Source organism: Dendrobates tinctorius, unplaced genomic scaffold (genome assembly GCF_039654945.1).
Source record: "Dendrobates tinctorius isolate UK_male_01 unplaced genomic scaffold, ASM3965494v1 ptg000048l, whole genome shotgun sequence".
In the NCBI taxonomy this organism is placed as follows: Eukaryota; Metazoa; Chordata; class Amphibia; order Anura; family Dendrobatidae; genus Dendrobates; species Dendrobates tinctorius.
This window is the reverse complement of record NW_027361716.1, coordinates 29,230,681-29,302,769: the sequence shown is the minus strand read 5'-3', so window position 1 is coordinate 29,302,769 and position 72,089 is coordinate 29,230,681.

The following is a 72,089-nucleotide window of genomic DNA, read 5'->3' as shown; positions in this document are numbered from 1 at the left end:
CATGATTCTACCAAGAAATGTGATTCTTCATTCAAAACCTGATTTTTGCTATTGGGCTCTATTGAATAATGAATGTTTTGAATTTTCTCCAAAAATAAAGTAGTTGCAAACTCATGCTTTTATTTTCCAATAATTTTTATTAAATTTTAAAATTTTTAACAGGAAAGGAAGGAAGGAAGGGAAGGGTTAGGAATAGGAAAGAAATCCCCCTGTGAAGACAGGGAGACCCCCAGATGGGGGATAGACAGGCAAACATACAGAAAGTAGCAAAATTATATCAATATTAAAGGTAATGTAATTATTAGTTGCATATAATATTACGGAATTTATCCCTAAGATATACGTAGAATAAGTCTACATCCCCTCATAATAGCATTTTCCACTACCTATCACTATCAGCTATGAATAAGTAACTATAGTACTAATAAACTACGACTCCATCAGTAATAAAGATCAAAGCTGGTATGAAATAAATGCAACAAATTTTTGTTCATAGCTTGCTCTGTATAAAACCTTGCATAACATAACTACCGCTGTACCTAAAAAGGAACAATACATTGCAAATGCTATAGAAGGAAACCGACTAGCATCTATAAATGTATGAAGGCCCGTCCCGTCCGGGGCCACTCCTGGTGACCATAGGACCCCTTGAGGGCAAATCGGTTCATTCATTAGCTATAAAATAAGATGAGATTCCTTAAAAGTCACAAATATAATCAAAATTAAAATTAAAATTGACAAGCATGAATTGTATATATTTTAAAGACATGTGGTGTCCCCTGAAGATAGAATTCTGAGTCTTTCTCAATCAGGACAAACGTCAAATTTACGTTGCTCAAGATATCCACAAGAAATCGCAGAGGGTGATAATCCAGCATCTTTTAAGAACGTGTGGCCTTCATCCGGTGATGAAATAACGATCACTTTTGATGCATTTTTAATCTGAAGATTAGAGTTCTGTGTCCAATTATAAGGAATACCGGCACGGAGGAGTTCGCTTGTTATGGAGTAAAATGATTTCCTTCTTGTCCAGGTGTCTTTAGATAAGTCTTTATAGAAGGATAAATGGGCATAAGGAGATGAAGAAAACGACGGCTCTTTTGAAATATTTAAAAGCTTGTTTCTGACCCAATTAGGGTAGAATGTGACGATGACATCCCTGGCCACATCAGGAGGGAGGGAAGAAGGTCTACGGATTCTAAAAGCTTTATCAATCAAGTTGCTCTTTTCAATATTTGGAAACACATGACAGATCATAGAGGAAACGTAGCTTTTTAATTGGAAGTTCTGGACTGTTTCAGGGATTCCCCTGATTTTGATATTATTTTTCCTTCTCAGATCTTCATATGTGGCCAAGCTACTTCTAAAAAAATCAATATCATTTTGGACCTTTTCCACGGATTTTGATAGTGTGGATAGACTCTTAATTCCTTCGACACATAGGGACTCATATTTTGAGTAAGGAGGTATGACCATTTTGGATTCGAGAGATGGAGTAACAGAAATATCAGTAGAATTAAGACAATAATCCCCTGCGAAAAGTGATAATGACTTTTGAAAAAGCTTTTTTATAAAGGTTTCAGAAGCTTTATCTTGGTTAGGGTCAGTCATTTCAGTTTTATGTTCGATCACTGCCTTGGAATCATTATTTGTATTGGGTTTTTTCCCCAATAATTCCATAGATGACAAAAAAGCTTTTAGCAATTTAGCCATAAAACCCTCTGTAGGGTAATCATCAGAAGCGGGTATTTCGTCTATTGGCAATGTAATAGAATCATTATAATCCATCTCTAATTGTGTACAATGGTCTCCTCCAAATTCAAAACTATCATCTCTGATAGAGTCTTCTGGAGTAGAGTCTGATGGACTGTAATCCCCAGAGTCCTTATCAACAGAGAAATCATTTTCCTCACGTTCAGGTGTCCCCATCCTCTCCACGGATCCATCAGAATATACATTATTTAAGCCGTCCAATGAATTCGTAGATCTACATGAATGATCAGAGGAGGTCTCACTATCAATACTTTTGTTTAGACAATCAGAGAATTTCCCCTCCTCCCCTCTCCCCTCCCCATGAATGCCATCACCACCTCCACCCATCTGAGGAACAAAAACCGGTGCATCATGTCTAAGCCTGTCATCAGAGATCTCCTTGGATTGGAAAGTCTTGCCAGGTTTATATAGTGAAGAAGTTATCACCACCCCCTGTAGCTGGGCTCCTCCTGCTATTGTTGTATACATTGCTGTTCCCCCCTGGCTCTTATCTCCATCTCCCTGCGCTGATAAAGCTGAGCTGTCACTCCCAAACACCGCTGATTGTAAGCGATTCTCCTTCATTCCTCCCTGCCAGCTTCCTCCTGCTCCTGCCACCGCTGCAGTCACCGCCATGTTTCCTAAGTTCCTGCTCACCTCAGGTGCCCACAGGAGCCGCGGCTGTGCAGCGCTGCCTCTCCTCCCGGCCACCGCCGCCTGCATATGTCCTCTAGCTGCTCCCATTGCCGCTGAACACACCGCCGCAGATCCTGGGCATCTGTCCTCAGCCACCCGCGCTGCCGATGAAGGATCTTCAATGCTGTTTACCACTGCCGCCAAGGACGCCTCCTCCACTGCTCCCCGCGGTCTGCTCACCGCGCTCCTGCAGGTCGAAGACATCCCGGCAGACTTCTCTAACAACACCATCTTTGCACTCCTCCTCTTCATCGCAGCTGCACTGGTCCCGCTACTGCTTCTCCCGACGCCGACAGCTGCCGATGACCTCACCGCTTCTATTCCCCTTAGACCGCTCCTCACGCTTCGGCTGAAAGAAGGTGTCCCGACGGACTTCCCCAGCGATGCTGCTTCCACGCTCCTCTTCTGTCTCACAGCTGTGCCAGCACCACCGCCTCTGCTCTTATCATTGATTAGAGTCACCGCTTTGCCTCCCAGTCCATTACTGCAGCTCCGATTGATAGAGGGTGACCCAACAGACTTCCCCACAGATGGAGCATCAATCTTCTTCTTTGCCACAGAGCTCCCAGCAGCCGCCATCTTTCTCCCATCAGACAACGGGGATGACTCAGCAGCTTCAGGCCGCTGGATCCTCTGCTTTTCAGAAAGCTTTTTATCAACAAAGATCTTCTCATTCTTCATCTTTTTAGATCCAGGCATGATCCTCAAGTTCTTCCACATCAAGAAAGTAGAAGGAATCTTCTTATTTGTATGCTTGAAGTAGCTTTTTTAGGGGAAACTCAGGAGCTCCTGTCAAACACGACTGCTCCCGTGCCCCTGCAAACCACGCCCCCCCAAACTCATGCTTTTAGAGACTTGTTTGGGCTCATGAGAGGAGTAGAAAAACATCAAAAATTTCAGTCCTGCATGATTCTACCAAGAAATGTGTGTTCATTGAAACCGCTGGTTTTTGATAGTTTGGGCCCTATTGAATAATGAATGTTTTGAATTTTCTCCAAAAGTAAAGTAGTTGCAAACTCATCCTTTTAGAAACTTGTTTGGGCTGTTGAGAGGAGTAAAAAACCATCAAAAATTTCAATCCTGCATGATTCTACCAAGAAATGTGATTCTTCATTCAAAACGCTGGTTTTTGCTATTGGGCTCTATTGAATAATGAATGTTTTGAATTTTCTCCAAAAGTAAAGTAGTTGCAAACTCATCCTTTTAGAGACTTGTTTGGGCTCATGAGAGGAGTAGAAAAACATCAAAAATTTCAGTCCTGCACGATTCTACCAAGAAATGTGTGTTCATTCAAACCGCTGGTTTTTGATATTTTGGGCCCTATTCAATAATGAATGTTTTGAATTTTCTCCAAAAGTAAAGTAGTTGCAAACTCATCCTTTTAGAAACTTGTTTGGGCTGTTGAGAGGAGTAAAAAACCATCAAAAATTTCAATCCTGCATGATTCTACCAAGAAATGTGATTCTTCATTCAAAACCTGATTTTTGCTATTGGGCTCTATTGAATAATGAATGTTTTGAATTTTCTCCAAAAGTAAAGTAGTTGCAAACTCATGCTTTTAGAGACTTGCTTGGGCTCATGAGAGGAGTAGAAAAACATCAAAAATTTCAGTCCTGCATGATTCTACCAAGAAATGTGTGTTCATTGAAACCGCTGGTTTTTGATAGTTTGGGCCCTATTGAATAATGAATGTTTTGAATTTTCTCCAAAAGTAAAGTAGTTGCAAACTCATCCTTTTAGAAACTTGTTTGGGCTGTTGAGAGGAGTAAAAAACCATCAAAAATTTCAATCCTGCATGATTCTACCAAGAAATGTGATTCTTCATTCAAAACCTGATTTTTGCTATTGGGCTCTATTGAATAATGAATGTTTTGAATTTTCTCCAAAAGTAAAGTAGTTGCAAACTCATGCTTTTAGAGACTTGTTTGGGCTCATGAGAGGAGTAGAAAAACATCAAAAATTTCAGTCCTGCACGATTCTACCAAGAAATGTATGTTCATTCAAACCGCTGGCTTTTGATATTTTGGGCCCTATTGAATAATGAATGTTTTGAATTTTCTCCAAAAGTAAAGTAGTTGCAAACTCATCCTTTTAGAAACTTGTGTGGGCTGTTGAGAGGAGTAAAAAACCATCAAAAATTTCAATCCTGCATGATTCTACTAAGAAATGTGATTCTTCATTCAAAACCTGATTTTTGCTATTGGGCTCTATTGAATAATGAATGTTTTGAATTTTCTCCAAAAGTAAAGTAGTTGCAAACTCATGCTTTTAGAGACTTGTTTGGGCTCATGAGAGGAGTAGAAAAACATCAAAAATTTCAGTCCTGCATGATTCTACCAAAAAATGTGTGTTCATTGAAACCGCTGGTTTTTGATAGTTTGGGCCCTATTGAATAATGAATGTTTTGAATTTTCTCCAAAAGTAAAGTAGTTGCAAACTCATCCTTTTAGAAACTTGTTTGGGCTGTTGAGAGGAGTAAAAAACCATCAAAAATTTCAATCCTGCATGATTCTACCAAGAAATGTGATTCTTCATTCAAAACGCTGGTTTTTGCTATTGGGCTCTATTGAATAATGAATGTTTTGAATTTTCTCCAAAAGTAAAGTAGTTGCAAACTCATCCTTTTAGAGACTTGTTTGGGCTCATGAGAGGAGTAGAAAAACATCAAAAATTTCAGTCCTGCACGATTCTACCAAGAAATGTGTTCATTCAAACCGCTGGTTTTTGATATTTTGGGCCATATTGAATAATGAATGTTTTGAATTTTCTCCAAAAGTAAAGTAGTTGCAAACTCATCCTTTTAGAAACTTGTTTGGGCTGTTGAAAGGAGTAAAAAACCATCAAAAATTTCAATCCTGCATGATTCTACCAAGAAATGTGATTCTTCATTCAAAACCTGATTTTTGCTATTGGGCACTATTGAATAATGAATGTTTTGAATTTTCTCCAAAAGTAAAGTAGTTGCAAACTCATGCTTTTAGAGACTTGTTTGGGCTCATGAGAGGAGTAGAAAAACATAAAAAATTTCAGTCCTGCATGATTCTACCAAGAAATGTGTGTATATTGAAACCGCTGGTTTTTGATAGTTTGGGCCCTATTGAATAATGAATGTTTTGAATTTTCTCCAAAAGTAAAGTAGTTGCAAACTCATCCTTTTAGAAACTTGTTTGGGCTGTTGAGAGGAGTAAAAAAACCATCAAAAATTTCAATCCTGCATGTTTCTACCAAGAAATGTGATTCTTCATTCAAAACGCTGGTTTTTGCTATTGGGCTCTATTGAATAATGAATGTTTTGAATTTTCTCCAAAAGTAAAGTAGTTGCAAACTCATCCTTTTAGAGACTTGTTTGGGCTCATGAGAGGAGTAGAAAAACATCAAAAATTTCAGTCCTGCACGATTCTACCAAGAAATGTGTGTTCATTCAAACCGCTGGTTTTTGATATTTTGTGCCCTATTGAATAATGAATGTTTTGAATTTTCTCCAAAAGTAAAGTAGTTGCAAACTCATCCTTTTAGAAACTTGTTTGGGCTGTTGAGAGGAGTAAAAAACCATCAAAAATTTCAATCCTGCATGATTCTACCAAGAAATGTGATTCTTCTTTCAAAACCTGATTTTTGCTATTGGGCTCTATTGAATAATGAATGTTTTGAATTTTCTCCAAAAGTAAAGTAGTTGCAAACTCATGCTTTTAGAGACTTGTTTGGGCTCATGAGAGGAGTAGAAAAACATCAAAAATTTCAGTCCTGCATGATTCTACCAAGAAATGTGTGTTCATTCAAACCGCTGGTTTTTGATAGTTTGAGCCCTATTGAATAATGAATGTTTTGAATTTTCTCCAAAAGTAAAGTAGTTGCAAACTCATCCTTTTAGAAACTTGTTTGGGCTGTTGAGAGGAGTAAAAAACCATCAAAAATTTCAATCCTGCATGATTCTACCAAGAAATGTGATTCTTCATTCAAAACGCTGGTTTTTGCTATTGGGCTCTATTGAATAATGAATGTTTTGAATTTTCTCCAAAAGTAAAGTAGTTGCAAACTCATGCTTTTAGAGACTTGTTTGGGCTCATGAGAGGAGTAGAAAAACATCAAAAATTTCAGTCCTGCATGATTCTACCAAGAAATGTGTGTTCATTGAAACCGCTGGTTTTTGATAGTTTGGGCCCTATTGAATAATGAATGTTTTGAATTTTCTCCAAAAGTAAAGTAGTTGCAAACTCATCCTTTTAGAAACTTGTTTGGGCTGTTGAGAGGAGTAAAAAAACATCAAAAATTTCAATCCTGCATGATTCTACCAAGAAATGTGATTCTTCATTCAAAACCTGATTTTTGCTATTGGGCTCTATTGAATAATGAATGTTTTGTATTTTCTCCAAAAGTAAAGTAGTTGCAAACTCATGCTTTTAGAGACTTGTTTGGGCTCATGAGAGGAGTAGAAAAACATCAAAAATTTCAGTCCTGCACGATTCTACCAAGAAATGTGTGTTCATTCAAACCGCTGGCTTTTGATATTTTGGGCCCTATTGAATAATGAATGTTTTGAATTTTCTTCAAAAGTAAAGTAGTTGCAAACTCATCCTTTTAGAAACTTGTTTGGGCTGTTGAGAGGAGTAAAAAACCATCAAAAATTTCAATCCTGCATGATTCTACCAAGAAATGTGATTCTTCATTCAAAACCTGATTTTTGCTATTGGGCTCTATTGAATAATGAATGTTTTGAATTTTCTCCAAAAGTAAAGTAGTTGCAAACTCATGCTTTTAGAGACTTGTTTGGGCTCATGAGAGGAGTAGAAAAACATCAAAAATTTCAGTCTTGCATGATTCTACCAAGAAATGTGTGTTCATTGAAACCGCTGGTTTTTGATAGTTTGGGCCCTATTGAATAATGAATGTTTTGAATTTTCTCCAAAAGTAAAGTAGTTGCAAACTCATCCTTTTAGAAACTTGTTTGGGCTGTTGAGAGGAGTAAAAAACCATCAAAAATTTCAATCCTGCATGATTCTACCAAGAAATGTGATTCTTCATTCAAAACCTGATTTTTGCTATTGGGCTCTATTGAATAATGAATGTTTTGAATTTTCTCCAAAAATAAAGTAGTTGCAAACTCATGCTTTTAGAGACTTGTTTGGGCACATGAGAGGAGTAGAAAAACATCAAAAATTTCAGTCCTGCATGATTCTACCAAGAAATGTGTGTTCATTGAAACCGCTGGTTTTTGATAATTTGGGCCCTATTGAATAATGAATGTTTTGAATTTTCTCCAAAAGTAAAGTAGTTGCAAACTCATCCTTTTAGAAACTTGTTTGGGCTGTTGAGAGGAGTAAAAAACCATCAAAAATTTCAATCCTGCATGATTCTACCAAGAAATGTGATTCTTCATTCAAAACGCTGGTTTTTGCTATTGGGCTCTATTGAATAATGAATGTTTTGAATTTTCTCCAAAAGTAAAGTAGTTGCAAACTCATCCTTTTAGAGACTTGTTTGGGCTCATGAGAGGAGTAGAAAAACATCAAAAATTTCAGTCCTGCACGATTCTACCAAGAAATGTGTGTTCATTGAAACCGCTGGTTTTTGATAGTTTGGGCCCTATTGAATAATGAATGTTTTGAATTTTCTCCAAAAGTAAAGTAGTTGCAAACTCATCCTTTTAGAAACTTGTTTGGGCTGTTGAAAGGAGTAAAAAACCATCAAAAATTTCAATCCTGCATGATTCTACCAAGAAATGTGATTCTTCATTCAAAACCTGATTTTTGCTATTGGGCACTATTGAATAATGAATGTTTTGAATTTTCTCCAAAAGTAAAGTAGTTGCAAACTCATGCTTTTAGAGACTTGTTTGGGCTCATGAGAGGAGTAGAAAAACATCAAAAATTTCAGTCCTGCATGATTCTACCAAGAAATGTGTGTTCATTGAAACCGCTGGTTTTTGATAATTTGGGCCCTATTGAATAATGAATGTTTTGAATTTTCTCCAAAAGTAAAGTAGTTGCAAACTCATCCTTTTAGAAACTTGTTTGGGCTGTTGAGAGGAGTAAAAAACCATCAAAAATTTCAATCCTGCATGATTCTACCAAGAAATGTGATTCTTCATTCAAAACGCTGGTTTTTGCTATTGGGCTCTATTGAATAATGAATGTTTTGAATTTTCTCCAAAAGTAAAGTAGTTGCAAACTCATGCTTTTAGAGACTTGTTTGGGCTCATGAGAGGAGTAGAAAAACATCAAAAATTTCAATCCTGCATGATTCTACCAAGAAATGTGATTCTTCATTCAAAACCTGATTTTTGCTATTGGGCACTATTGAATAATGAATGTTTTGAATTTTCTCCAAAAGTAAAGTAGTTGCAAACTCATCCTTTTAGAAACTTGTTTGGGCTGTTGAGAGGAGTAAAAAACCATCAAAAATTTCAATCCTGCATGATTCTACCAAGAAATGTGATTCTTCATTCAAAACCTGATTTTTGCTATTGGGCTCTATTGAACAATGAATGTTTTGAATTTTCTCCAAAAGTAAAGTAGTTGCAAACTCATGCTTTTAGAGACTTGTTTGGGCTCATGAGAGGAGTAGAAAAACATCAAAAATTTCAGTCCTGCGCGATTCTACCAAGAAATGTGTGTTCATTCAAACTGCTGGTTTTTGATATTTTGGGCCCTATTGAATAATGAATGTTTTGAATTTTCTCCAAAAGTAAAGTAGTTGCAAACTCATCCTTTTAGAAACTTGTTTGGGCTGTTGAGAGGAGTAAAAAAACATCAAAAATTTCAATCCTGCATGATTCTACCAAGAAATGTGATTCTTCATTCAAAACGCTGGTTTTTGCTATTGGGCTCTATTGAATAATGAATGTTTTGAATTTTCTCCAAAAGTAAAGTAGTTGCAAACTCATGCTTTTAGAGACTTGTTTGGGCTCATGAGAGGAGTAGAAAAACATCAAAAATTTCAATCCTGCATGATTCTACCAAGAAATGTGATTCTTCATTAAAACCTGATTTTTGCTATTGGGCACTATTGAATAATGAATGTTTTGAATTTTCTCCAAAAGTAAAGTAGTTGCAAACTCATCCTTTTAGAAACTTGTTTGGGCTGTTGAGAGGAGTAAAAAACCATCAAAAATTTCAATCCTGCATGATTCTACCAAGAAATGTGATTCTTCATTCAAAACCTGATTTTTGCTATTGGGCTCTATTGAACAATGAATGTTTTGAATTTTCTCCAAAAGTAAAGTAGTTGCAAACTCATGCTTTTAGAGACTTGTTTGGGCTCATGAGAGGAGTAGAAAAACATCAAAAATTTCAGTCCTGCACGATTCTACCAAGAAATGTGTGTTCATTCAAACTGCTGGTTTTTGATATTTTGGGCCCTATTGAATAATGAATGTTTTGAATTTTCTCCAAAAGTAAAGTAGTTGCAAACTCATCCTTTTAGAAACTTGTTTGGGCTGTTGAGAGGAGTAAAAAACCATCAAAAATTTCAATCCTGCATGATTCTACCAAGAAATGTGATTCTTCATTCAAAACCTGATTTTTGCTATTGGGCTCTATTGAATAATGAATGTTTTGAATTTTCTCCAAAAGTAAAGTAGTTGCAAACTCATGCTTTTAGAGACTTGTTTGGGCTCATGAGAGGAGTAGAAAAACATCAAAAATTTCAGTCCTGCACGATTCTACCAAGAAATGTGTGTTCATTGAAACCGCTGGTTTTTGATAGTTTGGGGCCTATTGAATAATGAATGTTTTGAATTTTCTCCAAAAGTAAAGTAGTTGCAAACTCATCCTTTTAGAAACTTGTTTGGGCTGTTGAGAGGAGTAAAAAACCATCAAAAATTTCAATCCTGCATGATTCTACCAAGAAATGTGATTCTTCATTCAAAACCTGATTTTTTGCTATTGGGCTCTATTGAATAATGAATGTTTTGAATTTTCTCCAAAAATAAAGTAGTTGCAAACTCATCCTTTTAGAGACTTGTTTGGGCTCATGAGAGGAGTAGAAAAACATCAAAAATTTCAGTCCTGCATGATTCTACCAAGAAATGTGTGTTCATTGAAACCGCTGGTTTTTGATAGTTTGGGCCCTATTGAATAATGAATGTTTTGAATTTTCTCCAAAAGTAAAGTAGTTGCAAACTCATCCTTTTAGAAACTTGTTTGGGCTGTTGAGAGGAGTAAAAAACCATCAAAAATTTCAATCCTGCATGATTCTACCAAGAAATGTGATTCTTCATTCAAAACGCTGGTTTTTGCTATTGGGCTCTATTGAATAATGAATGTTTTGAATTTTCTCCAAAAGTAAAGTAGTTGCAAACTCATCCTTTTAGAGACTTGTTTGGGCTCATGAGAGTAGAAAAACATCAAAAATTTCAGTCCTGCATGATTCTACCAAGAAATGTGTGTTCATTGAAACCGCTGGTTTTTGATAGTTTGGGCCCTATTGAATAATGAATGTTTTGAATTTTCTCCAAAAGTAAAGTAGTTGCAAACTCATCCTTTTAGAAACTTGTTTGGGCTGTTGAGAGGAATAAAAAACCATCAAAAATTTCAATCCTGCATGATTCTACCAAGAAATGTGATTCTTCATTCAAAACGCTGGTTTTTGCTATTGGGCTCTATTGAATAATGAATGTTTTGAATTTTCTCCAAAAGTAAAGTAGTTGCAAACTCATCCTTTTAGAGACTTGTTTGGGCTCATGAGAGGAGTAGAAAAACATCAAAAATTTCAGTCCTGCACGATTCTACCAAGAAATGTGTGTTCATTCAAACCGCTGGTTTTTGATATTTTGGGCCCTATTGAATAATGAATGTTTTGAATTTTCTCCAAAAGTAAAGTAGTTGCAAACTCATCCTTTTAGAAACTTGTTTGGGCTGTTGAGAGGAGTAAAAACCATCAAAAATTTCAATCCTGCATGATTCTACCAAGAAATCTGAATCTTCATTCAAAACCTGATTTTTGCCATTGGGCTCTATTGAATAATGAATGTTTTGAATTTTCTCCAAAAGTAAAGTAGTTGCAAACTCATGCTTTTAGAGACTTGTTTGGGCTCATGAGAGGAGTAGAAAAACATCAAAAATTTCAGTCCTGCATGATTCTACCAAGAAATGTGTGTTCATTGAAACCGCTGGTTTTTGATAGTTTGGGCCCTATTGAATAATGAATGTTTTGAATTTTCTCCAAAAGTAAAGTAGTTGCAAACTCATCCTTTTAGAAACTTGTTTGGGCTATTGAGAGGAGTAAAAAACCATCAAAAATTTCAATCCTGCATGATTCTACCAAGAAATGTGATTCTTCATTCAAAACGCTGGTTTTTGCTATTGGGCTCTATTGAATAATGAATGTTTTGAATTTTCTCCAAAAGTAAAGTAGTTGCAAACTCATCCTTTTAGAGACTTGTTTGGGCTCATGAGAGGAGTAGAAAAACATCAAAAATTTCAGTCCTGCACGATTCTACCAAGAAATGTGTGTTCATTCAAACTGCTGGTTTTTTATATTTTGGGCCCTATTGAATAATGAATGCTTTGAATTTTCTCCAAAAGTAAAGTAGTTGCAAACTCATCCTTTTAGAAACTTGTTTGGGCTGTTGAGAGGAGTAAAAAACCATCAAAAATTTCAATCCTGCATGATTCTACCAAGAAATGTGATTCTTCATTCAAAACGCTGTTTTTTGCTATTGGGCTCTATTGAATAATGAATGTTTCGAATTTTCTCCAAAAGTAAAGTAGTTGCAAACTCATCCTTTTAGAGACTTGTTTGGGCTCATGAGAGGAGTAGAAAAACATCAAAAATTTCAGTCCTGCACGATTCTACCAAGAAATGTGTGTTCATTCAAACCGCTGGTTTTTGATATTTTGGGCCCTATTGAATAATGAATGTTTTGAATTTTCTCCAAAAGTAAAGTAGTTGCAAACTCATCCTTTTAGAAACTTGTTTGGGCTGTTGAGAGGAGTAAAAAACCATCAAAAATTTCAATCCTGCATGATTCTACCAAGAAATGTGATTCTTCATTCAAAACCTGATTTTTGCTATTGGGCTCTATTGAATAATGAATGTTTTGAATTTTCTCCAAAAATGAAGTAGTTGCAAGCTCATGCTTTTAGAGACTTGTTTGGGCTCATGAGAGGAGTAGAAAAACATCAAAAATTTCAGTCCTGCATGATTCTACCAAGAAATGTGTGTTCATTGAAACCGCTGGTTTTTGATAGTTTGGGCCCTATTGAATAATGAATGTTTTGAATTTTCTCCAAAAGTAAAGTAGTTGCAAACTCATCCTTTTAGAAACTTGTTTGGGCTGTTGAGAGGAGTAAAAAACCATCAAAAATTTCAATCCTGCATGATTCTACCAAGAAATGTGATTCTTCATTCAAAACGCTGGTTTTTGCTATTGGGCTCTATTGAATAATGAATGTTTTGAATTTTCTCCAAAAGTAAAGTAGTTGCAAACTCATCCTTTTAGAGACTTGTTTGGGCTCATGAGAGGAGTAGAAAAACATCAAAAATTTCAGTCCTGCACGATTCTACCAAGAAATGTGATTCTTCATTCAAAACCTGATTTTTGCTATTGGGCACTATTGAATAATGAATGTTTTGAATTTTCTCCAAAAGTAAAGTAGTTGCAAACTCATGCTTTTAGAGACTTGTTTGGGCTCATGAGAGGAGTAGAAAAACATCAAAAATTTCAGTCCTGCATGATTCTACCAAGAAATGTGTGTTCATTGAAACCGCTGGTTTTTGATAGTTTGGGCCCTATTGAATAATGAATGTTTTGAATTTTCTCCAAAAGTAAAGTAGTTGCAAACTCATCCTTTTAGAAACTTGTTTGGGCTGTTGAGAGGAGTAAAAAACCATCAAAAATTTCAATCCTGCATGATTCTACCAAGAAATGTGATTCTTCATTCAAAACGCTGGTTTTTGCTATTGGGCTCTATTGAATAATGAATGTTTTGAATTTTCTCCAAAAGTAAAGTAGTTGCAAACTCATCCTTTTAGAGACTTGTTTGGGCTCATGAGAGGAGTAGAAAAACATCAAAAATTTCAGTCCTGCACGATTCTACCAAGAAATGTGATTCTTCATTCAAAACCTGATTTTTGCTATTGGGCACTATTGAATAATGAATGTTTTGAATTTTCTCCAAAAGTAAAGTAGTTGCAAACTCATGCTTTTAGAGACTTGTTTGGGCTCATGAGAGGAGTAGAAAAACATCAAAAATTTCAGTCCTGCATGATTCTACCAAGAAATGTGTGTTCATTGAAACCGCTGGTTTTTGATAGTTTGGGCCATATTGAATAATGAATGTTTTGAATTTTCTCCAAAAGTAAAGTAGTTGCAAACTCATCCTTTTAGAAACTTGTTTGGGCTGTTGAGAGGAGTAAAAAACCATCAAAAATTTCAATCCTGCATGATTCTACCAAGAAATGTGATTCTTCATTCAAAACGCTGGTTTTTGCTATTGGGCTCTATTGAATAATGAATGTTTTGAATTTTCTCCAAAAGTAAAGTAGTTGCAAACTCATCCTTTTAGAGACATGTTTGGGCTCATGAGAGGAGTAGAAAAACATCAAAAATTTCAGTCCTGCATGATTCTACCAAGAAATGTGTGTTCATTGAAACCGCTGGTTTTTGATAGTTTGGGCCCTATTGAATAATGAATGTTTTGAATTTTCTCCAAAAGTAAAGTAGTTGCAAACTCATCCTTTTAGAAACTTGTTTGGGCTGTTGAGAGGAGTAAAAAACCATCAAAAATTTCAATCCTGCATGATTCTACCAAGAAATGTGATTCTTCATTCAAAACGCTGGTTTTAGCTATTGGGCTCTATTGAATAATGAATGTTTCGAATTTTCTCCAAAAGTAAAGTAGTTGCAAACTCATCCTTTTAGAGACTTGTTTGGGCTCATGAGAGTAGAAAAACATCAAAAATTTCAGTCCTGCACGATTCTACCAAGAAATGTGTGTTCATTCAAACCGCTGGTTTTTGATATTTTGGGCCCTATTGAATAATGAATGTTTTGAATTTTCTCCAAAAGTAAAGTAGTTGCAAACTCATCCTTTTAGAAACTTGTTTGGGCTGTTGAGAGGAGTAAAAAACCATCAAAAATTTCAATCCTGCATGATTCTACCAAGAAATGTGATTCTTCATTCAAAACCTGATTTTTGCTATTGGGCTCTATTGAATAATGAATGTTTTGAATTTTCTCCAAAAATAAAGTAGTTGCAAACTCATGCTTTTAGAGACTTGTTTGGGCTCATGAGAGGAGTAGAAAAACATCAAAAATTTCAGTCCTGCATGATTCTACCAAGAAATGTGTGTTCATTGAAACCGCTGGTTTTTGATAGTTTGGGCCCTATTGAATAATGAATGTTTTGAATTTTCTCCAAAAGTAAAGTAGTTGCAAACTCATCCTTTTAGAAACTTGTTTGGGCTGTTGAGAGGAGTAAAAAACCATCAAAAATTTCAATCCTGCATGATTCTACCAAGAAATGTGATTCTTCATTCAAAACGCTGGTTTTTGCTATTGGGCTCTATTGAATAATGAATGTTTTGAATTTTCTCCAAAAGTAAAGTAGTTGCAAACTCATCCTTTTAGAGACTTGTTTGGGCTCATGAGAGGAGTAGAAAAACATCAAAAATTTCAGTCCTGCACGATTCTACCAAGAAATGTGATTCTTCATTCAAAACCTGATTTTTGCTATTGGGCACTATTGAATAATTAATGTTTTGAATTTTCTCCAAAAGTAAAGTAGTTGCAAACTCATGCTTTTAAAGACTTGTTTGGGCTCATGAGAGGAGTAGAAAAACATCAAAAATTTCAGTCCTGCATGATTCTACCAAGAAATGTGTGTTCATTGAAACCGCTGGTTTTTGATAGTTTGGGCCATATTGAATAATGAATGTTTTGAATTTTCTCCAAAAGTAAAGGGGTTGCAAACTCATCCTTTTAGAAACTTGTTTGGGCTGTTGAGAGGAGTGAAAAACCATCAAAAATTTCAGTCCTGCATGATTCTACCAAGAAATGTGTGTTCATTGAAACCGCTGGTTTTTGAAAGTTTGGGCCCTATTGAATAATGAATGTTTTGAATTTTCTCCAAAAGTAAAGTAGTTGCAAACTCATCCTTTTAGAAACTTGTTTGGGCTGTTGAGAGGAGTAAAAAACCATCAAAAATTTCAATCCTGCATGATTCTACCAAGAAATGTGATTCTTCATTCAAAACGCTGGTTTTTGCTATTGGGCTCTATTGAATAATGAATGTTTTGAATTTTCTCCAAAAGTAAAGTAGTTGCAAACTCATCCTTTTAGAGACTTGTTTGGGCTCATGAGAGGAGTAGAAAAACATCAAAAATTTCAGTCCTGCATGATTCTACCAAGAAATGTGTGTTCATTGAAACCGCTGTTTTTTGATAGTTTGGGCCCTATTGAATAATGAATGTTTTGAATTTTCTCCAAAAGTAAAGTAGTTGCAAACTAATCCTTTTAGAAACTTGTTTGGGCTGTTGAGAGGAGTAAAAAACCATCAAAAATTTCAATCCTGCATGATTCTACCAAGAAATGTGATTCTTCATTCAAAACGCTGGTTTTTGCTATTGGGCTCTATTGAATAATGAATGTTTTGAATTTTCTCCAAAAGTAAAGTAGTTGCAAACTCATCCTTTTAGAGACTTGTTTGGGCTCATGAGAGGAGTAGAAAAACATCAAAAATTTCAGTCCTGCACGATTCTACCAAGAAATGTGTGTTCATTCAAACCGCTGGTTTTTGATATTTTGGGCCGTATTGAATAATGAATGTTTTGAATTTTCTCCAAAAGTAAAGTAGTTGCAAACTCATCCTTTTAGAAACTTGTTTGGGCTGTTGAAAGGAGTAAAAAACCATCAAAAATTTCAATCCTGCATGATTCTACCAAGAAATGTGATTCTTCATTCAAAACCTGATTTTTGCTATTGGGCACTATTGAATAATGAATGTTTTGAATTTTCTCCAAAAGTAAAGTAGTTGCAAACTTATGCTTTTAGAAACTTGTTTGGGCTCATGAGAGGAGTAGAAAAACATCAAAAATTTCAGTCCTGCATGATTCTACCAAGAAATGTGTGTTCATTGAAACCTCTGGTTTTTGATAGTTTGGGCCCTATTGAATAATGAATGTTTTGAATTTTCTCCAAAAGTAAAGTAGTTGCAAACTCATCCTTTTAGAAACTTGTTTGGGCTGTTGAGAGGAGTAAAAAACCATCAAACTGTCAATCCTGCATGATTCTACCAAGAAATGTGATTCTTCATTCAAAACCTGATTTTTGCTATTGGGCTCTATTGAATAATGAATGTTTTGAATTTTCTCCAAAAATAAAGTAGTTGCAAACTCATGCTTTTAGAGACTTGTTTGGGCTCATGAGAGGAGTAGAAAAACATCAAAAATTTCAGTCCTGCATGATTCTACCAAGAAATGTGTGTTCATTGAAACCGCTGGTTTTTGATAGTTTGGGCCCTATTGAATAATGAATGTTTTGAATTTTCTCCAAAAGTAAAGTAGTTGCAAACTCATCCTTTTAGAAACTTGTTTGGGCTGTTGAGAGGAGTAAAAAACCATCAAAAATTTCAATCCTGCATGATTCTACCAAGAAATGTGATTCTTCATTCAAAACGCTGGTTTTTGCTATTGGGCTCTATTGAATAATGAATGTTTTGAATTTTCTCCAAAAGTAAAGTAGTTGCAAACTCATCCTTTTAGAGACTTGTTTGGGCTCATGAGAGGAGTAGAAAAACATCAAAAATTTCAGTCCTGCACGATTCTACCAAGAAATGTGTGTTCATTCAAACCGCTGGTTTTTGATATTTTGGGCCGTATTGAATAATGAATGTTTTGAATTTTCTCCAAAAGTAAAGTAGTTGCAAACTCATCCTTTTAGAAACTTGTTTGGGCTGTTGAAAGGAGTAAAAAACCATCAAAAATTTCAATCCTGCATGATTCTACCAAGAAATGTGATTCTTCATTCAAAACCTGATTTTTGCTATTGGGCACTATTGAATAATGAATGTTTTGAATTTTCTCCAAAAGTAAAGTAGTTGCAAACTCATGCTTTTAGAGACTTGTTTAGGCTCATGAGAGGAGTAGAAAAACATCAAAAATTTCATTCCTGCATGATTCTACCAAGAAATGTGTGTTCATTGAAACCGCTGGTTTTTGATAGTTTGGGCCATATTGAATAATGAATGTTTTGAATTTTCTCCAAAAGTAAAGTAGTTGCAAACTCATCCTTTTAGAAACTTGTTTGGGCTGTTGAGAGGAGTAAAAAACCATCAAAAATTTCAATCCTGCATGATTCTACCAAGAAATGTGATTCTTCATTCAAAACGCTGGTTTTAGCTATTGGGCTCTATTGAATAATGAATGTTTCGAATTTTCTCCAAAAGTAAAGTAGTTGCAAACTCATCCTTTTAGAGACTTGTTTGGGCTCATGAGAGTAGAAAAACATCAAAAATTTCAGTCCTGCACGATTCTACCAAGAAATGTGTGTTCATTCAAACCGCTGCTTTTTGATATTTTGGGCCCTATTGAATAATGAATGTTTTGAATTTTCTCCAAAAGTAAAGTAGTTGCAAACTCATCCTTTTAGAAACTTGTTTGGGCTGTTGAGAGGAGTAAAAAACCATCAAAAATTTCAATCCTGCATGATTCTACCAAGAAATGTGTGTTCATTGAAACCGCTGGTTTTTGATAGTTTGGGCCCTATTGAATAATGAATGTTTTGAATTTTCTCCAAAAGTAAAGTAGTTGCAAACTCATCCTTTTAGAAACTTGTTTGGGCTGTTAAGAGGAGTAAAAAACCATCAAAATTTTCAATCCTGCATGATTCTACCAAGAAATGTGATTCTTCATTCAAAACGCTGGTTTTTGCTATTGGGCTCTATTGAATAATGAATGTTTTGAATTTTCTCCAAAAGTAAAGTAGTTGCAAACTCATCCTTTTAGAGACTTGTTTGGGCTCATGAGAGGAGTAGAAAAACATCAAAAATTTCAGTCCTGCACGATTCTACCAAGAAATGTGATTCTTCATTCAAAACCTGATTTTTGCTATTGGGCACTATTGAATAATGAATGTTTTGAATTTTCTCCAAAAGTAAAGTAGTTGCAAACTCATGCTTTTAAAGACTTGTTTGGGCTCATGAGAGGAGTAGAAAAACATCAAAAATTTCAGTCCTGCATGATTCTACCAAGAAATGTGTGTTCATTGAAACCGCTGGTTTTTGATAGTTTGGGCCATATTGAATAATGAATGTTTTGAATTTTCTCCAAAAGTAAAGTAGTTGCAAACTCATCCTTTTAGAAACTTGTTTGGGCTGTTGAGAGGAGTAAAAAACCATCAAAAATTTCAATCCTGCATGATTCTACCAAGAAATGTGATTCTTCATTCAAAACGCTGGTTTTTGCTATTGGGCTCTATTGAATAATGAATGTTTTGAATTTTCTCCAAAAGTAAAGTAGTTGCAAACTCATCCTTTTAGAGACTTGTTTGGGCTCATGAGAGGAGTAGAAAAACATCAAAAATTTCAGTCCTGCATGATTCTACCAAGAAATGTGTGTTCATTGAAACCGCTGGTTTTTGATAGTTTGGGCCCTATTGAATAATGAATGTTTTGAATTTTCTCCAAAAGTAAAGTAGTTGCAAACTCATCCTTTTAGAAACTTGTTTGGGCTGTTGAGAGGAGTAAAAAACCATCAAAAATTTCAATCCTGCATGATTCTACCAAGAAATGTGATTCTTCATTCAAAACCTGATTTTTGCTATTGGGCTCTATTGAACAATGAATGTTTTGAATTTCCTCCAAAAGTAAAGTAGTTGCAAACTCATGCTTTTAGGGACTTGTTTGGGCTCATGAGTGGAGTAGAAAAACATCAAAAATTTCAGTCCTGCATGATTCTACCAAGAAATGTGTGTTCATTCAATCTGCTGGTTTTTGATAGTTTGGGCCCTATTGAATAATGAATGTTTTGAATTTTCTCCAAAAGTAAAGTAGTTGCAAACTCATCCTTTTAGAAACTTGTTTGGGCTGTTGAGAGGAGTAAAAAAACCATCAAAAATTTCAATCCTGCATGATTCTACCAAGAAATGTGATTCTTCATTCAAAACGCTGGTTTTTGCTATTGGGCTCTATTGAATAATGAATGTTTTGAATTTTCTCCAAAAGTAAAGTAGTTGCAAACTCATCCTTTTAGAGACTTGTTTGGGCTCATGAGAGGAGTAGAAAAACATCAAAAATTTCAGTCCTGCACGATTCTACCAAGAAATGTGTGTTCATTCAAACTGCTGGTTTTTGATATTTTGTGCCCTATTGAATAATGAATGTTTTGAATTTTCTCCAAAAGTAAAGTAGTTGCAAACTCATCCTTTTAGAAACTTGTTTGGGCTGTTGAGAGGAGTAAAAAACCATCAAAAATTTCAATCCTGCATGATTCTACCAAGAAATGTGATTCTTCATTCAAAACGCTGGTTTTTGCTATTGGGCTCTATTGAATAATGAATGTTTTGAATTTTCTCCAAAAGTAAAGTAGTTGCAAACTCATCCTTTTAGAGACTTGTTTGGGCTCATGAGAGGAGTAGAAAAACATCAAAAATTTCAGTCCTGCATGATTCTACCAAGAAATGTGATTCTTCATTCAAAACGCTGGTTTTTGCTATTGGGCTCTATTGAATAATGAATGTTTTGAATTTTCTCCAAAAGTAAAGTAGTTGCAAACTCATCCTTTTAGAAACTTGTTTGGGCTGTTGAGAGGAGTAAAAAACCATCAAAAATTTCAATCCTGCATGATTCTACCAAGAAATGTGATTCTTCATTCAAAACGCTGGTTTTTGCTATTGGGCTCTATTGAATAATGAATGTTTTGAATTTTCTCCAAAAGTAAAGTAGTTGCAAACTCATCCTTTTAGAGACTTGTTTGGGCTCATGAGAGGAGTAGAAAAACATCAAAAATTTCAGTCCTGCACGATTCTACCAAGAAATGTGATTCTTCATTCAAAACCTGATTTTTGCTATTGGGCACTATTGAATAATTAATGTTTTGAATTTTCTCCAAAAGTAAAGTAGTTGCAAACTCATGCTTTTAAAGACTTGTTTGGGCTCATGAGAGGAGTAGAAAAACATCAAAAATTTCAGTCCTGCATGATTCTACCAAGAAATGTGTGTTCATTGAAACCGCTGGTTTTTGATAGTTTGGGCCATATTGAATAATGAATGTTTTGAATTTTCTCCAAAAGTAAAGGGGTTGCAAACTCATCCTTTTAGAAACTTGTTTGGGCTGTTGAGAGGAGTGAAAAACCATCAAAAATTTCAGTCCTGCATGATTCTACCAAGAAATGTGTGTTCATTGAAACCGCTGGTTTTTGAAAGTTTGGGCCCTATTGAATAATGAATGTTTTGAATTTTCTCCAAAAGTAAAGTAGTTGCAAACTCATCCTTTTAGAAACTTGTTTGGGCTGTTGAGAGGAGTAAAAAACCATCAAAAATTTCAATCCTGCATGATTCTACCAAGAAATGTGATTCTTCATTCAAAACGCTGGTTTTTGCTATTGGGCTCTATTGAATAATGAATGTTTTGAATTTTCTCCAAAAGTAAAGTAGTTGCAAACTCATCCTTTTAGAGACTTGTTTGGGCTCATGAGAGGAGTAGAAAAACATCAAAAATTTCAGTCCTGCATGATTCTACCAAGAAATGTGTGTTCATTGAAACCGCTGTTTTTTGATAGTTTGGGCCCTATTGAATAATGAATGTTTTGAATTTTCTCCAAAAGTAAAGTAGTTGCAAACTAATCCTTTTAGAAACTTGTTTGGGCTGTTGAGAGGAGTAAAAAACCATCAAAAATTTCAATCCTGCATGATTCTACCAAGAAATGTGATTCTTCATTCAAAACGCTGGTTTTTGCTATTGGGCTCTATTGAATAATGAATGTTTTGAATTTTCTCCAAAAGTAAAGTAGTTGCAAACTCATCCTTTTAGAGACTTGTTTGGGCTCATGAGAGGAGTAGAAAAACATCAAAAATTTCAGTCCTGCACGATTCTACCAAGAAATGTGTGTTCATTCAAACCGCTGGTTTTTGATATTTTGGGCCGTATTGAATAATGAATGTTTTGAATTTTCTCCAAAAGTAAAGTAGTTGCAAACTCATCCTTTTAGAAACTTGTTTGGGCTGTTGAAAGGAGTAAAAAACCATCAAAAATTTCAATCCTGCATGATTCTACCAAGAAATGTGATTCTTCATTCAAAACCTGATTTTTGCTATTGGGCACTATTGAATAATGAATGTTTTGAATTTTCTCCAAAAGTAAAGTAGTTGCAAACTTATGCTTTTAGAAACTTGTTTGGGCTCATGAGAGGAGTAGAAAAACATCAAAAATTTCAGTCCTGCATGATTCTACCAAGAAATGTGTGTTCATTGAAACCTCTGGTTTTTGATAGTTTGGGCCCTATTGAATAATGAATGTTTTGAATTTTCTCCAAAAGTAAAGTAGTTGCAAACTCATCCTTTTAGAAACTTGTTTGGGCTGTTGAGAGGAGTAAAAAACCATCAAACTGTCAATCCTGCATGATTCTACCAAGAAATGTGATTCTTCATTCAAAACCTGATTTTTGCTATTGGGCTCTATTGAATAATGAATGTTTTGAATTTTCTCCAAAAATAAAGTAGTTGCAAACTCATGCTTTTAGAGACTTGTTTGGGCTCATGAGAGGAGTAGAAAAACATCAAAAATTTCAGTCCTGCATGATTCTACCAAGAAATGTGTGTTCATTGAAACCGCTGGTTTTTGATAGTTTGGGCCCTATTGAATAATGAATGTTTTGAATTTTCTCCAAAAGTAAAGTAGTTGCAAACTCATCCTTTTAGAAACTTGTTTGGGCTGTTGAGAGGAGTAAAAAACCATCAAAAATTTCAATCCTGCATGATTCTACCAAGAAATGTGATTCTTCATTCAAAACGCTGGTTTTTGCTATTGGGCTCTATTGAATAATGAATGTTTTGAATTTTCTCCAAAAGTAAAGTAGTTGCAAACTCATCCTTTTAGAGACTTGTTTGGGCTCATGAGAGGAGTAGAAAAACATCAAAAATTTCAGTCCTGCACGATTCTACCAAGAAATGTGTGTTCATTCAAACCGCTGGTTTTTGATATTTTGGGCCGTATTGAATAATGAATGTTTTGAATTTTCTCCAAAAGTAAAGTAGTTGCAAACTCATCCTTTTAGAAACTTGTTTGGGCTGTTGAAAGGAGTAAAAAACCATCAAAAATTTCAATCCTGCATGATTCTACCAAGAAATGTGATTCTTCATTCAAAACCTGATTTTTGCTATTGGGCACTATTGAATAATGAATGTTTTGAATTTTCTCCAAAAGTAAAGTAGTTGCAAACTCATGCTTTTAGAGACTTGTTTAGGCTCATGAGAGGAGTAGAAAAACATCAAAAATTTCATTCCTGCATGATTCTACCAAGAAATGTGTGTTCATTGAAACCGCTGGTTTTTGATAGTTTGGGCCATATTGAATAATGAATGTTTTGAATTTTCTCCAAAAGTAAAGTAGTTGCAAACTCATCCTTTTAGAAACTTGTTTGGGCTGTTGAGAGGAGTAAAAAACCATCAAAAATTTCAATCCTGCATGATTCTACCAAGAAATGTGATTCTTCATTCAAAACGCTGGTTTTAGCTATTGGGCTCTATTGAATAATGAATGTTTCGAATTTTCTCCAAAAGTAAAGTAGTTGCAAACTCATCCTTTTAGAGACTTGTTTGGGCTCATGAGAGTAGAAAAACATCAAAAATTTCAGTCCTGCACGATTCTACCAAGAAATGTGTGTTCATTCAAACCGCTGCTTTTTGATATTTTGGGCCCTATTGAATAATGAATGTTTTGAATTTTCTCCAAAAGTAAAGTAGTTGCAAACTCATCCTTTTAGAAACTTGTTTGGGCTGTTGAGAGGAGTAAAAAACCATCAAAAATTTCAATCCTGCATGATTCTACCAAGAAATGTGTGTTCATTGAAACCGCTGGTTTTTGATAGTTTGGGCCCTATTGAATAATGAATGTTTTGAATTTTCTCCAAAAGTAAAGTAGTTGCAAACTCATCCTTTTAGAAACTTGTTTGGGCTGTTAAGAGGAGTAAAAAACCATCAAAATTTTCAATCCTGCATGATTCTACCAAGAAATGTGATTCTTCATTCAAAACGCTGGTTTTTGCTATTGGGCTCTATTGAATAATGAATGTTTTGAATTTTCTCCAAAAGTAAAGTAGTTGCAAACTCATCCTTTTAGAGACTTGTTTGGGCTCATGAGAGGAGTAGAAAAACATCAAAAATTTCAGTCCTGCACGATTCTACCAAGAAATGTGATTCTTCATTCAAAACCTGATTTTTGCTATTGGGCACTATTGAATAATGAATGTTTTGAATTTTCTCCAAAAGTAAAGTAGTTGCAAACTCATGCTTTTAAAGACTTGTTTGGGCTCATGAGAGGAGTAGAAAAACATCAAAAATTTCAGTCCTGCATGATTCTACCAAGAAATGTGTGTTCATTGAAACCGCTGGTTTTTGATAGTTTGGGCCATATTGAATAATGAATGTTTTGAATTTTCTCCAAAAGTAAAGTAGTTGCAAACTCATCCTTTTAGAAACTTGTTTGGGCTGTTGAGAGGAGTAAAAAACCATCAAAAATTTCAATCCTGCATGATTCTACCAAGAAATGTGATTCTTCATTCAAAACGCTGGTTTTTGCTATTGGGCTCTATTGAATAATGAATGTTTTGAATTTTCTCCAAAAGTAAAGTAGTTGCAAACTCATCCTTTTAGAGACTTGTTTGGGCTCATGAGAGGAGTAGAAAAACATCAAAAATTTCAGTCCTGCATGATTCTACCAAGAAATGTGTGTTCATTGAAACCGCTGGTTTTTGATAGTTTGGGCCCTATTGAATAATGAATGTTTTGAATTTTCTCCAAAAGTAAAGTAGTTGCAAACTCATCCTTTTAGAAACTTGTTTGGGCTGTTGAGAGGAGTAAAAAACCATCAAAAATTTCAATCCTGCATGATTCTACCAAGAAATGTGATTCTTCATTCAAAACCTGATTTTTGCTATTGGGCTCTATTGAACAATGAATGTTTTGAATTTCCTCCAAAAGTAAAGTAGTTGCAAACTCATGCTTTTAGGGACTTGTTTGGGCTCATGAGTGGAGTAGAAAAACATCAAAAATTTCAGTCCTGCATGATTCTACCAAGAAATGTGTGTTCATTCAATCTGCTGGTTTTTGATAGTTTGGGCCCTATTGAATAATGAATGTTTTGAATTTTCTCCAAAAGTAAAGTAGTTGCAAACTCATCCTTTTAGAAACTTGTTTGGGCTGTTGAGAGGAGTAAAAAAACCATCAAAAATTTCAATCCTGCATGATTCTACCAAGAAATGTGATTCTTCATTCAAAACGCTGGTTTTTGCTATTGGGCTCTATTGAATAATGAATGTTTTGAATTTTCTCCAAAAGTAAAGTAGTTGCAAACTCATCCTTTTAGAGACTTGTTTGGGCTCATGAGAGGAGTAGAAAAACATCAAAAATTTCAGTCCTGCACGATTCTACCAAGAAATGTGTGTTCATTCAAACTGCTGGTTTTTGATATTTTGTGCCCTATTGAATAATGAATGTTTTGAATTTTCTCCAAAAGTAAAGTAGTTGCAAACTCATCCTTTTAGAAACTTGTTTGGGCTGTTGAGAGGAGTAAAAAACCATCAAAAATTTCAATCCTGCATGATTCTACCAAGAAATGTGATTCTTCATTCAAAACGCTGGTTTTTGCTATTGGGCTCTATTGAATAATGAATGTTTTGAATTTTCTCCAAAAGTAAAGTAGTTGCAAACTCATCCTTTTAGAGACTTGTTTGGGCTCATGAGAGGAGTAGAAAAACATCAAAAATTTCAGTCCTGCATGATTCTACCAAGAAATGTGTGTTCATTGAAACCGCTGGTTTTTGATAGTTTGGGCCCTATTGAATAATGAATGTTTTGAATTTTCTCCAAAAGTAAAGTAGTTGCAAACTAATCCTTTTAGAAACTTGTTTGGGCTGTTGAGAGGAGTAAAAAACCATCAAAAATTTCAATCCTGCATGATTCTACCAAGAAATGTGATTCTTCATTCAAAACGCTGGTTTTTGCTATTGGGCTCTATTGAATAATGAATGTTTTGAATTTTCTCCAAAAGTAAAGTAGTTGCAAACTCATCCTTTTAGAGACTTGTTTGGGCTCATGAGAGGAGTAGAAAAACATCAAAAATTTCAGTCCTGCACGATTCTACCAAGAAATGTGTGTTCATTCAAACCGCTGGTTTTTGATATTTTGGGCCGTATTGAATAATGAATGTTTTGAATTTTCTCCAAAAGTAAAGTAGTTGCAAACTCATCCTTTTAGAAACTTGTTTGGGCTGTTGAAAGGAGTAAAAAACCATCAAAAATTTCAATCCTGCATGATTCTACCAAGAAATGTGATTCTTCATTCAAAACCTGATTTTTGCTATTGGGCACTATTGAATAATGAATGTTTTGAATTTTCTCCAAAAGTAAAGTAGTTGCAAACTTATGCTTTTAGAAACTTGTTTGGGCTCATGAGAGGAGTAGAAAAACATCAAAAATTTCAGTCCTGCATGATTCTACCAAGAAATGTGTGTTCATTGAAACCTCTGGTTTTTGATAGTTTGGGCCCTATTGAATAATGAATGTTTTGAGTTTTCTCCAAAAGTAAAGTAGTTGCAAACTCATCCTTTTAGAAACTTGTTTGGGCTGTTGAGAGGAGTAAAAAACCATCAAACTGTCAATCCTGCATGATTCTACCAAGAAATGTGATTCTTCATTCAAAACCTGATTTTTGCTATTGGGCTCTATTGAATAATGAATGTTTTGAATTTTCTCCAAAAATAAAGTAGTTGCAAACTCATGCTTTTAGAGACTTGTTTGGGCTCATGAGAGGAGTAGAAAAACATCAAAAATTTCAGTCCTGCATGATTCTACCAAGAAATGTGTGTTCATTGAAACCGCTGGTTTTTGAAAGTTTGGGCCCTATTGAATAATGAATGTTTTGAATTTTCTCCAAAAGTAAAGTAGTTGCAAACTCATCCTTTTAGAAACTTGTTTGGGCTGTTGAGAGGAGTAAAAAACCATCAAAAATTTCAATCCTGCATGATTCTACCAAGAAATGTGATTCTTCATTCAAAACGCTGGTTTTTGCTATTGGGCTCTATTGAATAATGAATGTTTTGAATTTTCTCCAAAAGTAAAGTAGTTGCAAACTCATCCTTTTAGAGACTTGTTTGGGCTCATGAGAGGAGTAGAAAAACATCAAAAATTTCAGTCCTGCATGATTCTACCAAGAAATGTGTGTTCATTGAAACCGCTGGTTTTTGATAGTTTGGGCCCTATTGAATAATGAATGTTTTGAATTTTCTCCAAAAGTAAAGTAGTTGCAAACTAATCCTTTTAGAAACTTGTTTGGGCTGTTGAGAGGAGTAAAAAACCATCAAAAATTTCAATCCTGCATGATTCTACCAAGAAATGTGATTCTTCATTCAAAACGCTGGTTTTTGCTATTGGGCTCTATTGAATAATGAATGTTTTGAATTTTCTCCAAAAGTAAAGTAGTTGCAAACTCATCCTTTTAGAGACTTGTTTGGGCTCATGAGAGGAGTAGAAAAACATCAAAAATTTCAGTCCTGCACGATTCTACCAAGAAATGTGTGTTCATTCAAACCGCTGGTTTTTGATATTTTGGGCCGTATTGAATAATGAATGTTTTGAATTTTCTCCAAAAGTAAAGTAGTTGCAAACTCATCCTCTTAGAAACTTGTTTGGGCTGTTGAAAGGAGTAAAAAACCATCAAAAATTTCAATCCTGCATGATTCTACCAAGAAATGTGATTCTTCATTCAAAACCTGATTTTTGCTATTGGGCACTATTGAATAATGAATGTTTTGAATTTTCTCCAAAAGTAAAGTAGTTGCAAACTTATGCTTTTAGAAACTTGTTTGGGCTCATGAGAGGAGTAGAAAAACATCAAAAATTTCAGTCCTGCATGATTCTACCAAGAAATGTGTGTTCATTGAAACCTCTGGTTTTTGATAGTTTGGGCCCTATTGAATAATGAATGTTTTGAATTTTCTCCAAAAGTAAAGTAGTTGCAAACTCATCCTTTTAGAAACTTGTTTGGGCTGTTGAGAGGAGTAAAAAACCATCAAACTGTCAATCCTGCATGATTCTACCAAGAAATGTGATTCTTCATTCAAAACCTGATTTTTGCTATTGGGCTCTATTGAATAATGAATGTTTTGAATTTTCTCCAAAAATAAAGTAGTTGCAAACTCATGCTTTTAGAGACTTGTTTGGGCTCATGAGAGGAGTAGAAAAACATCAAAAATTTCAGTCCTGCATGATTCTACCAAGAAATGTGTGTTCATTGAAACCGCTGGTTTTTGATAGTTTGGGCCCTATTGAATAATGAATGTTTTGAATTTTCTCCAAAAGTAAAGTAGTTGCAAACTCATCCTTTTAGAAACTTGTTTGGGCTGTTGAGAGGAGTAAAAAACCATCAAAAATTTCAATCCTGCATGATTCTACCAAGAAATGTGATTCTTCATTCAAAACGCTGGTTTTTGCTATTGGGCTCTATTGAATAATGAATGTTTTGAATTTTCTCCAAAAGTAAAGTAGTTGCAAACTCATCCTTTTAGAGACTTGTTTGGACTCATGAGAGGAGTAGAAAAACATCAAAAATTTCAGTCCTGCACGATTCTACCAAGAAATGTGTGTTCATTCAAACCGCTGGTTTTTGATATTTTGGGCCGTATTGAATAATGAATGTTTTGAATTTTCTCCAAAAGTAAAGTAGTTGCAAACTCATCCTTTTAGAAACTTGTTTGGGCTGTTGAAAGGAGTAAAAAACCATCAAAAATTTCAATCCTGCATGATTCTACCAAGAAATGTGATTCTTCATTCAAAACCTGATTTTTGCTATTGGGCACTATTGAATAATGAATGTTTTAAATTTTCTCCAAAAGTAAAGTAGTTGCAAACTCATGCTTTTAGAGACTTGTTTGGGCTCATGAGAGGAGTAGAAAAACATCAAAAATTTCATTCCTGCATGATTCTACCAAGAAATGTGTGTTCATTGAAACCGCTGGTTTTTGATAGTTTGGGCCATATTGAATAATGAATGTTTTGAATTTTCTCCAAAAGTAAAGTAGTTGCAAACTCATCCTTTTAGAAACTTGTTTGGGCTGTTGAGAGGAGTAAAAAACCATCAAAAATTTCAATCCTGCATGATTCTACCAAGAAATGTGATTCTTCATTCAAAACGCTGGTTTTAGCTATTGGGCTCTATTGAATAATGAATGTTTCGAATTTTCTCCAAAAGTAAAGTAGTTGCAAACTCATCCTTTTAGAGACTTGTTTGGGCTCATGAGAGTAGAAAAACATCAAAAATTTCAGTCCTGCACGATTCTACCAAGAAATGTGTGTTCATTCAAACCGCTGGTTTTTGATATTTTGGGCCCTATTGAATAATGAATGTTTTGAATTTTCTCCAAAAGTAAAGTAGTTGCAAACTCATCCTTTTAGAAACTTGTTTGGGCTGTTGAGAGGAGTAAAAAACCATCAAAAATTTCAATCCTGCATGATTCTACCAAGAAATGTGATTCTTCATTCAAAACGCTGGTTTTTGCTATTGGGCTCTATTGAATAATGAATGTTTTGAATTTTCTCCAAAAGTAAAGTAGTTGCAAACTCATCCTTTTAGAGACTTGTTTGGGCTCATGAGAGGAGTAGAAAAACATCAAAAATTTCAGTACTGCACGATTCTACCAAGAAATGTGATTCTTCATTCAAAACCTGATTTTTGCTATTGGGCACTATTGAATAATGAATGTTTTGAATTTTCTCCAAAAGTAAAGTAGTTGCAAACTCATGCTTTTAAAGACTTGTTTGGGCTCATGAGAGGAGTAGAAAAACATCAAAAATTTCAGTCCTGCATGATTCTACCAAGAAATGTGTGTTCATTGAAACCGCTGGTTTTTGATAGTTTGGGCCATATTGAATAATGAATGTTTTGAATTTTCTCCAAAAGTAAAGTAGTTGCAAACTCATCCTTTTAGAAACTTGTTTGGGCTGTTGAGAGGAGTAAAAAACCATCAAAAATTTCAATCCTGCATGATTCTACCAAGAAATGTGATTCTTCATTCAAAACGCTGGTTTTTGCTATTGGGCTCTATTGAATAATGAATGTTTTGAATTTTCTCCAAAAGTAAAGTAGTTGCAAACTCATCCTTTTAGAGACTTGTTTGGGCTCATGAGAGGAGTAGAAAAACATCAAAAATTTCAGTCCTGCATGATTCTACCAAGAAATGTGTGTTCATTGAAACCGCTGGTTTTTGATAGTTTGGGCCCTATTGAATAATGAATGTTTTGAATTTTCTCCAAAAGTAAAGTAGTTGCAAACTCATCCTTTTAGAAACTTGTTTGGGCTGTTGAGAGGAGTAAAAAACCATCAAAAATTTCAATCCTGCATGATTCTACCAAGAAATGTGATTCTTCATTCAAAACCTGATTTTTGCTATTGGGCTCTATTGAACAATGAATGTTTTGAATTTTCTCCAAAAGTAAAGTAGTTGCAAACTCATGCTTTTAGAGACTTGTTTGGGCTCATGAGAGGAGTAGAAAAACATCAAAAATTTCAGTCCTGCATGATTCTACCAAGAAATGTGTGTTCATTCAATCCGCTGGTTTTTGATAGTTTGGGCCCTATTGAATAATGAATGTTTTGAATTTTCTCCAAAAGTAAAGTAGTTGCAAACTCATCCTTTTAGAAACTTGTTTGGGCTGTTGAGAGGAGTAAAAAAAACCATCAAAAATTTCAATCCTGCATGATTCTACCAAGAAATGTGATTCTTCATTCAAAACGCTGGTTTTTGCTATTGGGCTCTATTGAATAATGAATGTTTTGAATTTTCTCCAAAAGTAAAGTAGTTGCAAACTCATCCTTTTAGAGACTTGTTTGGGCTCATGAGAGGAGTAGAAAAACATCAAAAATTTCAGTCCTGCACGATTCTACCAAGAAATGTGTGTTCATTCAAACTGCTGGTTTTTGATATTTTGTGCCCTATTGAATAATGAATGTTTTGAATTTTCTCCAAAAGTAAAGTAGTTGCAAACTCATCCTTTTAGAAACTTGTTTGGGCTGTTGAGAGGAGTAAAAAACCATCAAAAATTTCAATCCTGCATGATTCTACCAAGAAATGTGATTCTTCATTCAAAACGCTGGTTTTTGCTATTGGGCTCTATTGAATAATGAATGTTTTGAATTTTCTCCAAAAGTAAAGTAGTTGCAAACTCATCCTTTTAGAGACTTGTTTGGGCTCATGAGAGGAGTAGAAAAACATCAAAAATTTCAGTCCTGCATGATTCTACCAAGAAATGTGTGTTCATTGAAACCGCTGGTTTTTGATAGTTTGGGCCCTATTGAATAATGAATGTTTTGAATTTTCTCCAAAAGTAAAGTAGTTGCAAACTAATCCTTTTAGAAACTTGTTTGGGCTGTTGAGAGGAGTAAAAAACCATCAAAAATTTCAATCCTGCATGATTCTACCAAGAAATGTGATTCTTCATTCAAAACGCTGGTTTTTGCTATTGGGCTCTATTGAATAATGAATGTTTTGAATTTTCTCCAAAAGTAAAGTAGTTGCAAACTCATCCTTTTAGAGACTTGTTTGGGCTCATGAGAGGAGTAGAAAAACATCAAAAATTTCAGTCCTGCACGATTCTACCAAGAAATGTGTGTTCATTCAAACCGCTGGTTTTTGATATTTTGGGCCGTATTGAATAATGAATGTTTTGAATTTTCTCCAAAAGTAAAGTAGTTGCAAACTCATCCTTTTAGAAACTTGTTTGGGCTGTTGAAAGGAGTAAAAAACCATCAAAAATTTCAATCCTGCATGATTCTACCAAGAAATGTGATTCTTCATTCAAAACCTGATTTTTGCTATTGGGCACTATTGAATAATGAATGTTTTGAATTTTCTCCAAAAGTAAAGTAGTTGCAAACTCATGCTTTTAGAGACTTGTTTGGGCTCATGAGAGGAGTAGAAAAACATCAAAAATTTCATTCCTGCATGATTCTACCAAGAAATGTGTGTTCATTGAAACCGCTGGTTTTTGATAGTTTGGGCCATATTGAATAATGAATGTTTTGAATTTTCTCCAAAAGTAAAGTAGTTGCAAACTCATCCTTTTAGAAACTTGTTTGGGCTGTTGAGAGGAGTAAAAAACCATCAAAAATTTCAATCCTGCATGATTCTACCAAGAAATGTGATTCTTCATTCAAAACGCTGGTTTTTGCTATTGGGCTCTATTGAATAATGAATGTTTTGAATTTTCTCCAAAAGTAAAGTAGTTGCAAACTCATCCTTTTAGAGACTTGTTTGGGCTCATGAGAGGAGTAGAAAAACATCAAAAATTTCAGTCCTGCATGATTCTACCAAGAAATGTGTGTTCATTGAAACCGCTGGTTTTTGATAGTTTGGGCCCTATTGAATAATGAATGTTTTGAATTTTCTCCAAAAGTAAAGTAGTTGCAAACTCATCCTTTTAGAAACTTGTTTGGGCTGTTGAGAGGAGTAAAAAACCATCAAAAATTTCAATCCTGCATGATTCTACCAAGAAATGTGATTCTTCATTCAAAACCTGATTTTTGCCATTGGGCTCTATTGAATAATGAATGTTTTGAATTTTCTCCAAAAGTAAAGTAGTTGCAAACTCATGCTTTTAGAGACTTGTTTGGGCTCATGAGAGGAGTAGAAAAACATCAAAAATTTCAGTCCTGCATGATTCTACCAAGAAATGTGTGTTCATTCAATCCGCTGGTTTTTGATAGTTTGGGCCCTATTGAATAATGAATGTTTTGAATTTTCTCCAAAAGTAAAGTAGTTGCAAACTCATCCTTTTAGAAACTTGTTTGGGCTGTTGAGAGGAGTAAAAAAACCATCAAAAATTTCAATCCTGCATGATTCTACCAAGAAATGTGATTCTTCATTCAAAACGCTGGTTTTTGCTATTGGGCTCTATTGAATAATGAATGTTTTGAATTTTCTCCAAAAGTAAAGTAGTTGCAAACTCATCCTTTTAGAAACTTGTTTGGGCTGTTGAGAGGAGTAAAAAACCATCAAAAATTTCAATCCTGCATGATTCTACCAAGAAATGTGATTCTTCATTCAAAACGCTGGTTTTTGCTATTGGGCTCTATTGAATAATGAATGTTTTGAATTTTCTCCAAAAGTAAAGTAGTTGCAAACTCATCCTTTTAGAGACTTGTTTGGGCTCATGAGAGGAGTAGAAAAACATCAAAAATTTCAGTCCTGCATGATTCTACCAAGAAATGTGTGTTCATTGAAACCGCTGGTTTTTGATAGTTTGGGCCATATTGAATAATGAATGTTTTGAATTTTCTCCAAAAGTAAAGTAGTTGCAAACTCATCCTTTTAGAAACTTGTTTGGGCTGTTGAGAGGAGTAAAAAACCATCAAAAATTTCAATCCTGCATGATTCTACCAAGAAATGTGATTCTTCATTCAAAACGCTGGTTAATGCTATTGGGCTCTATTGAATAATGAATGTTTTGAATTTTCTCCAAAAGTAAAGTAGTTGCAAACTCATCCTTTTAGAGACTTGTTTGGGCTCATGAGAGGAGTAGAAAAACATCAAAAATTTCAGTCCTGCATGATTCTACCAAGAAATGTGTGTTCATTGAAACCGCTGGTTTTTGACAGTTTGGGCCCTATTGAATAATGAATGTTTTGAATTTTCTCCAAAAGTAAAGTAGTTGCAAACTCATCCTTTTAGAAACTTGTTTGGGCTGTTGAGAGGAGTAAAAAACCATCAAAAATTTCAATCCTGCATGATTCTACCAAGAAATGTGATTCTTCATTCAAAACGCTGGTTTTTGCTATTGGGCTCTATTGAATAATGAATGTTTCGAATTTTCTCCAAAAGTAAAGTAGTTGCAAACTCATCCTTTTAGAGACTTGTTTGGGCTCATGAGAGGAGTAGAAAAACATCAAAAATTTCAGTCCTGCACGATTCTACCAAGAAATGTGTGTTCATTCAAACCGCTGGTTTTTGATATTTTGGGCCCTATTGAATAATGAATGTTTTGAATTTTCTCCAAAAGTAAAGTAGTTGCAAACTCATCCTTTTAGAAACTTGTTTGGGCTGTTGAGAGGAGTAAAAAACCATCAAAAATTTCAATCCTGCATGATTCTACCAAGAAATGTGATTCTTCATTCAAAACCTGATTTTTGCTATTGGGCTCTATTGAATAATGAATGTTTTGAATTTTCTCCAAAAATAAAGTAGTTGCAAACTCATGCTTTTAGAGACTTGTTTGGGCTCATGAGAGGAGTAGAAAAACATCAAAAATTTCAGTCCTGCATGATTCTACCAAGAAATGTGTGTTCATTGAAACCGCTGGTTTTTGATAGTTTGGGCCCTATTGAATAATGAATGTTTTGAATTTTCTCCAAAAGTAAAGTAGTTGCAAACTCATCCTTTTAGAAACTTGTTTGGGCTGTTGAGAGGAGTAAAAAACCATCAAAAATTTCAATCCTGCATGATTCTACCAAGAAATGTGATTCTTCATTCAAAACGCTGGTTTTTGCTATTGGGCTCTATTGAATAATGAATGTTTTGAATTTTCTCCAAAAGTAAAGTAGTTGCAAACTCATCCTTTTAGAGACTTGTTTGGGCTCATGAGAGGAGTAGAAAAACATCAAAAATTTCAGTCCTGCACGATTCTACCAAGAAATGTGTGTTCATTCAAACCGCTGGTTTTTGATATTTTGGGCCGTATTGAATAATGAATGTTTTGAATTTTCTCCAAAAGTAAAGTAGTTGCAAACTCATCCTTTTAGAAACTTGTTTGGGCTGTTGAAAGGAGTAAAAAACCATCAAAAATTTCAATCCTGCATGATTCTACCAAGAAATGTGATTCTTCATTCAAAACCTGATTTTTGCTATTGGGCACTATTGAATAATGAATGTTTTGAATTTTCTCCAAAAGTAAAGTAGTTGCAAACTCATGCTTTTAGAGACTTGTTTAGGCTCATGAGAGGAGTAGAAAAACATCAAAAATTTCATTCCTGCATGATTCTACCAAGAAATGTGTGTTCATTGAAACCGCTGGTTTTTGATAGTTTGGGCCATATTGAATAATGAATGTTTTGAATTTTCTCCAAAAGTAAAGTAGTTGCAAACTCATCCTTTTAGAAACTTGTTTGGGCTGTTGAGAGGAGTAAAAAACCATCAAAAATTTCAATCCTGCATGATTCTACCAAGAAATGTGATTCTTCATTCAAAACGCTGGTTTTAGCTATTGGGCTCTATTGAATAATGAATGTTTCGAATTTTCTCCAAAAGTAAAGTAGTTGCAAACTCATCCTTTTAGAGACTTGTTTGGGCTCATGAGAGTAGAAAAACATCAAAAATTTCAGTCCTGCACGATTCTACCAAGAAATGTGTGTTCATTCAAACCGCTGCTTTTTGATATTTTGGGCCCTATTGAATAATGAATGTTTTGAATTTTCTCCAAAAGTAAAGTAGTTGCAAACTCATCCTTTTAGAAACTTGTTTGGGCTGTTGAGAGGAGTAAAAAACCATCAAAAATTTCAATCCTGCATGATTCTACCAAGAAATGTGTGTTCATTGAAACCGCTGGTTTTTGATAGTTTGGGCCCTATTGAATAATGAATGTTTTGAATTTTCTCCAAAAGTAAAGTAGTTGCAAACTCATCCTTTTAGAAACTTGTTTGGGCTGTTAAGAGGAGTAAAAAACCATCAAAATTTTCAATCCTGCATGATTCTACCAAGAAATGTGATTCTTCATTCAAAACGCTGGTTTTTGCTATTGGGCTCTATTGAATAATGAATGTTTTGAATTTTCTCCAAAAGTAAAGTAGTTGCAAACTCATCCTTTTAGAGACTTGTTTGGGCTCATGAGAGGAGTAGAAAAACATCAAAAATTTCAGTCCTGCACGATTCTACCAAGAAATGTGATTCTTCATTCAAAACCTGATTTTTGCTATTGGGCACTATTGAATAATGAATGTTTTGAATTTTCTCCAAAAGTAAAGTAGTTGCAAACTCATGCTTTTAAAGACTTGTTTGGGCTCATGAGAGGAGTAGAAAAACATCAAAAATTTCAGTCCTGCATGATTCTACCAAGAAATGTGTGTTCATTGAAACCGCTGGTTTTTGATAGTTTGGGCCATATTGAATAATGAATGTTTTGAATTTTCTCCAAAAGTAAAGTAGTTGCAAACTCATCCTTTTAGAAACTTGTTTGGGCTGTTGAGAGGAGTAAAAAACCATCAAAAATTTCAATCCTGCATGATTCTACCAAGAAATGTGATTCTTCATTCAAAACGCTGGTTTTTGCTATTGGGCTCTATTGAATAATGAATGTTTTGAATTTTCTCCAAAAGTAAAGTAGTTGCAAACTCATCCTTTTAGAGACTTGTTTGGGCTCATGAGAGGAGTAGAAAAACATCAAAAATTTCAGTCCTGCATGATTCTACCAAGAAATGTGTGTTCATTGAAACCGCTGGTTTTTGATAGTTTGGGCCCTATTGAATAATGAATGTTTTGAATTTTCTCCAAAAGTAAAGTAGTTGCAAACTCATCCTTTTAGAAACTTGTTTGGGCTGTTGAGAGGAGTAAAAAACCATCAAAAATTTCAATCCTGCATGATTCTACCAAGAAATGTGATTCTTCATTCAAAACCTGATTTTTGCTATTGGGCTCTATTGAACAATGAATGTTTTGAATTTCCTCCAAAAGTAAAGTAGTTGCAAACTCATGCTTTTAGGGACTTGTTTGGGCTCATGAGTGGAGTAGAAAAACATCAAAAATTTCAGTCCTGCATGATTCTACCAAGAAATGTGTGTTCATTCAATCTGCTGGTTTTTGATAGTTTGGGCCCTATTGAATAATGAATGTTTTGAATTTTCTCCAAAAGTAAAGTAGTTGCAAACTCATCCTTTTAGAAACTTGTTTGGGCTGTTGAGAGGAGTAAAAAAACCATCAAAAATTTCAATCCTGCATGATTCTACCAAGAAATGTGATTCTTCATTCAAAACGCTGGTTTTTGCTATTGGGCTCTATTGAATAATGAATGTTTTGAATTTTCTCCAAAAGTAAAGTAGTTGCAAACTCATCCTTTTAGAGACTTGTTTGGGCTCATGAGAGGAGTAGAAAAACATCAAAAATTTCAGTCCTGCACGATTCTACCAAGAAATGTGTGTTCATTCAAACTGCTGGTTTTTGATATTTTGTGCCCTATTGAATAATGAATGTTTTGAATTTTCTCCAAAAGTAAAGTAGTTGCAAACTCATCCTTTTAGAAACTTGTTTGGGCTGTTGAGAGGAGTAAAAAACCATCAAAAATTTCAATCCTGCATGATTCTACCAAGAAATGTGATTCTTCATTCAAAACGCTGGTTTTTGCTATTGGGCTCTATTGAATAATGAATGTTTTGAATTTTCTCCAAAAGTAAAGTAGTTGCAAACTCATCCTTTTAGAGACTTGTTTGGGCTCATGAGAGGAGTAGAAAAACATCAAAAATTTCAGTCCTGCATGATTCTACCAAGAAATGTGTGTTCATTGAAACCGCTGGTTTTTGATAGTTTGGGCCCTATTGAATAATGAATGTTTTGAATTTTCTCCAAAAGTAAAGTAGTTGCAAACTAATCCTTTTAGAAACTTGTTTGGGCTGTTGAGAGGAGTAAAAAACCATCAAAAATTTCAATCCTGCATGATTCTACCAAGAAATGTGATTCTTCATTCAAAACGCTGGTTTTTGCTATTGGGCTCTATTGAATAATGAATGTTTTGAATTTTCTCCAAAAGTAAAGTAGTTGCAAACTCATCCTTTTAGAGACTTGTTTGGGCTCATGAGAGGAGTAGAAAAACATCAAAAATTTCAGTCCTGCACGATTCTACCAAGAAATGTGTGTTCATTCAAACCGCTGGTTTTTGATATTTTGGGCCGTATTGAATAATGAATGTTTTGAATTTTCTCCAAAAGTAAAGTAGTTGCAAACTCATCCTTTTAGAAACTTGTTTGGGCTGTTGAAAGGAGTAAAAAACCATCAAAAATTTCAATCCTGCATGATTCTACCAAGAAATGTGATTCTTCATTCAAAACCTGATTTTTGCTATTGGGCACTATTGAATAATGAATGTTTTGAATTTTCTCCAAAAGTAAAGTAGTTGCAAACTTATGCTTTTAGAAACTTGTTTGGGCTCATGAGAGGAGTAGAAAAACATCAAAAATTTCAGTCCTGCATGATTCTACCAAGAAATGTGTGTTCATTGAAACCTCTGGTTTTTGATAGTTTGGGCCCTATTGAATAATGAATGTTTTGAGTTTTCTCCAAAAGTAAAGTAGTTGCAAACTCATCCTTTTAGAAACTTGTTTGGGCTGTTGAGAGGAGTAAAAAACCATCAAACTGTCAATCCTGCATGATTCTACCAAGAAATGTGATTCTTCATTCAAAACCTGATTTTTGCTATTGGGCTCTATTGAATAATGAATGTTTTGAATTTTCTCCAAAAATAAAGTAGTTGCAAACTCATGCTTTTAGAGACTTGTTTGGGCTCATGAGAGGAGTAGAAAAACATCAAAAATTTCAGTCCTGCATGATTCTACCAAGAAATGTGTGTTCATTGAAACCGCTGGTTTTTGAAAGTTTGGGCCCTATTGAATAATGAATGTTTTGAATTTTCTCCAAAAGTAAAGTAGTTGCAAACTCATCCTTTTAGAAACTTGTTTGGGCTGTTGAGAGGAGTAAAAAACCATCAAAAATTTCAATCCTGCATGATTCTACCAAGAAATGTGATTCTTCATTCAAAACGCTGGTTTTTGCTATTGGGCTCTATTGAATAATGAATGTTTTGAATTTTCTCCAAAAGTAAAGTAGTTGCAAACTCATCCTTTTAGAGACTTGTTTGGGCTCATGAGAGGAGTAGAAAAACATCAAAAATTTCAGTCCTGCATGATTCTACCAAGAAATGTGTGTTCATTGAAACCGCTGGTATGTGATAGTTTGGGCCCTATTGAATAATGAATGTTTTGAATTTTCTCCAAAAGTAAAGTAGTTGCAAACTAATCCTTTTAGAAACTTGTTTGGGCTGTTGAGAGGAGTAAAAAACCATCAAAAATTTCAATCCTGCATGATTCTACCAAGAAATGTGATTCTTCATTCAAAACGCTGGTTTTTGCTATTGGGCTCTATTGAATAATGAATGTTTTGAATTTTCTCCAAAAGTAAAGTAGTTGCAAACTCATCCTTTTAGAGACTTGTTTGGGCTCATGAGAGGAGTAGAAAAACATCAAAAATTTCAGTCCTGCACGATTCTACCAAGAAATGTGTGTTCATTCAAACCGCTGGTTTTTGATATTTTGGGCCGTATTGAATAATGAATGTTTTGAATTTTCTCCAAAAGTAAAGTAGTTGCAAACTCATCCTCTTAGAAACTTGTTTGGGCTGTTGAAAGGAGTAAAAAACCATCAAAAATTTCAATCCTGCATGATTCTACCAAGAAATGTGATTCTTCATTCAAAACCTGATTTTTGCTATTGGGCACTATTGAATAATGAATGTTTTGAATTTTCTCCAAAAGTAAAGTAGTTGCAAACTTATGCTTTTAGAAACTTGTTTGGGCTCATGAGAGGAGTAGAAAAACATCAAAAATTTCAGTCCTGCATGATTCTACCAAGAAATGTGTGTTCATTGAAACCTCTGGTTTTTGATAGTTTGGGCCCTATTGAATAATGAATGTTTTGAATTTTCTCCAAAAGTAAAGTAGTTGCAAACTCATCCTTTTAGAAACTTGTTTGGGCTGTTGAGAGGAGTAAAAAACCATCAAACTGTCAATCCTGCATGATTCTACCAAGAAATGTGATTCTTCATTCAAAACCTGATTTTTGCTATTGGGCTCTATTGAATAATGAATGTTTTGAATTTTCTCCAAAAATAAAGTAGTTGCAAACTCATGCTTTTAGAGACTTGTTTGGGCTCATGAGAGGAGTAGAAAAACATCAAAAATTTCAGTCCTGCATGATTCTACCAAGAAATGTGTGTTCATTGAAACCGCTGGTTTTTGATAGTTTGGGCCCTATTGAATAATGAATGTTTTGAATTTTCTCCAAAAGTAAAGTAGTTGCAAACTCATCCTTTTAGAAACTTGTTTGGGCTGTTGAGAGGAGTAAAAAACCATCAAAAATTTCAATCCTGCATGATTCTACCAAGAAATGTGATTCTTCATTCAAAACGCTGGTTTTTGCTATTGGGCTCTATTGAATAATGAATGTTTTGAATTTTCTCCAAAAGTAAAGTAGTTGCAAACTCATCCTTTTAGAGACTTGTTTGGGCTCATGAGAGGAGTAGAAAAACATCAAAAATTTCAGTCCTGCACGATTCTACCAAGAAATGTGTGTTCATTCAAACCGCTGGTTTTTGATATTTTGGGCCGTATTGAATAATGAATGTTTTGAATTTTCTCCAAAAGTAAAGTAGTTGCAAACTCATCCTTTTAGAAACTTGTTTGGGCTGTTGAAAGGAGTAAAAAACCATCAAAAATTTCAATCCTGCATGATTCTACCAAGAAATGTGATTCTTCATTCAAAACCTGATTTTTGCTATTGGGCACTATTGAATAATGAATGTTTTGAATTTTCTCCAAAAGTAAAGTAGTTGCAAACTCATGCTTTTAGAGACTTGTTTGGGCTCATGAGAGGAGTAGAAAAACATCAAAAATTTCATTCCTGCATGATTCTACCAAGAAATGTGTGTTCATTGAAACCGCTGGTTTTTGATAGTTTGGGCCATATTGAATAATGAATGTTTTGAATTTTCTCCAAAAGTAAAGTAGTTGCAAACTCATCCTTTTAGAAACTTGTTTGGGCTGTTGAGAGGAGTAAAAAACCATCAAAAATTTCAATCCTGCATGATTCTACCAAGAAATGTGATTCTTCATTCAAAACGCTGGTTTTAGCTATTGGGCTCTATTGAATAATGAATGTTTCGAATTTTCTCCAAAAGTAAAGTAGTTGCAAACTCATCCTTTTAGAGACTTGTTTGGGCTCATGAGAGTAGAAAAACATCAAAAATTTCAGTCCTGCACGATTCTACCAAGAAATGTGTGTTCATTCAAACCGCTGGTTTTTGATATTTTGGGCCCTATTGAATAATGAATGTTTTGAATTTTCTCCAAAAGTAAAGTAGTTGCAAACTCATCCTTTTAGAAACTTGTTTGGGCTGTTGAGAGGAGTAAAAAACCATCAAAAATTTCAATCCTGCATGATTCTACCAAGAAATGTGATTCTTCATTCAAAACGCTGGTTTTTGCTATTGGGCTCTATTGAATAATGAATGTTTTGAATTTTCTCCAAAAGTAAAGTAGTTGCAAACTCATCCTTTTAGAGACTTGTTTGGGCTCATGAGAGGAGTAGAAAAACATCAAAAATTTCAGTCCTGCACGATTCTACCAAGAAATGTGATTCTTCATTCAAAACCTGATTTTTGCTATTGGGCACTATTGAATAATGAATGTTTTGAATTTTCTCCAAAAGTAAAGTAGTTGCAAACTCATGCTTTTAAAGACTTGTTTGGGCTCATGAGAGGAGTAGAAAAACATCAAAAATTTCAGTCCTGCATGATTCTACCAAGAAATGTGTGTTCATTGAAACCGCTGGTTTTTGATAGTTTGGGCCATATTGAATAATGAATGTTTTGAATTTTCTCCAAAAGTAAAGTAGTTGCAAACTCATCCTTTTAGAAACTTGTTTGGGCTGTTGAGAGGAGTAAAAAACCATCAAAAATTTCAATCCTGCATGATTCTACCAAGAAATGTGATTCTTCATTCAAAACGCTGGTTTTTGCTATTGGGCTCTATTGAATAATGAATGTTTTGAATTTTCTCCAAAAGTAAAGTAGTTGCAAACTCATCCTTTTAGAGACTTGTTTGGGCTCATGAGAGGAGTAGAAAAACATCAAAAATTTCAGTCCTGCATGATTCTACCAAGAAATGTGTGTTCATTGAAACCGCTGGTTTTTGATAGTTTGGGCCCTATTGAATAATGAATGTTTTGAATTTTCTCCAAAAGTAAAGTAGTTGCAAACTCATCCTTTTAGAAACTTGTTTGGGCTGTTGAGAGGAGTAAAAAACCATCAAAAATTTCAATCCTGCATGATTCTACCAAGAAATGTGATTCTTCATTCAAAACCTGATTTTTGCTATTGGGCTCTATTGAACAATGAATGTTTTGAATTTTCTCCAAAAGTAAAGTAGTTGCAAACTCATGCTTTTAGAGACTTGTTTGGGCTCATGAGAGGAGTAGAAAAACATCAAAAATTTCAGTCCTGCATGATTCTACCAAGAAATGTGTGTTCATTCAATCCGCTGGTTTTTGATAGTTTGGGCCCTATTGAATAATGAATGTTTTGAATTTTCTCCAAAAGTAAAGTAGTTGCAAACTCATCCTTTTAGAAACTTGTTTGGGCTGTTGAGAGGAGTAAAAAAAACCATCAAAAATTTCAATCCTGCATGATTCTACCAAGAAATGTGATTCTTCATTCAAAACGCTGGTTTTTGCTATTGGGCTCTATTGAATAATGAATGTTTTGAATTTTCTCCAAAAGTAAAGTAGTTGCAAACTCATCCTTTTAGAGACTTGTTTGGGCTCATGAGAGGAGTAGAAAAACATCAAAAATTTCAGTCCTGCACGATTCTACCAAGAAATGTGTGTTCATTCAAACTGCTGGTTTTTGATATTTTGTGCCCTATTGAATAATGAATGTTTTGAATTTTCTCCAAAAGTAAAGTAGTTGCAAACTCATCCTTTTAGAAACTTGTTTGGGCTGTTGAGAGGAGTAAAAAACCATCAAAAATTTCAATCCTGCATGATTCTACCAAGAAATGTGATTCTTCATTCAAAACGCTGGTTTTTGCTATTGGGCTCTATTGAATAATGAATGTTTTGAATTTTCTCCAAAAGTAAAGTAGTTGCAAACTCATCCTTTTAGAGACTTGTTTGGGCTCATGAGAGGAGTAGAAAAACATCAAAAATTTCAGTCCTGCATGATTCTACCAAGAAATGTGTGTTCATTGAAACCGCTGGTTTTTGATAGTTTGGGCCCTATTGAATAATGAATGTTTTGAATTTTCTCCAAAAGTAAAGTAGTTGCAAACTAATCCTTTTAGAAACTTGTTTGGGCTGTTGAGAGGAGTAAAAAACCATCAAAAATTTCAATCCTGCATGATTCTACCAAGAAATGTGATTCTTCATTCAAAACGCTGGTTTTTGCTATTGGGCTCTATTGAATAATGAATGTTTTGAATTTTCTCCAAAAGTAAAGTAGTTGCAAACTCATCCTTTTAGAGACTTGTTTGGGCTCATGAGAGGAGTAGAAAAACATCAAAAATTTCATTCCTGCATGATTCTACCAAGAAATGTGTGTTCATTGAAACCGCTGGTTTTTGATAGTTTGGGCCATATTGAATAATGAATGTTTTGAATTTTCTCCAAAAGTAAAGTAGTTGCAAACTCATCCTTTTAGAAACTTGTTTGGGCTGTTGAGAGGAGTAAAAAACCATCAAAAATTTCAATCCTGCATGATTCTACCAAGAAATGTGATTCTTCATTCAAAACGCTGGTTTTTGCTATTGGGCTCTATTGAATAATGAATGTTTTGAATTTTCTCCAAAAGTAAAGTAGTTGCAAACTCATCCTTTTAGAGACTTGTTTGGGCTCATGAGAGGAGTAGAAAAACATCAAAAATTTCAGTCCTGCATGATTCTACCAAGAAATGTGTGTTCATTGAAACCGCTGGTTTTTGATAGTTTGGGCCCTATTGAATAATGAATGTTTTGAATTTTCTCCAAAAGTAAAGTAGTTGCAAACTCATCCTTTTAGAAACTTGTTTGGGCTGTTGAGAGGAGTAAAAAACCATCAAAAATTTCAATCCTGCATGATTCTACCAAGAAATGTGATTCTTCATTCAAAACCTGATTTTTGCCATTGGGCTCTATTGAATAATGAATGTTTTGAATTTTCTCCAAAAGTAAAGTAGTTGCAAACTCATGCTTTTAGAGACTTGTTTGGGCTCATGAGAGGAGTAGAAAAACATCAAAAATTTCAGTCCTGCATGATTCTACCAAGAAATGTGTGTTCATTCAATCCGCTGGTTTTTGATAGTTTGGGCCCTATTGAATAATGAATGTTTTGAATTTTCTCCAAAAGTAAAGTAGTTGCAAACTCATCCTTTTAGAAACTTGTTTGGGCTGTTGAGAGGAGTAAAAAAACCATCAAAAATTTCAATCCTGCATGATTCTACCAAGAAATGTGATTCTTCATTCAAAACGCTGGTTTTTGCTATTGGGCTCTATTGAATAATGAATGTTTTGAATTTTCTCCAAAAGTAAAGTAGTTGCAAACTCATCCTTTTAGAAACTTGTTTGGGCTGTTGAGAGGAGTAAAAAACCATCAAAAATTTCAATCCTGCATGATTCTACCAAGAAATGTGATTCTTCATTCAAAACGCTGGTTTTTGCTATTGGGCTCTATTGAATAATGAATGTTTTGAATTTTCTCCAAAAGTAAAGTAGTTGCAAACTCATCCTTTTAGAGACTTGTTTGGGCTCATGAGAGGAGTAGAAAAACATCAAAAATTTCAGTCCTGCATGATTCTACCAAGAAATGTGTGTTCATTGAAACCGCTGGTTTTTGATAGTTTGGGCCATATTGAATAATGAATGTTTTGAATTTTCTCCAAAAGTAAAGTAGTTGCAAACTCATCCTTTTAGAAACTTGTTTGGGCTGTTGAGAGGAGTAAAAAACCATCAAAAATTTCAATCCTGCATGATTCTACCAAGAAATGTGATTCTTCATTCAAAACGCTGGTTAATGCTATTGGGCTCTATTGAATAATGAATGTTTTGAATTTTCTCCAAAAGTAAAGTAGTTGCAAACTCATCCTTTTAGAGACTTGTTTGGGCTCATGAGAGGAGTAGAAAAACATCAAAAATTTCAGTCCTGCATGATTCTACCAAGAAATGTGTGTTCATTGAAACCGCTGGTTTTTGACAGTTTGGGCCCTATTGAATAATGAATGTTTTGAATTTTCTCCAAAAGTAAAGTAGTTGCAAACTCATCCTTTTAGAAACTTGTTTGGGCTGTTGAGAGGAGTAAAAAACCATCAAAAATTTCAATCCTGCATGATTCTACCAAGAAATGTGATTCTTCATTCAAAACGCTGGTTTTTGCTATTGGGCTCTATTGAATAATGAATGTTTCGAATTTTCTCCAAAAGTAAAGTAGTTGCAAACTCATCCTTTTAGAGACTTGTTTGGGCTCATGAGAGGAGTAGAAAAACATCAAAAATTTCAGTCCTGCACGATTCTACCAAGAAATGTGTGTTCATTCAAACCGCTGGTTTTTGATATTTTGGGCCCTATTGAATAATGAATGTTTTGAATTTTCTCCAAAAGTAAAGTAGTTGCAAACTCATCCTTTTAGAAACTTGTTTGGGCTGTTGAGAGGAGTAAAAAACCATCAAAAATTTCAATCCTGCATGATTCTACCAAGAAATGTGATTCTTCATTCAAAACCTGATTTTTGCTATTGGGCTCTATTGAATAATGAATGTTTTGAATTTTCTCCAAAAATAAAGTAGTTGCAAACTCATGCTTTTAGAGACTTGTTTGGGCTCATGAGAGGAGTAGAAAAACATCAAAAATTTCAGTCCTGCATGATTCTACCAAGAAATGTGTGTTCATTGAAACCGCTGGTTTTTGATAGTTTGGGCCCTATTGAATAATGAATGTTTTGAATTTTCTCCAAAAGTAAAGTAGTTGCAAACTCATCCTTTTAGAAACTTGTTTGGGCTGTTGAGAGGAGTAAAAAACCATCAAAAATTTCAATCCTGCATGATTCTACCAAGAAATGTGATTCTTCATTCAAAACGCTGGTTTTTGCTATTGGGCTCTATTGAATAATGAATGTTTTGAATTTTCTCCAAAAGTAAAGTAGTTGCAAACTCATCCTTTTAGAGACTTGTTTGGGCTCATGAGAGGAGTAGAAAAACATCAAAAATTTCAGTCCTGCACGATTCTACCAAGAAATGTGTGTTCATTCAAACCGCTGGTTTTTGATATTTTGGGCCGTATTGAATAATGAATGTTTTGAATTTTCTCCAAAAGTAAAGTAGTTGCAAACTCATCCTTTTAGAAACTTGTTTGGGCTGTTGAGAGGAGTAAAAAACCATCAAAAATTTCAATCCTGCATGATTCTACCAAGAAATGTGATTCTTCATTCAAAACGCTGGTTTTTGCTATTGGGCTCTATTGAATAATGAATGTTTTGAATTTTCTCCAAAAGTAAAGTAGTTGCAAACTCATCCTTTTAGAGACTTGTTTGGGCTCATGAGAGGAGTAGAAAAACATCAAAAATTTCAGTCCTGCACGATTCTACCAAGAAATGTGATTCTTCATTCAAAACCTGATTTTTGCTATTGGGCACTATTGAATAATGAATGTTTTGAATTTTCTCCAAAAGTAAAGTAGTTGCAAACTCATGCTTTTAAAGACTTGTTTGGGCTCATGAGAGGAGTAGAAAAACATCAAAAATTTCAGTCCTGCATGATTCTACCAAGAAATGTGTGTTCATTGAAACCGCTGGTTTTTGATAGTTTGGGCCATATTGAATAATGAATGTTTTGAATTTTCTCCAAAAGTAAAGTAGTTGCAAACTCATCCTTTTAGAAACTTGTTTGGGCTGTTGAGAGGAGTAAAAAACCATCAAAAATTTCAATCCTGCATGATTCTACCAAGAAATGTGATTCTTCATTCAAAACGCTGGTTTTTGCTATTGGGCTCTATTGAATAATGAATGTTTTGAATTTTCTCCAAAAGTAAAGTAGTTGCAAACTCATCCTTTTAGAGACTTGTTTGGGCTCATGAGAGGAGTAGAAAAACATCAAAAATTTCAGTCCTGCATGATTCTACCAAGAAATGTGTGTTCATTGAAACCGCTGGTTTTTGATAGTTTGGGCCCTATTGAATAATGAATGTTTTGAATTTTCTCCAAAAGTAAAGTAGTTGCAAACTCATCCTTTTAGAAACTTGTTTGGGCTGTTGAGAGGAGTAAAAAACCATCAAAAATTTCAATCCTGCATGATTCTACCAAGAAATGTGATTCTTCATTCAAAACCTGATTTTTGCTATTGGGCTCTATTGAACAATGAATGTTTTGAATTTTCTCCAAAAGTAAAGTAGTTGCAAACTCATGCTTTTAGAGACTTGTTTGGGCTCATGAGAGGAGTAGAAAAACATCAAAAATTTCAGTCCTGCATGATTCTACCAAGAAATGTGTGTTCATTCAATCCGCTGGTTTTTGATAGTTTGGGCCCTATTGAATAATGAATGTTTTGAATTTTCTCCAAAAGTAAAGTAGTTGCAAACTCATCCTTTTAGAAACTTGTTTGGGCTGTTGAGAGGAGTAAAAAAAACCATCAAAAATTTCAATCCTGCATGATTCTACCAAGAAATGTGATTCTTCATTCAAAACGCTGGTTTTTGCTATTGGGCTCTATTGAATAATGAATGTTTTGAATTTTCTCCAAAAGTAAAGTAGTTGCAAACTCATCCTTTTAGAGACTTGTTTGGGCTCATGAGAGGAGTAGAAAAACATCAAAAATTTCAGTCCTGCACGATTCTACCAAGAAATGTGTGTTCATTCAAACTGCTGGTTTTTGATATTTTGTGCCCTATTGAATAATGAATGTTTTGAATTTTCTCCAAAAGTAAAGTAGTTGCAAACTCATCCTTTTAGAAACTTGTTTGGGCTGTTGAGAGGAGTAAAAAACCATCAAAAATTTCAATCCTGCATGATTCTACCAAGAAATGTGATTCTTCATTCAAAACGCTGGTTTTTGCTATTGGGCTCTATTGAATAATGAATGTTTTGAATTTTCTCCAAAAGTAAAGTAGTTGCAAACTCATCCTTTTAGAGACTTGTTTGGGCTCATGAGAGGAGTAGAAAAACATCAAAAATTTCAGTCCTGCATGATTCTACCAAGAAATGTGTGTTCATTGAAACCGCTGGTTTTTGATAGTTTGGGCCCTATTGAATAATGAATGTTTTGAATTTTCTCCAAAAGTAAAGTAGTTGCAAACTAATCCTTTTAGAAACTTGTTTGGGCTGTTGAGAGGAGTAAAAAACCATCAAAAATTTCAATCCTGCATGATTCTACCAAGAAATGTGATTCTTCATTCAAAACGCTGGTTTTTGCTATTGGGCTCTATTGAATAATGAATGTTTTGAATTTTCTCCAAAAGTAAAGTAGTTGCAAACTCATCCTTTTAGAGACTTGTTTGGGCTCATGAGAGGAGTAGAAAAACATCAAAAATTTCAGTCCTGCACGATTCTACCAAGAAATGTGTGTTCATTCAAACCGCTGGTTTTTGATATTTTGGGCCGTATTGAATAATGAATGTTTTGAATTTTCTCCAAAAGTAAAGTAGTTGCAAACTCATCCTTTTAGAAACTTGTTTGGGCTGTTGAAAGGAGTAAAAAACCATCAAAAATTTCAATCCTGCATGATTCTACCAAGAAATGTGATTCTTCATTCAAAACCTGATTTTTGCTATTGGGCACTATTGAATAATGAATGTTTTGAATTTTCTCCAAAAGTAAAGTAGTTGCAAACTCATGCTTTTAGAGACTTGTTTGGGCTCATGAGAGGAGTAGAAAAACATCAAAAATTTCATTCCTGCATGATTCTACCAAGAAATGTGTGTTCATTGAAACCGCTGGTTTTTGATAGTTTGGGCCATATTGAATAATGAATGTTTTGAATTTTCTCCAAAAGTAAAGTAGTTGCAAACTCATCCTTTTAGAAACTTGTTTGGGCTGTTGAGAGGAGTAAAAAACCATCAAAAATTTCAATCCTGCATGATTCTACCAAGAAATGTGATTCTTCATTCAAAACGCTGGTTTTTGCTATTGGGCTCTATTGAATAATGAATGTTTTGAATTTTCTCCAAAAGTAAAGTAGTTGCAAACTCATCCTTTTAGAGACTTGTTTGGGCTCATGAGAGGAGTAGAAAAACATCAAAAATTTCAGTCCTGCATGATTCTACCAAGAAATGTGTGTTCATTGAAACCGCTGGTTTTTGATAGTTTGGGCCCTATTGAATAATGAATGTTTTGAATTTTCTCCAAAAGTAAAGTAGTTGCAAACTCATCCTTTTAGAAACTTGTTTGGGCTGTTGAGAGGAGTAAAAAACCATCAAAAATTTCAATCCTGCATGATTCTACCAAGAAATGTGATTCTTCATTCAAAACCTGATTTTTGCCATTGGGCTCTATTGAATAATGAATGTTTTGAATTTTCTCCAAAAGTAAAGTAGTTGCAAACTCATGCTTTTAGAGACTTGTTTGGGCTCATGAGAGGAGTAGAAAAACATCAAAAATTTCAGTCCTGCATGATTCTACCAAGAAATGTGTGTTCATTCAATCCGCTGGTTTTTGATAGTTTGGGCCCTATTGAATAATGAATGTTTTGAATTTTCTCCAAAAGTAAAGTAGTTGCAAACTCATCCTTTTAGAAACTTGTTTGGGCTGTTGAGAGGAGTAAAAAAACCATCAAAAATTTCAATCCTGCATGATTCTACCAAGAAATGTGATTCTTCATTCAAAACGCTGGTTTTTGCTATTGGGCTCTATTGAATAATGAATGTTTTGAATTTTCTCCAAAAGTAAAGTAGTTGCAAACTCATCCTTTTAGAAACTTGTTTGGGCTGTTGAGAGGAGTAAAAAACCATCAAAAATTTCAATCCTGCATGATTCTACCAAGAAATGTGATTCTTCATTCAAAACGCTGGTTTTTGCTATTGGGCTATATTGAATAATGAATGTTTTGAATTTTCTCCAAAAGTAAAGTAGTTGCAAACTCATCCTTTTAGAGACTTGTTTGGGCTCATGAGAGGAGTAGAAAAACATCAAAAATTTCAGTCCTGCATGATTCTACCAAGAAATGTGTGTTCATTGAAACCGCTGGTTTTTGATAGTTTGGGCCATATTGAATAATGAATGTTTTGAATTTTCTCCAAAAGTAAAGTAGTTGCAAACTCATCCTTTTAGAAACTTGTTTGGGCTGTTGAGAGGAGTAAAAAACCATCAAAAATTTCAATCCTGCATGATTCTACCAAGAAATGTGATTCTTCATTCAAAACGCTGGTTAATGCTATTGGGCTCTATTGAATAATGAATGTTTTGAATTTTCTCCAAAAGTAAAGTAGTTGCAAACTCATCCTTTTAGAGACTTGTTTGGGCTCATGAGAGGAGTAGAAAAACATCAAAAATTTCAGTCCTGCATGATTCTACCAAGAAATGTGTGTTCATTGAAACCGCTGGTTTTTGACAGTTTGGGCCCTATTGAATAATGAATGTTTTGAATTTTCTCCAAAAGTAAAGTAGTTGCAAACTCATCCTTTTAGAAACTTGTTTGGGCTGTTGAGAGGAGTAAAAAACCATCAAAAATTTCAATCCTGCATGATTCTACCAAGAAATGTGATTCTTCATTCAAAACGCTGGTTTTTGCTATTGGGCTCTATTGAATAATGAATGTTTCGAATTTTCTCCAAAAGTAAAGTAGTTGCAAACTCATCCTTTTAGAGACTTGTTTGGGCTCATGAGAGGAGTAGAAAAACATCAAAAATTTCAGTCCTGCACGATTCTACCAAGAAATGTGTGTTCATTCAAACCGCTGGTTTTTGATATTTTGGGCCCTATTGAATAATGAATGTTTTGAATTTTCTCCAAAAGTAAAGTAGTTGCAAACTCATCCTTTTAGAAACTTGTTTGGGCTGTTGAGAGGAGTAAAAAACCATCAAAAATTTCAATCCTGCATGATTCTACCAAGAAATGTGATTCTTCATTCAAAACCTGATTTTTGCTATTGGGCTCTATTGAATAATGAATGTTTTGAATTTTCTCCAAAAATAAAGTAGTTGCAAACTCATGCTTTTAGAGACTTGTTTGGGCTCATGAGAGGAGTAGAAAAACATCAAAAATTTCAGTCCTGCATGATTCTACCAAGAAATGTGTGTTCATTGAAACCGCTGGTTTTTGATAGTTTGGGCCCTATTGAATAATGAATGTTTTGAATTTTCTCCAAAAGTAAAGTAGTTGCAAACTCATCCTTTTAGAAACTTGTTTGGGCTGTTGAGAGGAGTAAAAAACCATCAAAAATTTCAATCCTGCATGATTCTACCAAGAAATGTGATTCTTCATTCAAAACGCTGGTTTTTGCTATTGGGCTCTATTGAATAATGAATGTTTTGAATTTTCTCCAAAAGTAAAGTAGTTGCAAACTCATCCTTTTAGAGACTTGTTTGGGCTCATGAGAGGAGTAGAAAAACATCAAAAATTTCAGTCCTGCACGATTCTACCAAGAAATGTGTGTTCATTCAAACCGCTGGTTTTTGATATTTTGGGCCGTATTGAATAATGAATGTTTTGAATTTTCTCCAAAAGTAAAGTAGTTGCAAACTCATCCTTTTAGAAACTTGTTTGGGCTGTTGAAAGGAGTAAAAAACCATCAAAAATTTCAATCCTGCATGATTCTACCAAGAAATGTGATTCTTCATTCAAAACCTGATTTTTGCTATTGGGCACTATTGAATAATGAATGTTTTGAATTTTCTCCAAAAGTAAAGTAGTTGCAAACTTATGCTTTTAGAAACTTGTTTGGGCTCATGAGAGGAGTAGAAAAACATCAAAAATTTCAGTCCTGCATGATTCTACCAAGAAATGTGTGTTCATTGAAACCTCTGGTTTTTGATAGTTTGGGCCCTATTGAATAATGAATGTTTTGAATTTTCTCCAAAAGTAAAGTAGTTGCAAACTCATCCTTTTAGAAACTTGTTTGGGCTGTTGAGAGGAGTAAAAAACCATCAAACTGTCAATCCTGCATGATTCTACCAAGAAATGTGATTCTTCATTCAAAACCTGATTTTTGCTATTGGGCTCTATTGAATAATGAATGTTTTGAATTTTCTCCAAAAATAAAGTAGTTGCAAACTCATGCTTTTAGAGACTTGTTTGGGCTCATGAGAGGAGTAGAAAAACATCAAAAATTTCAGTCCTGCATGATTCTACCAAGAAATGTGTGTTCATTGAAACCGCTGGTTTTTGAAAGTTTGGGCCCTATTGAATAATGAATGTTTTGAATTTTCTCCAAAAGTAAAGTAGTTGCAAACTCATCCTTTTAGAAACTTGTTTGGGCTGTTGAGAGGAGTAAAAAACCATCAAAAATTTCAATCCTGCATGATTCTACCAAGAAATGTGATTCTTCATTCAAAACGCTGGTTTTTGCTATTGGGCTCTATTGAATAATGAATGTTTTGAATTTTCTCCAAAAGTAAAGTAGTTGCAAACTCATCCTTTTAGAGACTTGTTTGGGCTCATGAGAGGAGTAGAAAAACATCAAAAATTTCAGTCCTGCACGATTCTACCAAGAAATGTGTGTTCATTCAAACCGCTGGTTTTTGATATTTTGGGCCGTATTGAATAATGAATGTTTTGAATTTTCTCCAAAAGTAAAGTAGTTGCAAACTCATCCTTTTAGAAACTTGTTTGGGCTGTTGAAAGGAGTAAAAAACCATCAAAAATTTCAATCCTGCATGATTCTACCAAGAAATGTGATTCTTCATTCAAAACCTGATTTTTGCTATTGGGCACTATTGAATAATGAATGTTTTGAATTTTCTCCAAAAGTAAAGTAGTTGCAAACTCATGCTTTTAGAGACTTGTTTGGGCTCATGAGAGGAGTAGAAAAACATCAAAAATTTCATTCCTGCATGATTCTACCAAGAAATGTGTGTTCATTCAAACCGCTGGTTTTTGATATTTTGGGCCGTATTGAATAATGAATGTTTTGAATTTTCTCCAAAAGTAAAGTAGTTGCAAACTCATCCTTTTAGAAACTTGTTTGGGCTGTTGAAAGGAGTAAAAAACCATCAAAAATTTCAATCCTGCATGATTCTACCAAGAAATGTGATTCTTCATTCAAAACCTGATTTTTGCTATTGGGCACTATTGAATAATGAATGTTTTGAATTTTCTCCAAAAGTAAAGTAGTTGCAAACTCATGCTTTTAGAGACTTGTTTGGGCTCATGAGAGGAGTAGAAAAACATCAAAAATTTCATTCCTGCATGATTCTACCAAGAAATGTGTGTTCATTGAAACCGCTGGTTTTTGATAGTTTGGGCCATATTGAATAATGAATGTTTTGAATTTTCTCCAAAAGTAAAGTAGTTGCAAACTCATCCTTTTAGAAACTTGTTTGGGCTGTTGAGAGGAGTAAAAAACAATCAAAAATTTCAATCCTGCATGATTCTACCAAGAAATGTGATTCTTCATTCAAAACGCTGGTTTTTGCTATTGGGCTCTATTGAATAATGAATGTTTTGAATTTTTTCCAAAAGTAAAGTAGTTGCAAACTCATCCTTTTAGAGACTTGTTTGGGCTCATGAGAGGAGTAGAAAAACATCAAAAATTTCAGTCCTGCATGATTCTACCAAGAAATGTGTGTTCATTGAAACCGCTGGTTTTTGATAGTTTGGGCCCTATTGAATAATGAATGTTTTGAATTTTCTCCAAAAGTAAAGTAGTTGCAAACTCATCCTTTTAGAAACTTGTTTGGGCTGTTGAGAGGAGTAAAAAACCATCAAAAATTTCAATCCTGCATGATTCTACCAAGAAATGTGATTCTTCATTCAAAACCTGATTTTTGCCATTGGGCTCTATTGAATAATGAATGTTTTGAATTTTCTCCAAAAGTAAAGTAGTTGCAAACTCATGCTTTTAGAGACTTGTTTGGGCTCATGTGAGGAGTAGAAAAACATCAAAAATTTCAGTCCTGCATGATTCTACCAAGAAATGTGTGTTCATTCAATCCGCTGGTTTTTGATAGTTTGGGCCCTATTGAATAATGAATGTTTTGAATTTTCTCCAAAAGTAAAGTAGTTGCAAACTCATCCTTTTAGAAACTTGTTTGGGCTGTTGAGAGGAGTAAAAAAACCATCAAAAATTTCAATCCTGCATGATTCTACCAAGAAATGTGATTCTTCATTCAAAACGCTGGTTTTTGCTATTGGGCTCTATTGAATAATGAATGTTTTGAATTTTCTCCAAAAGTAAAGTAGTTGCAAACTCATCCTTTTAGAAACTTGTTTGGGCTGTTGAGAGGAGTAAAAAACCATCAAAAATTTCAATCCTGCATGATTCTACCAAGAAATGTGATTCTTCATTCAAAACGCTGGTTTTTGCTATTGGGCTCTATTGAATAATGAATGTTTTGAATTTTCTCCAAAAGTAAAGTAGTTGCAAACTCATCCTTTTAGAGACTTGTTTGGGCTCATGAGAGGAGTAGAAAAACATCAAAAATTTCAGTCCTGCATGATTCTACCAAGAAATGTGTGTTCATTGAAACCGCTGGTTTTTGATAGTTTGGGCCCTATTGAATAATGAATGTTTTGAATTTTCTCCAAAAGTAAAGTAGTTGCAAACTCATCCTTTTAGAAACTTGTTTGGGCTGTTGAGAGGAGTAAAAAACCATCAAAAATTTCAATCCTGCATGATTCTACCAAGAAATGTGATTCTTCATTCAAAACCTGATTTTTGCCATTGGGCTCTATTGAATAATGAATGTTTTGAATTTTCTCCAAAAGTAAAGTAGTTGCAAACTCATGCTTTTAGAGACTTGTTTGGGCTCATGAGAGGAGTAGAAAAACATCAAAAATTTCAGTCCTGCATGATTCTACCAAGAAATGTGTGTTCATTCAATCCGCTGGTTTTTTATAGTTTGGGCCCTATTGAATAATGAATGTTTTGAATTTTCTCCAAAAGTAAAGTAGTTGCAAACTCATCCTTTTAGAAACTTGTTTGGGCTGTTGAGAGGAGTAAAAAAACCATCAAAAATTTCAATCCTGCATGATTCTACCAAGAAATGTGATTCTTCATTCAAAACGCTGGTTTTTGCTATTGGGCTCTATTGAATAATGAATGTTTTGAATTTTCTCCAAAAGTAAAGTAGTTGCAAACTCATCCTTTTAGAAACTTGTTTGGGCTGTTGAGAGGAGTAAAAAACCATCAAAAATTTCAATCCTGCATGATTCTACCAAGAAATGTGATTCTTCATTCAAAACGCTGGTTTTTGCTATTGGGCTCTATTGAATAATGAATGTTTTGAATTTTCTCCAAAAGTAAAGTAGTTGCAAACTCATCCTTTTAGAGACTTGTTTTGGCTCATGAGAGGAGTAGAAAAACATCAAAAATTTCAGTCCTGCATGATTCTACCAAGAAATGTGTGTTCATTGAAACCGCTGGTTTTTGATAGTTTGGGCCATATTGAATAATGAATGTTTTGAATTTTCTCCAAAAGTAAAGTAGTTGCAAACTCATCCTTTTAGAAACTTGTTTGGGCTGTTGAGAGGAGTAAAAAACCATCAAAAATTTCAATCCTGCATGATTCTACCAAGAAATGTGATTCTTCATTCAAAACGCTGGTTTTTGCTATTGGGCTCTATTGAATAATGAATGTTTTGAATTTTCTCCAAAAGTAAAGTAGTTGCAAACTCATCCTTTTAGAGACTTGTTTGGGCTCATGAGAGGAGTAGAAAAACATCAAAAATTTCAGTCCTGCATGATTCTACCAAGAAATGTGTGTTCATTGAAACCGCTGGTTTTTGATAGTTTGGGCCCTATTGAATAATGAATGTTTTGAATTTTCTCCAAAAGTAAAGTAGTTGCAAACTCATCCTTTTAGAAACTTGTTTGGGCTGTTGAGAGGAGTAAAAAACCATCAAAAATTTCAATCCTGCATGATTCTACCAAGAAATGTGATTCTTCATTCAAAACCTGATTTTTGCTATTGGGCTCTATTGAATAATGAATGTTTTGAATTTTCTCCAAAAATAAAGTAGTTGCAAACTCATTTTTTTAGAGACTTGTTTGGGCTCATGAGAGGAGTAGAAAAACATCAAAAATTTCAGTCCTGCATGATTCTACCAAGAAATGTGTGTTCATTGAAACCGCTGGTTTTTGATAGTTTGGGCCCTATTGAATAATGAATGTTTTGAATTTTCTCCAAAAGTAAAGTAGTTGCAAACTCATCCTTTTAGAAACTTGTTTGGGCTGTTGAGAGGAGTAAAAAACCATCAAAAATTTCAATCCTGCATGATTCTACCAAGAAATGTGATTCTTCATTCAAAACGCTGGTTTTTGCTATTGGGCTCTATTGAATAATGAATGTTTTGAATTTTCTCAAAAGTAAAGTAGTTGCAAACTCATCCTTTTAGAGACTTGTTTGGGCTCATGAGAGGAGTAGAAAAACATCAAAAATTTCAGTCCTGCACGATTCTACCAAGAAATGTGTGTTCATTCAAACCGCTGGCTTTTGATATTTTGGTCCCTATTGAATAATGAATGTTTTGAATTTTCTCCAAAAGTAAAGTAGTTGCAAACTCATCCTTTTAGAAACTTGTTTGGGCTGTTGAGAGGAGTAAAAAACCATCAAAAATTTCAATCCTGCATGATTCTACCAAGAAATGTGATTCTTCATTCAAAACCTGATTTTTGCTATTGGGCTCTATTGAATAATGAATGTTTTGAATTTTCTCCAAAAGTAAAGTAGTTGCAAACTCATGCTTTTAGAGACTTGTTTGGGCTCATGAGAGGAGTAGAAAAACATCAAAAATTTCAGTCCTGCATGATTCTACCAAGAAATGTGTGTTCATTGAAACCGCTGGTTTTTGATAGTTTGGGCCCTATTGAATAATGAATGTTTTGAATTTTCTCCAAAAGTAAAGTAGTTGCAAACTCATCCTTTTAGAAACTTGTTTGGGCTGTTGAGAGGAGTAAAAAACCATCAAAAATTTCAATCCTGCATGATTCTACCAAGAAATGTGATTCTTCATTCAAAACCTGATTTTTGCTATTGGGCTCTATTGAATAATGAATGTTTTGAATTTTCTCCAAAAATAAAGTAGTTGCAAACTCATGCTTTTAGAGACTTGTTTGGGCTCATGAGAGGAGTAGAAAAACATCAAAAATTTCAGTCCTGCATGATTCTACCAAGAAATGTGTGTTCATTGAAACCGCTGGTTTTTGATAATTTGGGCCCTATTGAATAATGAATGTTTTGAATTTTCTCCAAAAGTAAAGTAGTTGCAAACTCATCCTTTTAGAAACTTGTTTGGGCTGTTGAGAGGAGTAAAAAACCATCAAAAATTTCAATCCTGCATGATTCTACCAAGAAATGTGATTCTTCATTCAAAACGCTGGTTTTTGCTATTGGGCTCTATTGAATAATGAATGTTTTGAATTTTCTCCAAAAGTAAAGTAGTTGCAAACTCATCCTTTTAGAGACTTGTTTGGGCTCATGAGAGGAGTAGAAAAACATCAAAAATTTCAGTCCTGCACGATTCTACCAAGAAATGTGTGTTCATTCAAACCGCTGGTTTTTGATATTTTGGGCCCTATTGAATAATGAATGTTTTGAATTTTCTCCAAAAGTAAAGTAGTTGCAAACTCATCCTTTTAGAAACTTGTTTGGGCTGTTGAGAGGAGTAAAAAACCATCAAAAATTTCAATCCTGCATGATTCTACCAAGAAATGTGAATCTTCATTCAAAACCTGATTTTTGCCATTGGGCTCTATTGAATAATGAATGTTTTGAATTTTCTCCAAAAGTAAAGTAGTTGCAAACTCATGCTTTTAGAGACTTGTTTGGGCTCATGAGAGGAGTAGAAAAACATCAAAAATTTCAGTCCTGCATGATTCTACCAAGAAATGTGTGTTCATTGAAACCGCTGGTTTTTGATAGTTTGGGCCCTATTGAATAATGAATGTTTTGAATTTTCTCCAAAAGTAAAGTAGTTGCAAACTCATCCTTTTAGAAACTTGTTTGGGCTGTTGAGAGGAGTAAAAAACCATCAAAAATTTCAATCCTGCATGATTCTACCAAGAAATGTGATTCTTCATTCAAAACGCTGGTTTTTGCTATTGGGCTCTATTGAATAATGAATGTTTTGAATTTTCTCCAAAAGTAAAGTAGTTGCAAACTCATCCTTTTAGAGACTTGTTTGGGCTCATGAGAGGAGTAGAAAAACATCAAAAATTTCAGTCCTGCACGATTCTACCAAGAAATGTGTGTTCATTCAAACTGCTGGTTTTTGATATTTTGGGCCCTATTGAATAATGAATGTTTTGAATTTTCTCCAAAAGTAAAGTAGTTGCAAACTCATCCTTTTAGAAACTTGTTTGGGCTGTTGAGAGGAGTAAAAAACCATCAAAAATTTCAATCCTGCATGATTCTACCAAGAAATGTGATTCTTCATTCAAAACCTGATTTTTGCTATTGGGCTCTATTGAATAATGAATGTTTTGAATTTTCTCCAAAAGTAAAGTAGTTGCAAACTCATGCTTTTAGAGACTTGTTTGGGCTCATGAGAGGAGTAGAAAAACATCAAAAATTTCAGTTCTGCATGATTCTACCAAGAAATGTGTGTTCATTCAATCCGCTGGTTTTTGATAGTTTGGGCCCTATTGAATAATGAATGTTTTGAATTTTCTCCAAAAGTAAAGTAGTTGCAAACTCATCCTTTTAGAAACTTGTTTGGGCTGTTGAGAGGAGTAAAAAAACCATCAAAAATTTCAATCCTGCATGATTCTACCAAGAAATGTGATTCTTCATTCAAAACGCTGGTTTTTGCTATTGGGCTCTATTGAATAATGAATGTTTTGAATTTTCTCCAAAAGTAAAGTAGTTGCAAACTCATCCTTTTAGAGACTTGTTTGGGCTCATGAGAGGAGTAGAAAAACATCAAAAATTTCAGTCCTGCACGATTCTACCAAGAAATGTGTGTTCATTCAAACTGCTGGTTTTTGATATTTTGTGCCCTATTGAATAATGAATGTTTTGAATTTTCTCCAAAAGTAAAGTAGTTGCAAACTCATCCTTTTAGAAACTTGTTTGGGCTGTTGAAAGGAGTAAAAAACCATCAAAAATTTCAATCCTGCATGATTCTACCAAGAAATGTGATTCTTCATTCAAAACCTGATTTTTGCTATTGGGCACTATTGAATAATGAATGTTTTGAATTTTCTCCAAAAGTAAAGTAGTTGCGAACTCATGCTTTTAGAGACTTGTTTGGGCTCATGAGAGGAGTAGAAAAACATCAAAAATTTCATTCCTGCATGATTCTACCAAGAAATGTGTGTTCATTGAAACCGCTGGTTTTTGATAGTTTGGGCCATATTGAATAATGAATGTTTTGAATTTTCTCCAAAAGTAAAGTAGTTGCAAACTCATCCTTTTAGAAACTTGTTTGGGCTGTTGAGAGGAGTAAAAAACCATCAAAAATTTCAATCCTGCATGATTCTACCAAGAAATGTGATTCTTCATTCAAAACGCTGGTTTTTGCTATTGGGCTCTATTGAATAATGAATGTTTTGAATTTTCTCCAAAAGTAAAGTAGTTGCAAACTCATCCTTTTAGAGACTTGTTTGGGCTCATGAGAGGAGTAGAAAAACATCAAAAATTTCAGTCCTGCATGATTCTACCAAGAAATGTGTGTTCATTGAAACCGCTGGTTTTTGATAGTTTGGGCCCTATTGAATAATGAATGTTTTGAATTTTCTCCAAAAGTAAAGTAGTTGCAAACTCATCCTTTTAGAAACTTGTTTGGGCTGTTGAGAGGAGTAAAAAACCATCAAAAATTTCAATCCTGCATGATTCTACCAAGAAATGTGATTCTTCATTCAAAACCTGATTTTTGCCATTGGGCTCTATTGAATAATGAATGTTTTGAATTTTCTCCAAAAGTAAAGTAGTTGCAAACTCATGCTTTTAGAGACTTGTTTGGGCTCATGAGAGGAGTAGAAAAACATCAAAAATTTCAGTCCTGCATGATTCTACCAAGAAATGTGTGTTCATTCAATCCGCTGGTTTTTGATAGTTTGGGCCCTATTGAATAATGAATGTTTTGAATTTTCTCCAAAAGTAAAGTAGTTGCAAACTCATCCTTTTAGAAACTTGTTTGGGCTGTTGAGAGGAGTAAAAAAACCATCAAAAATTTCAATCCTGCATGATTCTACCAAGAAATGTGATTCTTCATTCAAAACGCTGGTTTTTGCTATTGGGCTCTATTGAATAATGAATGTTTTGAATTTTCTCCAAAAGTAAAGTAGTTGCAAACTCATCCTTTTAGAAACTTGTTTGGGCTGTTGAGAGGAGTAAAAAACCATCAAAAATTTCAATCCTGCATGATTCTACCAAGAAATGTGATTCTTCATTCAAAACGCTGGTTTTTGCTATTGGGCTCTATTGAATAATGAATGTTTTGAATTTTCTCCAAAAGTAAAGTAGTTGCAAACTCATCCTTTTAGAGACTTGTTTGGGCTCATGAGAGGAGTAGAAAAACATCAAAAATTTCAGTCCTGCACGATTCTACCAAGAAATGTGTGTTCATTCAAACTGCTGGTTTTTGATATTTTGGGCCCTATTGAATAATGAATGTTTTGAATTTTCTCCAAAAGTAAAGTAGTTGCAAACTCATCCTTTTAGAAACTTGTTTGGGCTGTTGAGAGGAGTAAAAAACCATCAAAAATTTCAATCCTGCATGATTCTACCAAGAAATGTGATTCTTCATTCAAAACCTGATTTTTGCTATTGGGCTCTATTGAATAATGAATGTTTTGAATTTTCTCCAAAAGTAAAGTAGTTGCAAACTCATGCTTTTAGAGACTTGTTTGGGCTCATGAGAGGAGTAGAAAAACATCAAAAATTTCAGTTCTGCATGATTCTACCAAGAAATGTGTGTTCATTCAATCCGCTGGTTTTTGATAGTTTGGGCCCTATTGAATAATGAATGTTTTGAATTTTCTCCAAAAGTAAAGTAGTTGCAAACTCATCCTTTTAGAAACTTGTTTGGGCTGTTGAGAGGAGTAAAAAAACCATCAAAAATTTCAATCCTGCATGATTCTACCAAGAAATGTGATTCTTCATTCAAAACGCTGGTTTTTGCTATTGGGCTCTATTGAATAATGAATGTTTTGAATTTTCTCCAAAAGTAAAGTAGTTGCAAACTCATCCTTTTAGAGACTTGTTTGGGCTCATGAGAGGAGTAGAAAAACATCAAAAATTTCAGTCCTGCACGATTCTACCAAGAAATGTGTGTTCATTCAAACTGCTGGTTTTTGATATTTTGTGCCCTATTGAATAATGAATGTTTTGAATTTTCTCCAAAAGTAAAGTAGTTGCAAACTCATCCTTTTAGAAACTTGTTTGGGCTGTTGAAAGGAGTAAAAAACCATCAAAAATTTCAATCCTGCATGATTCTACCAAGAAATGTGATTCTTCATTCAAAACCTGATTTTTGCTATTGGGCACTATTGAATAATGAATGTTTTGAATTTTCTCCAAAAGTAAAGTAGTTGCAAACTCATGCTTTTAGAGACTTGTTTGGGCTCATGAGAGGAGTAGAAAAACATCAAAAATTTCATTCCTGCATGATTCTACCAAGAAATGTGTGTTCATTGAAACCGCTGGTTTTTGATAGTTTGGGCCATATTGAATAATGAATGTTTTGAATTTTCTCCAAAAGTAAAGTAGTTGCAAACTCATCCTTTTAGAAACTTGTTTGGGCTGTTGAGAGGAGTAAAAAACCATCAAAAATTTCAATCCTGCATGATTCTACCAAGAAATGTGATTCTTCATTCAAAACGCTGGTTTTTGCTATTGGGCTCTATTGAATAATGAATGTTTTGAATTTTCTCCAAAAATAAAGTAGTTGCAAACTCATCCTTTTAGAGACTTGTTTGGGCTCATGAGAGGAGTAGAAAAACATCAAAAATTTCAGTCCTGCATGATTCTACCAAGAAATGTGTGTTCATTGAAACCGCTGGTTTTTGATAGTTTGGGCCCTATTGAATAATGAATGTTTTGAATTTTCTCCAAAAGTAAAGTAGTTGCAAACTCATCCTTTTAGAAACTTGTTTGGGCTGTTGAGAGGAGTAAAAAACCATCAAAAATTTCAATCCTGCATGATTCTACCAAGAAATGTGATTCTTCATTCAAAACCTGATTTTTGCCATTGGGCTCTATTGAATAATGAATGTTTTGAATTTTCTCCAAAAGTAAAGTAGTTGCAAACTCATGCTTTTAGAGACTTGTTTGGGCTCATGAGAGGAGTAGAAAAACATCAAAAATTTCAGTCCTGCATGATTCTACCAAGAAATGTGTGTTCATTCAATCCGCTGGTTTTTGATAGTTTGGGCCCTATTGAATAATGAATGTTTTGAATTTTCTCCAAAAGTAAAGTAGTTGCAAACTCATCCTTTTAGAAACTTGTTTGGGCTGTTGAGAGGAGTAAAAAAACCATCAAAAATTTCAATCCTGCATGATTCTACCAAGAAATGTGATTCTTCATTCAAAACGCTGGTTTTTGCTATTGGGCTCTATTGAATAATGAATGTTTTGAATTTTCTCCAAAAGTAAAGTAGTTGCAAACTCATCCTTTTAGAAACTTGTTTGGGCTGTTGAGAGGAGTAAAAAACCATCAAAAATTTCAATCCTGCATGATTCTACCAAGAAATGTGATTCTTCATTCAAAACGCTGGTTTTTGCTATTGGGCTCTATTGAATAATGAATGTTTTGAATTTTCTCCAAAAGTAAAGTAGTTGCAAACTCATCCTTTTAGAGACTTGTTTGGGCTCATGAGAGGAGTAGAAAAACATCAAAAATTTCAGTCCTGCATGATTCTACCAAGAAATGTGTGTTCATTGAAACCGCTGGTTTTTGATAGTTTGGGCCATATTGAATAATGAATGTTTTGAATTTTCTCCAAAAGTAAAGTAGTTGCAAACTCATCCTTTTAGAAACTTGTTTGGGCTGTTGAGAGGAGTAAAAAACCATCAAAAATTTCAATCCTGCATGATTCTACCAAGAAATGTGATTCTTCATTCAAAACGCTGGTTTTTGCTATTGGGCTCTATTGAATAATGAATGTTTTGAATTTTCTCCAAAAGTAAAGTAGTTGCAAACTCATCCTTTTAGAGACTTGTTTGGGCTCATGAGAGGAGTAGAAAAACATCAAAAATTTCAGTCCTGCATGATTCTACCAAGAAATGTGTGTTCATTGAAACCGCTGGTTTTTGATAGTTTGGGCCCTATTGAATAATGAATGTTTTGAATTTTCTCCAAAAGTAAAGTAGTTGCAAACTCATCCTTTTAGAAACTTGTTTGGGCTGTTGAGAGGAGTAAAAAACCATCAAAAATTTCAATCCTGCATGATTCTACCAAGAAATGTGATTCTTCATTCAAAACGCTGGTTTTTGCTATTGGGCTCTATTGAATAATGAATGTTTCGAATTTTCTCCAAAAGTAAAGTAGTTGCAAACTCATCCTTTTAGAGACTTGTTTGGGCTCATGAGAGGAGTAGAAAAACATCAAAAATTTCAGTCCTGCACGATTCTACCAAGAAATGTGTGTTCATTCAAACCGCTGGTTTTTGATATTTTGGGCCCTATTGAATAATGAATGTTTTGAATTTTCTCCAAAAGTAAAGTAGTTGCAAACTCATCCTTTTAGAAACTTGTTTGGGCTGTTGAGAGGAGTAAAAAACCATCAAAAATTTCAATCCTGCATGATTCTACCAAGAAATGTGATTCTTCATTCAAAACCTGATTTTTGCTATTGGGCTCTATTGAATAATGAATGTTTTGAATTTTCTCCAAAAATAAAGTAGTTGCAAACTCATGCTTTTAGAGACTTGTTTGGGCTCATGAGAGGAGTAGAAAAACATCAAAAATTTCAGTCCTGCATGATTCTACCAAGAAATGTGTGTTCATTGAAACCGCTGGTTTTTGATAGTTTGGGCCCTATTGAATAATGAATGTTTTGAATTTTCTCCAAAAGTAAAGTAGTTGCAAACTCATCCTTTTAGAAACTTGTTTGGGCTGTTGAGAGGAGTAAAAAACCATCAAAAATTTCAATCCTGCATGATTCTACCAAGAAATGTGATTCTTCATTCAAAACGCTGGTTTTTGCTATTGGGCTCTATTGAATAATGAATGTTTTGAATTTTCTCCAAAAGTAAAGTAGTTGCAAACTCATCCTTTTAGAGACTTGTTTGGGCTCATGAGAGGAGTAGAAAAACATCAAAAATTTCAGTCCTGCACGATTCTACCAAGAAATGTGTGTTCATTCAAACCGCTGGTTTTTGATATTTTGGGCCGTATTGAATAATGAATGTTTTGAATTTTCTCCAAAAGTAAAGTAGTTGCAAACTCATCCTTTTAGAAACTTGTTTGGGCTGTTGAAAGGAGTAAAAAACCATCAAAAATTTCAATCCTGCATGATTCTACCAAGAAATGTGATTCTTCATTCAAAACCTGATTTTTGCTATTGGGCACTATTGAATAATGAATGTTTTGAATTTTCTCCAAAAGTAAAGTAGTTGCAAACTTATGCTTTTAGAAACTTGTTTGGGCTCATGAGAGGAGTAGAAAAACATCAAAAATTTCAGTCCTGCATGATTCTACCAAGAAATGTGTGTTCATTGAAACCTCTGGTTTTTGATAGTTTGGGCCCTATTGAATAATGAATGTTTTGAATTTTCTCCAAAAGTAAAGTAGTTGCAAACTCATCCTTTTAGAAACTTGTTTGGGCTGTTGAGAGGAGTAAAAAACCATCAAACTGTCAATCCTGCATTATTCTACCAAGAAATGTGATTCTTCATTCAAAACCTGATTTTTGCTATTGGGCTCTATTGAATAATGAATGTTTTGAATTTTCTCCAAAAATAAAGTAGTTGCAAACTCATGCTTTTAGAGACTTGTTTGGGCTCATGAGAGGAGTAGAAAAACATCAAAAATTTCAGTCCTGCATGATTCTACCAAGAAATGTGTGTTCATTGAAACCGCTGGTTTTTGAAAGTTTGGGCCCTATTGAATAATGAATGTTTTGAATTTTCTCCAAAAGTAAAGTAGTTGCAAACTCATCCTTTTAGAAACTTGTTTGGGCTGTTGAGAGGAGTAAAAAAACCATCAAAAATTTCAATCCTGCATGATTCTACCAAGAAATGTGATTCTTCATTCAAAACGCTGGTTTTTGCTATTGGGCTCTATTGAATAATGAATGTTTTGAATTTTCTCCAAAAGTAAAGTAGTTGCAAACTCATCCTTTTAGAGACTTGTTTGGGCTCATGAGAGGAGTAGAAAAACATCAAAAATTTCAGTCCTGCACGATTCTACCAAGAAATGTGTGTTCATTCAAACCGCTGGTTTTTGATATTTTGGGCCGTATTGAATAATGAATGTTTTGAATTTTCTCCAAAAGTAAAGTAGTTGCAAACTCATCCTTTTAGAAACTTGTTTGGGCTGTTGAAAGGAGTAAAAAACCATCAAAAATTTCAATCCTGCATGATTCTACCAAGAAATGTGATTCTTCATTCAAAACCTGATTTTTGCTATTGGGCACTATTGAATAATGAATGTTTTGAATTTTCTCCAAAAGTAAAGTAGTTGCAAACTCATGCTTTTAGAGACTTGTTTGGGCTCATGAGAGGAGTAGAAAAACATCAAAAATTTCATTCCTGCATGATTCTACCAAGAAATGTGTGTTCATTGAAACCGCTGGTTTTTGATAGTTTGGGCCATATTGAATAATGAATGTTTTGAATTTTCTCCAAAAGTAAAGTAGTTGCAAACTCATCCTTTTAGAAACTTGTTTGGGCTGTTGAGAGGAGTAAAAAACCATCAAAAATTTCAATCCTGCATGATTCTACCAAGAAATGTGATTCTTCATTCAAAACGCTGGTTTTTGCTATTGGGCTCTATTGAATAATGAATGTTTTGAATTTTTTCCAAAAGTAAAGTAGTTGCAAACTCATCCTTTTAGAGACTTGTTTGGGCTCATGAGAGGAGTAGAAAAACATCAAAAATTTCAGTCCTGCATGATTCTACCAAGAAATGTGTGTTCATTGAAACCGCTGGTTTTTGATAGTTTGGGCCCTATTGAATAATGAATGTTTTGAATTTTCTCCAAAAGTAAAGTAGTTGCAAACTCATCCTTTTAGAAACTTGTTTGGGCTGTTGAGAGGAGTAAAAAACCATCAAAAATTTCAATCCTGCATGATTCTACCAAGAAATGTGATTCTTCATTCAAAACCTGATTTTTGCCATTGGGCTCTATTGAATAATGAATGTTTTGAATTTTCTCCAAAAGTAAAGTAGTTGCAAACTCATGCTTTTAGAGACTTGTTTGGGCTCATGAGAGGAGTAGAAAAACATCAAAAATTTCAGTCCTGCATGATTCTACCAAGAAATGTGTGTTCATTCAATCCGCTGGTTTTTGATAGTTTGGGCCCTATTGAATAATGAATGTTTTGAATTTTCTCCAAAAGTAAAGTAGTTGCAAACTCATCCTTTTAGAAACTTGTTTGGGCTGTTGAGAGGAGTAAAAAAACCATCAAAAATTTCAATCCTGCATGATTCTACCAAGAAATGTGATTCTTCATTCAAAACGCTGGTTTTTGCTATTGGGCTCTATTGAATAATGAATGTTTTGAATTTTCTCCAAAAGTAAAGTAGTTGCAAACTCATCCTTTTAGAAACTTGTTTGGGCTGTTGAGAGGAGTAAAAAACCATCAAAAATTTCAATCCTGCATGATTCTACCAAGAAATGTGATTCTTCATTCAAAACGCTGGTTTTTGCTATTGGGCTCTATTGAATAATGAATGTTTTGAATTTTCTCCAAAAGTAAAGTAGTTGCAAACTCATCCTTTTAGAGACTTGTTTGGGCTCATGAGAGGAGTAGAAAAACATCAAAAATTTCAGTCCTGCATGATTCTACCAAGAAATGTGTGTTCATTGAAACCGCTGGTTTTTGATAGTTTGGGCCCTATTGAATAATGAATGTTTTGAATTTTCTCCAAAAGTAAAGTAGTTGCAAACTCATCCTTTTAGAAACTTGTTTGGGCTGTTGAGAGGAGTAAAAAACCATCAAAAATTTCAATCCTGCATGATTCTACCAAGAAATGTGATTCTTCATTCAAAACCTGATTTTTGCCATTGGGCTCTATTGAATAATGAATGTTTTGAATTTTCTCCAAAAGTAAAGTAGTTGCAAACTCATGCTTTTAGAGACTTGTTTGGGCTCATGAGAGGAGTAGAAAAACATCAAAAATTTCAGTCCTGCATGATTCTACCAAGAAATGTGTGTTCATTCAATCCGCTGGTTTTTTATAGTTTGGGCCCTATTGAATAATGAATGTTTTGAATTTTCTCCAAAAGTAAAGTAGTTGCAAACTCATCCTTTTAGAAACTTGTTTGGGCTGTTGAGAGGAGTAAAAAAACCATCAAAAATTTCAATCCTGCATGATTCTACCAAGAAATGTGATTCTTCATTCAAAACGCTGGTTTTTGCTATTGGGCTCTATTGAATAATGAATGTTTTGAATTTTCTCCAAAAGTAAAGTAGTTGCAAACTCATCCTTTTAGAAACTTGTTTGGGCTGTTGAGAGGAGTAAAAAACCATCAAAAATTTCAATCCTGCATGATTCTACCAAGAAATGTGATTCTTCATTCAAAACGCTGGTTTTTGCTATTGGGCTCTATTGAATAATGAATGTTTTGAATTTTCTCCAAAAGTAAAGTCGTTGCAAACTCATCCTTTTAGAGACTTGTTTTGGCTCATGAGAGGAGTAGAAAAACATCAAAAATTTCAGTCCTGCATGATTCTACCAAGAAATGTGTGTTCATTGAAACCGCTGGTTTTTGATAGTTTGGGCCATATTGAATAATGAATGTTTTGAATTTTCTCCAAAAGTAAAGTAGTTGCAAACTCATCCTTTTAGAAACTTGTTTGGGCTGTTGAGAGGAGTAAAAAACCATCAAAAATTTCAATCCTGCATGATTCTACCAAGAAATGTGATTCTTCATTCAAAACGCTGGTTTTTGCTATTGGGCTCTATTGAATAATGAATGTTTTGAATTTTCTCCAAAAGTAAAGTAGTTGCAAACTCATCCTTTTAGAGACTTGTTTGGGCTCATGAGAGGAGTAGAAAAACATCAAAAATTTCAGTCCTGCATGATTCTACCAAGAAATGTGTGTTCATTGAAACCGCTGGTTTTTGATAGTTTGGGCCCTATTGAATAATGAATGTTTTGAATTTTCTCCAAAAGTAAAGTAGTTGCAAACTCATCCTTTTAGAAACTTGTTTGGGCTGTTGAGAGGAGTAAAAAACCATCAAAAATTTCAATCCTGCATGATTCTACCAAGAAATGTGATTCTTCATTCAAAACGCTGGTTTTTGCTATTGGGCTCTATTGAATAATGAATGTTTCGAATTTTCTCCAAAAGTAAAGTAGTTGCAAACTCATCCTTTTAGAGACTTGTTTGGGCTCATGAGAGGAGTAGAAAAACATCAAAAATTTCAGTCCTGCACGATTCTACCAAGAAATGTGTGTTCATTCAAACCGCTGGTTTTTGATATTTTGGGCCCTATTGAATAATGAATGTTTTGAATTTTCTCCAAAAGTAAAGTAGTTGCAAACTCATCCTTTTAGAAACTTGTTTGGGCTGTTGAGAGGAGTAAAAAACCATCAAAAATTTCAATCCTGCATGATTCTACCAAGAAATGTGATTCTTCATTCAAAACCTGATTTTTGCTATTGGGCTCTATTGAATAATGAATGTTTTGAATTTTCTCCAAAAATAAAGTAGTTGCAAACTCATTTTTTTAGAGACTTGTTTGGGCTCATGAGAGGAGTAGAAAAACATCAAAAATTTCAGTCCTGCATGATTCTACCAAGAAATGTGTGTTCATTGAAACCGCTGGTTTTTGATAGTTTGGGCCCTATTGAATAATGAATGTTTTGAATTTTCTCCAAAAGTAAAGTAGTTGCAAACTCATCCTTTTAGAAACTTGTTTGGGCTGTTGAGAGGAGTAAAAAACCATCAAAAATTTCAATCCTGCATGATTCTACCAAGAAATGTGATTCTTCATTCAAAACGCTGGTTTTTGCTATTGGGCTCTATTGAATAATGAATGTTTTGAATTTTCTCCAAAAGTAAAGTAGTTGCAAACTCATCCTTTTAGAGACTTGTTTGGGCTCATGAGAGGAGTAGAAAAACATCAAAAATTTCAGTCCTGCACGATTCTACCAAGAAATGTGTGTTCATTCAAACCGCTGGTTTTTGATATTTTGGGCCCTATTGAATAATGAATGTTTTGAATTTTCTCCAAAAGTAAAGGGGTTGCAAACTCATCCTTTTAGAAACTTGTTTGGGCTGTTGAGAGGAGTGAAAAACCATCAAAAATTTCAGTCCTGCATGATTCTACCAAGAAATGTGTGTTCATTGAAACCGCTGGTTTTTGAAAGTTTGGGCCCTATTGAATAATGAATGTTTTGAATTTTCTCCAAAAGTAAAGTAGTTGCAAACTCATCCTTTTAGAAACTTGTTTGGGCTGTTGAGAGGAGTAAAACACCATCAAAAATTTCAATCCTGCATGATTCTACCAAGAAATGTGATTCTTCATTCAAAACGCTGGTTTTTGCTATTGGGCTCTATTGAATAATGAATGTTTTGAATTTTCTCCAAAAGTAAAGTAGTTGCAAACTCATGCTTTTAGAGACTTGTTTGGGCTCATGAGAGGAGTAGAAAAACATCAAAAATTTCAGTCCTGCATGATTCTACCAAGAAATGTGTGTTCATTGAAACCGCTGGTTTTTGATAGTTTGGGCCCTATTGAATAATGAATGTTTTGAATTTTCTCCAAAAGTAAAGTAGTTGCAAGCTCATCCTTTTAGAAACTTGTTTGGGCTGTTGAGAGGAGTAAAAAACCATCAAAAATTTCAATCCTGCATGATTCTAAAAAAGAAATGTGATTCTTCATTCAAAACCTGATTTTTGCTATTGGGCTCTATTGAATAATGAATGTTTTGAATTTTCTCCAAAAGTAAAGTAGTTGCAAACTCATGCTTTTAGAGACTTGCTTGGCTCATGAGAGGAGTAGAAAAACATCAAAAATTTCAGTCCTGCACGATTCTACCAAGAAATGTGTGTTCATTCAAACCGCTGGCTTTTGATATTTTGGTCCCTATTGAATAATGAATGTTTTGAATTTTCTCCAAAAGTAAAGTAGTTGCAAACTCATCCTTTTAGAAACTTGTTTGGGCTGTTGAGAGGAGTAAAAAACCATCAAAAATTTCAATCCTGCATGATTCTACCAAGAAATGTGATTCTTCATTCAAAACCTGATTTTTGCTATTGGGCTCTATTGAATAATGAATGTTTTGAATTTTCTCCAAAAGTAAAGTAGTTGCAAACTCATGCTTTTAGAGACTTGTTTGGGCTCATGAGCGGAGTAGAAAAACATCAAAAATTTCAGTCCTGCATGATTCTACCAAGAAATGTGTGTTCATTGAAACCGCTGGTTTTTGATAGTTTGGGCCCTATTGAATAATGAATGTTTTGAATTTTCTCCAAAAGTAAAGTAGTTGCAAACTCATCCTTTTAGAAACTTGTTTGGGCTGTTGAGAGGAGTAAAAAACCATCAAAAATTTCAATCCTGCATGATTCTACCAAGAAATGTGATTCTTCATTCAAAACCTGATTTTTGCTATTGGGCTCTATTGAATAATGAATGTTTTGAATTTTCTCCAAAAATAAAGTAGTTGCAAACTCATGCTTTTAGAGACTTGTTTGGGCTCATGAGAGGAGTAGAAAAACATCAAAAATTTCAGTCCTGCATGATTCTACCAAGAAATGTGTGTTCATTGAAACCGCTGGTTTTTGATAATTTGGGCCCTATTGAATAATGAATGTTTTGAATTTTCTCCAAAAGTAAAGTAGTTGCAAACTCATCCTTTTAGAAACTTGTTTGGGCTGTTGAGAGGAGTAAAAAACCATCAAAAATTTCAATCCTGCATGATTCTACCAAGAAATGTGATTCTTCATTCAAAACGCTGGTTTTTGCTATTGGGCTCTATTGAATAATGAATGTTTTGAATTTTCTCCAAAAGTAAAGTAGTTGCAAACTCATCCTTTTAGAGACTTGTTTGGGCTCATGAGAGGAGTAGAAAAACATCAAAAATTTCAGTCCTGCACGATTCTACCAAGAAATGTGTGTTCATTCAAACCGCTGGTTTTTGATATTTTGGGCCCTATTGAATAGTGAATGTTTTGAATTTTCTCCAAAAGTAAAGTAGTTGCAAACTCATCCTTTTAGAAACTTGTTTGGGCTGTTGAGAGGAGTAAAAAACCATCAAAAATTTCAATCCTGCATGATTCTACCAAGAAATGTGAATCTTCATTCAAAACCTGATTTTTGCCATTGGGCTCTATTGAATAATGAATGTTTTGAATTTTCTCCAAAAGTAAAGTAGTTGCAAACTCATGCTTTTAGAGACTTGTTTGGGCTCATGAGAGGAGTAGAAAAACATCAAAAATTTCAGTCCTGCATGATTCTACCAAGAAATGTGTGTTCATTGAAACCGCTGGTTTTTGATAGTTTGGGCCCTATTGAATAATGAATGTTTTGAATTTTCTCCAAAAGTAAAGTAGTTGCAAACTCATCCTTTTAGAAACTTGTTTGGGCTGTTGAGAGGAGTAAAAAACCATCAAAAATTTCAATCCTGCATGATTCTACCAAGAAATGTGATTCTTCATTCAAAACGCTGGTTTTTGCTATTGGGCTCTATTGAATAATGAATGTTTTGAATTTTCTCCAAAAGTAAAGTAGTTGCAAACTCATCCTTTTAGAGACTTGTTTGGGCTCATGAGAGGAGTAGAAAAACATCAAAAATTTCAGTCCTGCACGATTCTACCAAGAAATGTGTGTTCATTCAAACTGCTGGTTTTTGATATTTTGGGCCCTATTGAATAATGAATGTTTTGAATTTTCTCCAAAAGTAAAGTAGTTGCAAACTCATCCTTTTAGAAACTTGTTTGGGCTGTTGAGAGGAGTAAAAAACCATCAAAAATTTCAATCCTGCATGATTCTACCAAGAAATGTGATTCTTCATTCAAAACCTGATTTTTGCTATTGGGCTCTATTGAATAATGAATGTTTTGAATTTTCTCCAAAAGTAAAGTAGTTGCAAACTCATGCTTTTAGAGACTTGTTTGGGCTCATGAGAGGAGTAGAAAAACATCAAAAATTTCAGTTTTGCATGATTCTACCAAGAAATGTGTGTTCATTCAATCCGCTGGTTTTTGATAGTTTGGGCCCTATTGAATAATGAATGTTTTGAATTTTCTCCAAAAGTAAAGTAGTTGCAAACTCATCCTTTTAGAAACTTGTTTGGGCTGTTGAGAGGAGTAAAAAAACCATCAAAAATTTCAATCCTGCATGATTCTACCAAGAAATGTGATTCTTCATTCAAAACGCTGGTTTTTGCTATTGGGCTCTATTGAATAATGAATGTTTTGAATTTTCTCCAAAAGTAAAGTAGTTGCAAACTCATCCTTTTAGA